The sequence below is a fragment of the Cenococcum geophilum genome (assembly GCF_001692895.1).
Source record: "Cenococcum geophilum 1.58 unplaced genomic scaffold K441scaffold_4, whole genome shotgun sequence".
Taxonomy (NCBI): Eukaryota; Fungi; Ascomycota; class Dothideomycetes; order Gloniales; family Gloniaceae; genus Cenococcum; species Cenococcum geophilum.
This window is the reverse complement of record NW_027137562.1, coordinates 3,110,140-3,172,154: the sequence shown is the minus strand read 5'-3', so window position 1 is coordinate 3,172,154 and position 62,015 is coordinate 3,110,140. Positions and strand designations below refer to the sequence as shown.

At 38.2% G+C, this 62,015-nt stretch overlaps 6 protein-coding genes across 6 annotated transcripts; 3 read left to right on the top strand and 3 right to left on the bottom strand.

Moving 5' to 3' along the window:
- Window positions 1-9,824: 9,824 nt before the first annotated feature.
- On the bottom strand, window positions 9,825-12,003 carry K441DRAFT_627672 (pyridoxal-dependent decarboxylase). The gene is made up of 4 exons (XM_067646173.1): window positions 11,978-12,003; window positions 11,059-11,918; window positions 10,802-10,920; window positions 9,825-10,741 (listed from the first exon to the last, which is right to left on the bottom strand). Exons 2-4 carry the CDS (start codon window positions 11,906-11,908, stop codon window positions 10,187-10,189), a joined length of 1,524 nt encoding a protein of 507 aa, XP_067508883.1. The 5' UTR covers window positions 11,909-11,918; window positions 11,978-12,003; the 3' UTR covers window positions 9,825-10,186.
- A 166-nt stretch (window positions 12,004-12,169) lies between these two features.
- On the top strand, window positions 12,170-17,888 carry K441DRAFT_602592 (uncharacterized protein). Its single transcript, XM_067645271.1, has 4 exons — window positions 12,170-12,631; window positions 12,689-14,692; window positions 14,756-16,422; window positions 16,472-17,888. The coding sequence occupies exons 1-4, from the start codon at window positions 12,226-12,228 to the stop codon at window positions 17,612-17,614; spliced, it is 5,220 nt and encodes a 1,739-aa protein (XP_067508882.1). The 5' UTR covers window positions 12,170-12,225; the 3' UTR covers window positions 17,615-17,888.
- A 69-nt stretch (window positions 17,889-17,957) lies between these two features.
- K441DRAFT_702874 (putative MFS transporter) lies at window positions 17,958-20,080 on the bottom strand (the record flags this gene model as incomplete). Its single annotated transcript, XM_067653434.1, has 6 exons — window positions 19,814-20,080; window positions 19,524-19,762; window positions 19,152-19,345; window positions 18,745-19,087; window positions 18,386-18,635; window positions 17,958-18,308 (listed from the first exon to the last, which is right to left on the bottom strand). Exons 1-6 carry the CDS (start codon window positions 19,883-19,885, stop codon window positions 17,958-17,960), a joined length of 1,449 nt encoding a protein of 482 aa, XP_067508881.1. The 5' UTR covers window positions 19,886-20,080.
- A 3,842-nt stretch (window positions 20,081-23,922) lies between these two features.
- On the top strand, window positions 23,923-24,650 carry K441DRAFT_213834 (uncharacterized protein). Its single transcript, XM_067640552.1, has one exon. It carries the CDS (start codon window positions 23,956-23,958, stop codon window positions 24,427-24,429), a length of 474 nt encoding a protein of 157 aa, XP_067508880.1. The 5' UTR covers window positions 23,923-23,955; the 3' UTR covers window positions 24,430-24,650.
- A 284-nt stretch (window positions 24,651-24,934) lies between these two features.
- On the top strand, window positions 24,935-27,165 carry K441DRAFT_684316 (putative MFS monosaccharide transporter; the record flags this gene model as incomplete). Its single annotated transcript, XM_067651766.1, has 6 exons — window positions 24,935-24,968; window positions 25,029-25,110; window positions 25,164-25,457; window positions 25,519-26,452; window positions 26,505-26,691; window positions 27,098-27,165. 6 exons carry the CDS (start codon window positions 24,935-24,937, stop codon window positions 27,163-27,165), a joined length of 1,599 nt encoding a protein of 532 aa, XP_067508879.1.
- Window positions 27,166-28,882: 1,717 nt separating this feature from the next.
- K441DRAFT_538645 (uncharacterized protein) lies at window positions 28,883-29,944 on the bottom strand (the record flags this gene model as incomplete). The annotated part of the gene is made up of 3 exons (XM_067642530.1): window positions 28,883-28,998; window positions 29,069-29,816; window positions 29,873-29,944. The coding sequence occupies 3 exons, from the start codon at window positions 29,942-29,944 to the stop codon at window positions 28,883-28,885; spliced, it is 936 nt and encodes a 311-aa protein (XP_067508878.1).
- Between the last annotated feature and the right edge of the window lie 32,071 nt (window positions 29,945-62,015).

Below are 62,015 nucleotides of genomic sequence, written 5' to 3'. Positions count from 1 at the left end.
AACGGGTGGTGTTCCTATAAGTGCCTTACAATTCCTTAAAATTTCTAATTCTTTATAGGCTGTCCTTTTGCTCCTCTTCGTACCATTAACTCTACTACGTATCTCCGGTGCCAGGCCAGATACTCTCCTTTTATCCCTAGGGGATCTTACTAAATCCCCAAGGCCACTTCTTATAGTGCTACTACTCCTTCTTATACAGCGTCTTCTTTAAATAATATCCCTAGTGGTTCTCCTGTAGATCCCTATAGGCTTCCTCTTACAGGATTCTAGGATCCCTATTATAATAGCGAAACGTTTCCGTTCTTAATGCCTATACTTAATCCTATGGTTTTAATTTACGGGGTCTTCCCTATTACTTTACCTATGGTATATCCGGAACCATTTCTAAGTCTTTACCTTTAGTTCTTAAGAAGGTTTTAATTACGGTATCATATCCTAGCTAAAGGTACTCCTTAAGTTCCCAACTATTATACGCCTAGGAGTATCCTTCCCAACAAACTAAAAATTCGCGCTTCTTTTAGCGCCATCTTTGGTCTAAAATGTCTTCTATATTCCATTCCAGTTCCCTATTAATTTCGTTAGGTGGGGGCAGTTCCGCACTATCTCTTCTCCGGTATAGCTCTAGTAAGAAAATATAAAATATAGAATATATTAGATAAGATTTCAGTAATTCTAATTTATAGGCTTAGTTTCCTTTGGTTTTCTTAACTATCTTAAAGGGTCCGAGCTACCAGTAATCCAGCTTCTTCTTAATGCGTTTTATTCGAATATTTTTTATAAATAGTAAGACTTTATCTCCTATCTTAAATTCTTTTAGCATATATTTTTTATTATAGTACCTTTTTTACACGGCCTAGGCGTCTAGCAAGTGCTTTTCAAGTTCCTCTCTACAAATTCTTATTTACTTAATTCTTTCGGATGCCGCTAGTGCCTCTCTTTTAGGAACAATGTCCTTAACATTCTAGGGGTTATTTGCTTTTACCCCAAACAATACTTTATAAGGGGTTATTTTTATACTGCTATAGATGCTTATATTATATACGTGCTACGCTAAAGCCAACTACAATATCTAATTATCCTATTAATAATTAATATAGCAGCGGAGGTAGTATTCCAATAACGCATTTAGACGCTCTATTTGCCCGTCTATTTACGGGTAAAAGGTAGTACTTATCCTTCGCCGTATTTTTAATAAGAGACAAAATAAAGACTAAAATGCACTGTTAAATACGGTGCCTCTATTAGATATAATTCCCCTTGGCGTGCTAAATAAGAGCCACTATTCTAAAAACAGGTCTACCAGTTCTGCTACTATAATCATTATTATAACAGTAAAGTATTCTAAAAACTTTATATACCTATTAATAATTACTAAGATAGCATTATCAACCTCTCTAGTTCTTATCTTAGTAGGGGGTAAGCCTATAATAAAATCCATTATTAATTTTAATATAGGTCCCTGCGGAATAGGAAGCACTAATAACTCGCTATATAGGCGATGCCTAAATATCTATATTCTTTAGCACATATTACACCTTAATATATAGTCCTTAACCTCTTCAGACATTCTATCCTAAAAGTATTTCCTTTAAACAGCCTTAAGGGTTTTATTAGCACCGTAGTAACCCCTAAGAGGGTTATTATAGAAGACCTTTAAAATTTCGTCTTAAATCGCTTAGTCCTTTAGGATATATACAGTACCCTTAAAGCGCAATAGACCCTTTTAGTCTTACTACTATAGCTTTTTAGTAACTCCAGCCAAGTTAGTCTTTACTATATCTTTCCACCTCTCCCTAAAGGCAAAGGCGTCCCTTTATTAAGCTTAAAGAAGAAGATCTGGAAAGGTTTTGTATAAATTACTTGCTTCTATTTCGCCTGCCGCTATTACGGACTTAAGGCATAGCATAAGACGTTTTAAACCATTAGTGCCAGTAGATTCTCCTACCATTATACAGTGTGCCACGCTATAGATAGGCATCTCGCCTATCCCTTTTAGATCCGAGAACTCGCAGCTAATACGCCGTTAAGTTAAAGGTGCCGCGATACCTCTAGCATATCCTATAGAATTCTCGCTAATTCTAGGGTACGCCAACTTTGTGATATCTGCTTAGTCTATAACCTAGTCTATAACTATATCCTACGGCTCCATAATTATGTTGCTTCGCAGCTATATTGCTGGGACCTCTACCCTACCGCGAAATTCTATAGTTTTAGAGAAAGAGTCTTCTTTCTTCCTAAGCAAATTTTGCAATATGGGGATTATTTCCCCTATGCTGTCCTAGATCCTCCCTATCTCATAATTTAGACGTCTTAATAACCCATTAGTAGGATTTGTCTTTCCTAGGCGGTACGTAATCTTAAAATTGTACTGCAATAGTGCCTTTACCTACCTAGCTTATTAACCGCTTAACATCTTTATAGTTATAAAGTATTCTAGGTTATTATAGTCTGTAAGGACTTTAATAGGATAATTGCTTNCCATATAATAATATCGCTAGTGCTTTATTACTGCGATTATCGNGAGCAGCTTCTAGTTATACGTTATATAACGCTACTNTATAGAGGTNATTTTCCTTAACTAAAACGCCANAGGATGCTATTTTCCGTCTTTTAATTAAGATATAATTGCCCCTAGGGTAAAGCCGGATGCATTTGTTTTAAGGTATATANATAGCTCCTAGTAGAAGTATATTAGGATAGGCGCCGATATAAATAAATCCTTTAACCGGTCTATAGCCTGCTTAGCAGCTTCCCTAAATATAAAGGGTCCTAACTTCCTGCCATTCTTAGATCCTTTTAGTAGATCGGTAATTAGGAGTATTACTTATAAGTAGTAAACAATAAACGTTTAGTAAAAGTTCGCCATACCTAAGAAAACCTATACTTCTCTAAATGTTATAGGGTAGGGCTATTCCCTAATAGCGTCTACCCGACTTTTCTCTATTAACACTCCGTTAACGCTAACAATAAAGCCTAAAAAATTAATGCTAGTAGTATAGAACGTATACTTTTTTAGGTTTATATAAAGCTTATATTCCCGCAGTCTTTCTAGTACTATTCGTACGTGGTACGTATATACTTTGTAGTTATTAGAGTAGACTATAATGTTATTAAGGTAGACTATACATATCGTGTCTAATAGGCTTAACAATGCCTTATTAATATAGGCCTGAAATATCACTAGTGCGTTAGTAAGCCCGAATGGCATCACTAGGTACTTAAAGTGGCCATACCATATTCAGAATGCCGTTTTCCACTTATCGCTGGCTTTAATCCAGATTTAATAGTATATATCTTTTAGATCTAATTTTATAAATATCTTCGCGCCCAATAGCCTGTTAATAAGCTCCCCTATTAAGGGTAACAGGTAGCAATTCTTTATAGTAATCTTATTTAGCGCCTAATAGTTAATATAAAGGCAAAGGGTCCTGTCCTTTTTGGGTATAAATATAATCGGCGCCCCTGCCAGGCTTATAAAGGGCTAAATCCATCCTCTCTAAAGATTGTCCACTATATATTAACGCAGTACCGCCAGCTTATTTTCTAATAGGTTATACAGCGGTCTAAAAGGAGGTTGTTTATCCCCTATATCTATCTTATACTTAACTAATATAGGGTTAGGTAAGGTTTATACAGCCTCTTTACTAAAAACATCCTCTAAGTCTATATATTTTTATAGAATCTCTAGTTCCTTAACTACGTATAGCCAGATATCCAAAAATAAATATCCTATATCCCCGTTCTTAGTATTAAGAGTGGCATATATAGTATATACCCACCCTTCTTCTTATATATAGTTTAAGAAAGTCTCTTAATCTTTAACTATAATGCGCGGTTAAGACTTCTAATATTAATACAAGGCTAAAGGCCAATTAATATCCGGATTAACTTGGCGAAGCTATAGGTATCCTAAAACAAGGTTATACCCCTTAATTTCTACGGTATAGAAGCGCATTTCCTACGTATCCTATAGACCATTGCGGTCCTAGCTGGCCACAGAAAAAGCCTATTCCCTATAGTATGGAATCCGGTGGCCTCTAATACTTTAAACAGTATACACCTATAAGCCGCTAAGGTCCAAATCTAATTCTTTCACCAGTAATTAAGAAATAAACCCTATACTCGCGCCGCTATCCATAAGGCAGTCTCACGTTACCTATTTATTATTAACTTAAATAGAGACAGGAATAACCATATAGCAGTTTACTCCCTCCTTCTCTTACTGGCCTAGTATAAGGGAGTAAAGATCTACTAGGCTATCTCTTTTCCTAATTAAGCCGACTCTTACTTCTTTTACCAGCAGAAGCGGCTTATATAGCCCTTCTTACCGCAGTTATAACAGGTATATATCTCCCAGTTCCCCTCCTACGGATTAGGTCTCTGCCTATTATTATTTTAGGGTTAACCAGCATTGCTCTGGGGCTGTAAGGCCTACTCACGTTATCCTTCCACAGAGCGGTTAGGTCGGAATCTACCCCTATTATTAAAGCTAGGTCTAGTCCTACGCTCTTTATTATTAGCGTCTCGTTCCTTTCGCTTGCCTAAATAGTCTCTTTTAGCACTCTTAATCCGAATAGCTTTAGAGATAAGCTTTTCTTAAGAGGTAGGAATTTCGCCCTTCTCTTATATGGCCTGTTAAATCTTAGGTTATAGCTTAGCGAGTAGCTAGTGAAGTTATATAGCGTTATCCCATAGATCCGAGTAGGGTATATTATCTTCTAGTTCTTTTAAGTAGTTTACGAACTAGACCACAGTCTAACTATCCCGCTATTTAGCGTTATAGTATCGCTAGTTGTAGTTTATCCCTTAATTAGTAGGGTCTTAGACCTAATTAACCAACTAGGTCCTAAGTTCGCTAAATTTAAGGGGTATAGTAAGTTTCTTCTTATAGCGTGTCTATAAACTCTTAACGGTGCCACGCAGGAAGGTAGAAGTAATTAGTATCTAATTATACTCATTAGAGTAACATTTCGGATCTAGCCGAAACTTAGTTTCGCATTATTAAATAAAATAATTATAGTTCTGAAGACTATTACCATGGTACTTATTAAATTCCTTTATACGGAATTTAGGTTTTTCTAACGTTATAGTATAGTATAGCGTTACCCTTTTAAGTCCGCTTCGTGTTTAGGGTGTCTATACTTCCCCTAATTATCCTTGTAATTATTCTTGGTAGTCTTAATATACTTATCTTAATTATATCTCTAACTCCTTTATTTTTTATAGGGTCTCGTATAGCGACCGCTCTAATAACTCCCCAGCGGTAATCGTTTCTAAGGGTCTCGCAAGGTTAGACGGACCAGCCGTGGCTTCTTTATAGGAAGAGGGAATGCGCTCCTCTAGGGAGACTCTTTAAGCCTCTTACGGTAAGGGCGTTGCTTTATAGAGTACAGGAGTATAGTTCATTATTATTAATTAATAGCCGTACGTTCCTAACGGATTGTGAGCAATTAGAATTATAAGAGGCCAGCCTAACTAGAATATATAATTATCTAATTAATAGTGTCACCGGTAAGTAGAAGGTAAGTTAAAGGTAAATAAAAGGTAAGTTAAAGGTAGAATAAGTTTTATGTATTAAAGGATAAATGCTTCTAACCACTTCTATTTAGAGACTAATTACTAGTTCTTCTCTAGAGGAGAACTAGCTCCCTATATAATCTTTCTAAGACGCCAGCAAAACCCTTTACCCCTTATCTGTCTAACCGTGTCTTCTGGGACGTAGATAGAACATAGGTGAGACCTCCTTCTGGAATATAGATAAGACCTCCTTCTAGAACATAGATAAGACCTCCTTCTGGAACATAGATAAGACCTCCTTCTATCTCATCTAATATGTACCTTCTGGGGAATTCCGTTACATATTAGCACAATTGAGTTTTATATTATTAAGGTTAATACCCTATTTTTGCTTTACTTGGCAGATATAAACCACCTATAAGTATATTTTAACAACTTAAAGAACTTACTAGTTATATCTCGCAGTATAGTACCAGTTATATATTATTTTAGCTACCCTTTCCTGCTTTAAAATATATCCCTACGTACTTATTTAACTAAGTTATTTAAATAAAACCCTTGCTACTTAACTAATATAGAACTAAAACAATTATATCGCCGTTTTAGCCACCCTTTAGTTAAGCGCCTTACGCGAGTACTTAAACGCTTAGGATATAACGTTAATAGTAAGACCTTAGACCATTTTATACGCTACTACTATTATTATTAAAAATACAGAAAATTACCTAGTAGATTTAGATTTAGAATATATAATAATATTAATTTTAACTACTTAATCGTGGTTAACATTATATATATTAACGGCGCACCCCTTTTATACATTATTAATAAAGGAATACGATTTTAAGCTAGCAAATAGCTATAAAGTATTAGCGCCAAATATATATAGGATATACTACGAATATGCTGGATCAATATATATTTAGGACCTCCTAATATAATTATATATAATACAGGTAAGAACTTCGTAAGTAAGGAATTTAAGCAGTATATTATAATATTTAGAACAATTATAAAAAGCATACCTATTAAAGCCCATAACTTAATTAAAATAGTAGAACGCTATTACGGTCCCCTTTACTATATATACTGTATTATTACCACAAAACTACCGGATATTAATAAAGATATAGCTCTATAAATGGCTTTTAAGGCGATTAATAATTTAGTAGGCCCTAACGGCCTTATACCCACCTTACTAGTATTTGGAGCTTACCTATATATAGTAGAATCCAATGCACCTAACCCTACAGTTATATAATAAGCTATAGCCCTTAGGAAAGCCATAGAAGAAATTAAGAAAATTAGAGCCGAATATTAAGTAGCAGATGCTCTTAATATGCGCAATAGCCCTAAAACAACCGTAATTTATAACCTACCACTTAACTTACTTATACTGGCATAGAGAGAAGGACCTATAGGCCAGCCTAGTTTCTAGTTAGGTCCCTATAATCTACTTAGTATTAACAATAAGACCTATACTATATAACTCCCCCACAGCCCTATTAACTTTTATAGTATAGTTATAAAACTATACTTATAAGAACCTAAAGATATAAAGGACGTATAACCTAATAATGAGAATAAACTACCTTAGTTAATTATAGAACTACCTTAGGAACCTTAACTAGTTAAGCGAGGACGAGGTAAACTACGTAAGTATCCTATCGCAGTTAATACTATAAATATATCCATATACTTACAAGATAAGAATAAAACCAATAGTTAGTTTATAGCCTTATAATAGAAAGAGGTTAAAGAACTACTTAAAAAAGGAGTCTTTAAATTAGTTAATATTAAGGACGTACCTTAAGGCAATAGAGTATTTAACTCTAAATTTATTAATAAAATTAAGAATCCTAATACTAACAAGGCCTTTAAGAAATTAAGACTAGTTATATAGGCCTATAATAACCTAGAAAAAGACCTTATACTAACCTAATTACCTATAATTTAATAAGTTAGCTAACGCCTTATTCTCTATATTATGGCTATAACCCAAACTAATAATATATACCTTTACTTACAAGACATCTTATAAGCCTATATTTAGTTAATTATAAAACTAAATTAAAACTTCTATATCTAAGCACCTTTTAAACTTAGTATAGTACTTAGAGTCTTATAAAACATAATTCTTAAGGTCGTTAGACCTTTATACGGCATCCCAGAAGTAGGCAATTATTAGTTTAAGACCTATTACAACTACTATACTAAGGAGTTAAATATAAACCAATCCACTTATAACCCCTACTTACTTCACCTTAATAATTCTACAAGCTTTAGAATAGTTAGCCTTTAGACTAATAATACCCTCTTCTTAGCTAATTTAGTTTTTATAGCTTTAGAATAAGAAAAGATTAAAAAAGTAAAGTTTCTAATTAAGGAACGCAAGTACCTTATACTAAAGCACCCAATTAAGTTTAACGGAGGCATTATTTAATAATAGGACCATATAATTACACTTATATAGGAGCGCCAATACTAGAACCTAACCCTTGTTAATATTAAGGAAGCTATTATAATAACTAGCTCCAGAGGTACTATTTATACGGCACTTATACCTAAGGACTAATACGTCGCCTAATAAGTAAGAGGAGCTTATATTGCGTTTATATACTAGCCTAAAGCTTCTTTTAATTTATCCTACGCTGCCTAAGTAATTAACCCTAATAAGAAAGACATAAAACTACTTAATAAGAGAATTTAGTAGCAAATTAAAAACTTAATAAGAGGTTTAAGCTTTGTTAAACTTAATATAGAGATACTTTAACTACTTATATTCACTAATTCCTTATTTATAAATAATAAGGACCTCTTATTACAAATTAGATATATCCTAGTACTAATAGACTTATTAAATAAGGCGAATATCGTCTACTAGTCCTTAATTAAGTGTAAGAGAGTTACTAAAAGCGTACTAGCCTCTAAATTATACGCTATAGCCCATAGTTTTAACATTAGCGCTATAATTAAGGCTATAGTTAAACTATAACTTAATATTAGCCTACCACTTATCCTTTATACTAATTCTAAGTTAATCTATAAATGCCTTATTAAGCTAGGAACAATATAGGAGAAGAGACTTATAATTAATATTATATACCTATACTAGTTATATAAAAGACGTAAAATAGCTAAAGTTAAGTAAATTAATGGAGACAGTAACCCTATAGACGCTATAACTAAAAGTAAACTATTATTAGCCCTTAAGCGACTTATTAATATAAACTAAATTAAGTTAGAGATAGTAGAATGGGTAGAACATTCTACTAATAATAGCGTTAATTTAGAGGCATAGGGCAGGGAAGAAAGGGAGGAGAAGTGTATATATAGATTTCTTGGACTATATAGTTATAGCCTACTAGTTCTTTATATTTTCTAAAGTACTCCTAGTATAGCTAGAAGCGTTAGATATATCACAAGGACGGCTAATACTCTAGTAGTAAGCGAACTAATAGTATAATAGCAGAATATAGCAGAATATGGCAGGACACGGCTAACACGCTAGTGGTAAGTAAGCTAATAGCAAGGTGGCAGAACATGGCAGAATATGGCAGGACGCGCCTAATATATATATGTGACGCGCGTCGCAAGTAGAAAAACAACAATCCACTAACAACACCGCATAATACATATCATTGTAATATATGTATTCTGCACGTTGTTAAAGCATACCAACATTAAGTTTTTTAGGGCTCACCCTCCCGGTGAAAAATCTTCACGATACCACCATGTCGCTACGCCCGCGCTGCGCTGCCGTACACACGTCTCTGCGTTTGCTCTGGCAGTCTATTGGTACGATCCTGATGGAACGCCGATAGCTGTCTGCCAGGTTCCCGGGCTCCACAGCGTGGAGGTGCAGAGGCCGATTTTCATGGAGCCCTGTATTATAATGGCTCACATCAGCGATCCACGAAGGGTCTGATTTATTAGATGACCCCAAACCGACTCCCACCTATCTCCATCAGCATACGACGCCGGATATCACAATCTTTCCCAAACATCTCAAATCCATTTTAACTTTAACTGTTTACCCATCCCTCTTCCGAAGCCTCCCTATCATGGCCTTCCCTCGCTTCGAATTCATTTTCTTCGTCCCGCCTTCGCACCTCTCAGCCTGCAAACCCGCCGTCTTTGTCGCTGGCGCAGGCCAATATCCAGGCCCCAGTGGCTACAGATAGTGCTGCTTCGCGAGTCGTAGAACGGGCCAGTTCAGGCCTGGCAGCGGGGCGAACTCGGCCATTGGGGAGGTGGGGAAGCTGGAGGAGGTCGAGGAGGTCAGGTTGAGACACCTTATGAGGTGTCCTATGTACCGTTGATAGAAAAGTACGCGCAAAAAAAGGTGGCACCATCCTATTATTTGTTGCTAAGCTATGCGAGTTTTGGACGAGCGCTTGAAGGACTTCAGAGCGAATCATACAGACCAAGCCACTGGCGATGATGAGACTGGGAGGCTAAGTAGGATTTGTACGCCTCGAAGGTAGACGGAATGAGAATCTCGCGCCTTTAAATTTCTAGAAACTTTTGTAATATAGTAGATATGGTGAAGAGAAAGGTTGCCCGTTTGACGCCTGCATAGCCTCCATAATGTCCTGCCACCATGCTGGATAAAAATTAATTGAACTTCTTGAACTCCTGCCTTCTACCGCATATTTCCTCTCTCTGTTCAGGATTTGTTTTTTGATGCCTCCCACTCTTGGGCCACTGACTGAAGAACGTTTTTGATTAACGATAGATCCTTTGCTGCATTCGTTTTCCAATTCGACACAGCAAACCGGCAAGCTGGCTTGCCGTCCCATGCCGTCCCAGAAATGTAAACTTTAGATGTGGCATTGATCCTCTGCACGAGCTCCTTGTTCAATGCCTCATCTTTTGCTCTAAATAAAATAATTATGTAGATGGTAGCTAGAACTTCTTCCGCAGGCTTAGAAAGCTGAGGGAGTAACTCGTAGTCCGGGCTGGATAGAACGAAGTTTGCGATACCGCGAGCTAGGCTAATCTGACGTTCGAGCATCTCGCGGTAGCCAGCACTGCCGTAGGCTATTAGTGTTGCGTAGACCGGAAGGGCGCGAAGTCTGCGGGAGTTCTCAATGCCGATGTTCAGAGGCGAGAGGATGGCGTTGCTGGCCGGTGCGGCGTTTAGATAGGCTGCGTTCGGGTTTTGGAAAACGTGCTGTGCGAGGTCTCTGTGACGACTGACGAAGAAACCGCAGTCATACGGCTGCATAATGTCTTAGAGGCCAATGGCGTTTTAGTGAAGCAGTGGGGTCTGGGAACAAACCACGTTTAGCAACTTGTGACCATCGCCTGTGATGGAGTCCGCCAATTCCATCCCTTCACAACCTCGTATGATCTCAGTGTAGTCTGCAGCATCTAGGATTCTTCCCAATATTCCGAATGCTTCTTCACATTAGCGTAGCATAGATTGGTGTAAGAAAATATTATAGAATTAAGAAGGCATGTAAAAATGGGAAATATGAATCATATGGTAGTGCTGAGTCAGGGTATCACATCCATTCTACACTCCAAGTCACTCACCTCCGTCGACATGTATCCAGGCACCATAAGTGTCGCATAATTTCCTCAGTTGCTGCATCTCCTCTATTCCAGAGGTAGCAAACAGCCCCGTGTTAACCTCTCCGCAAGAAATGGCAATGATCGAAGCGGTGCCTGGAGCTTGGAGATTTTTCTTTAGGAGTGACATGTCGAACTTATGAGGACTACTTTCCATTCCAATGGTCTTGACAGAGGTACGTCCAAGGCCAACCAAACTTGCAGCTTTACTAAGAGATGAGTGCGGCACCGTGGTCAGAATTTGGATCTTATCTAAACCAGCCTGATACATGGCTTCAAAAAGCCCAACTTGACCAACGCTCACGTTCGAGCTGTTTCGAGTGGCGCCAGCCTCTGCAATTACATATTCTCTCCCACATGCTAGGCCAACGGCATTGCTAGCTGTAGCACCCGTGGTAAAGGTCCGATGCTGCCATTGTGCTGGGTCCAACTTCAACAACTCACATAACAGTGAGAGAGCTCTATCTTCCACCTCCGTTGCAATTGTTTCCTTGGGAAGGTGAACCTGGACATTTTGATCATATGCAGTCACCAAATTATCCGCAAGAGTAGCAGCCTCTGTGGATCCGCCTGTAACAAAACCATAGTAGTTCGAAGAACGACTCGAAGCATTGAATCCGGATGCAACTTCTTCCATCAGATGCCGGATAGCCTTTTGCACTCCTAGACCAGCTTCAGGCAAAGTCTGGATCAAGGACTTGCGCGCTTGGGCCAAACAACCATCGCTAGGCAAGACAGTATTGGGCCTGGAGCCATTATGAAGTTCTGCAATGGCGGCTGATAGCTCTTTTATCCCGTCCTGATCCTGGAACATCGTGCAGAGTCTAAGAAAAGATTGTCAACAATGAATTTGAAGACACTCCGGCATTGAACTAGCTACTACCTTCAAAATATATAACTGAAGTTACCTAACCTAAAAGTGTTGTCTTCAAGATATGAGTGCAGATGAGAAGTCAATTTTCCGAATATCACGTGGAAACAAGGCTTGGCGCGTTTTCGAGGAACGCGACTTGACGACCGACGCCGCCATCAAGTACTATTCTCAATCAACATCGCTACCAGACCGGCAGAAGAACAGAGTGCTCTCTTGAGACTCGATGTGGACACCTGCACCAATGATGCTCGGCTCTAATGACGAGGAATAACCTGAACGAGCACCTCGAGTGGCTGTTGACCGAAAAGCCCTTCGTTCCACCCTTCGCACCCCCGCGACCTTTCGTTCCAGAGGCGCCGCTGAACTCCAGTCAAATTCTAGAGGCCTCTACCTCCAGTCCTGAGGCCGCTTTGGACAATGCTATCCAGACAGTACAAGTGCGACCGCCATCCACTGCACCAATACCTCCACGACCACCACCATCCACTACCGGGTCACAGTCACAGCTCAACTCGACCCGAACACTCCAAGATATGGCCAGACTGCGAGCTGCTCCTGGCTCTGCAGCAAAACCTAGACTAGTACTCCAAAATGTACATCTACACTCAGCGAATGTGTCCAGCCCACCTTCAAATAAGGCTCGTCTTGCGACTCAGAATGACGGTAAAGACCTGAAAATTCCTACATAAATCGATATAACTTAGCTCATCTGTCATATAGATAATTGTGCCAGCGAACAACGCGCTTGCCAGGCCAATCCAACAAAGAACCAATACCCCGCTCCTTCCAGTGTCGGATCTATCCCCAGCACTCCGAAAGGCCAAATAACAACTTGGAAAGATATAGATGCCATTGATTTAACCGGAGATTCTGAAGAGCTTGTGTCGTCAAGCCCCGCCCCTGTCAAGAAAGGAAAGAAGCGGAAAAGTGAAGAGTTCGAGGCTGATCTAGATACGTTTCCGCACTCTTTGAGGGACAAGGTAAACGTACCTAAACCCTCGTCTCAAGCCGCAGCCTCTGGAGATTTTACTTCGATTGATGCTATTCTGGATGATCCACCTCCTCCCTACTCGACCGTTGCACAGAGACAAACAGAAAACAAACCTGAGGAACCAGCGCAGTGGTGCCAAAGCGGTGATGAGGAAATGGCAGCATTTGCTGCAGATTATGAAGAAGAGTACTACGTGACCGAGACCAGGATCAGGACCGAAACCAAGAAACGTAAATCTTTCAGCCGGGTTCCTTCTGAAACGATGCCACCTGCTCAAGCACCCCTGAGTCAGAAGCCAAGCCCTTCTCCGCAAAAGAAGAAGAGCAGCAACTCTGGAGAAGATAATACTTCAACGATTAGGCCGCAAAGTAATAAGAGACGTATGGTAGTAGATTCCGAGGATGATGAGGAGGACGAATACGGCTCCCTGGAAACTCAACCGGAACTATCTCTTAAAGCATCCGCTCACTCTCCTCGAGATTTGTCTCCCGTTCGAAGAAGGTCAATACAGGAGGAACCCGTTATTAAGCCTGAGACCACCTCATCCTCGCAAAACAACTCCCAGAGCAGATTGCCCAAGGTTTCCAAACCCCAAAATAAACCACATGTGCAATCTATCACCTCTCCTGGCAGCGTTAACCCCTCACGGTTCCAGGAAGATTCTCCGACCAAATTTCACATTGTTCCAGAATCGCCTAGCTCAAGCACAAGACAGTCGATTCCTACAAAACTGAGCCTGGAAGAGATTACTGTTGTGCAATCCTTCCTGAGCGAGTCCGGACCTGCTTTGCAACAGTCCTATGATTCTGCTCGCTTGCTCTTTGAAGCCAAATCAGCTGAAACCATAGCATATTTTCAATCGACGGGAGATTGGTGTCTAACGTTACAAGAAGAGCTTAAGAATTTAAGGAGTAAGAAAGTGTCATTGGAACGTCTGCTTTGTTTCAAAGACCAGTATATTAGAGATAGTCAGAGAAGGGCAGAAATAAATGGTAGGATGATAAAAGTTTTGCAAGCTGGAGATCACCCCAGCGAAGTCGACTTCGACAATTCTAGGAAGATCCTGGTTATTCTCCAAGACATAGAAAAGGAAGCCTTCTCACTCCTTGGCCCTGCTGAGCAACTGAATTCTTTGAGCGTTCCTACTGTCTCCGAAGAAGATTTGAGCAACCAGTCGAACATTGTTGTACGCTCCACACAAGTAACCCCAACCTCTGAAAACCCCACAACACGGCTGTGGCCATCCTCGAGCGGTGTGGGACAGACACAGTACGTTAGGCAAACCCAGGTGGCCTCTACGGAGATATGGACACCTGCGAAACGAATCCGATTCGCTCCATCACCAGCGCCCTTTGCTCCATTTCCAGATCATATTCCGAAGACAACCAACTCCAGTCGAATTACAGCCCCGGATCAAAGCATGCCTGACATTGAATCATACTCATTTCCCAAGAAGCTTCATGGGAAGGAAACGGCCACCAAGAAATCAAATACATCAGCTTTTCAGCAGGACCTAAAGCCTCCCCGTGACTCGGGCGGAGATCACAGTGGTTACTGCACTCCAGACGAATATGTCTCCAGGAACGATGACCTGTTTAGTACTGTTATGGGCACTCCTCCAACAAGAGTAGAAGATGTCGAAGACGAGTTTGACCAGTATGACGAGCAGTACATGCTTGAAATAGCGGAAGATGTGGAGAATCGGGTCATAAAGAGTGTTTTCGACTGGAAAGGCATGCTTGAAATAGCGGAAGATGTGGAGAATCGGGTCATAAAGAGTGTTTTCGACTGGAAAGGAACATCAAGGGATGTCTTTACTGAGACATCTGGGAATCAAGTCCGTCAGTCAAAGGTTATTGATCAACAATCTTCAAAGAAAGCGACTTCCGCTAAGCCTGGAATTGACCCGACATTGATGATGCATCCGTGGTCGCTTGAAGTCAAGCAAGTAATGAGAACACGGTTCCACCTCAAAGGATTTCGGCCGAATCAGCTTGAAGCTATCAATGCTACGCTTGCTGGAAAGGATGTTTTTGTCCTTATGCCTACTGGAGGTGGCAAGTCCCTTTGCTACCAACTACCCGCAGTTGTGACATCTGGAAAGACTCGAGGCGTGACTATCGTCATATCGCCTCTGCTGAGTCTGATGGAGGATCAAGTTGAACATCTGAGAGCCCTCAATACCCAAGCCTTCCTTATCAACGGCGAGTCTAGCATTGAACACCGTAAGTTCATTACGCAATCGCTCCGAGACCCGACAGTCGAAAAATATATTCAACTTCTTTACGTCACGCCAGAGATGTTGAGCAAAAACCAGACCATGGTCAATGCCTTCAAGGATTTGCATGGAAGAGGTCGCTTAGCAAGAATTGTCATTGACGAAGCTCATTGCGTCAGCCAATGGGGTCACGACTTCCGGCCAGACTATAAAGCTCTGGGAGAGGTTCGACGCCAATTTATTGGGGTTCCTGTGATGGCTTTGACGGCAACAGCGACCGAAAACGTGAAAGTAGATGTTATGTACAATCTTGGAATCCAAGGCTGCGAGGTCTTTACACAAAGCTTTAATAGACCTAATCTATCCTACGAAATCCGGAGAAAAGGCAAAGACGTACTGAGCAGCATTGCCCAGACTATCAAGGAGAAGTACAGGAACATGTCTGGGATCGTATATTGCCTTTCGCGGAAAAGCTGTGAGGAGATTGCGGGGAAACTGCGAGATGAGCATCATATCAAGGCACACCATTACCACGCCGGCATGGAGCCACAAGATCGATCTGCTGTTCAGAAACAATGGCAGAAAGGGACATACCATGTCATAGTTGCAACAATTGCTTTTGGAATGGGTATTGACAAGCCAGATGTGCGCTTTGTTATCCATCACAGCATTCCGAAAAGCTTGGAAGGATACTACCAGGAAACTGGCCGTGCAGGCAGGGACGGTAAACGCTCGAGCTGCTACCTATACTATGGCTACCAAGACACCAGTGTCTTGAAACGCATGATTGATGCTGGGGAAGGGAGCTGGGAACAGAAAGAAAGACAACGTCAGATGCTTCGGAACGTGGTCCAATTCTGCGAAAATCGAAGCGACTGCCGGAGAGTACAGGTTTTGAAGTACTTCAGCGAGTCGTTCGAACGTGATGATTGCAATCGTTCCTGTGACAATTGCAAGTCCGATTCTGCGTTCGAGAACAGAGACTTCACAGAATATGCGGCGGCAGCTGTTAGTCTAGTTAGCAAGATACAGACAACGAAGGTTACCCTTCTGCATTGCGTAGATGTTTTCCGTGGTGGGAAGGGGAAGAAGGTCAGCCATCACTCGGAGCTGGATGAGTTTGGTGTCGGAGCAGGTTTGGAGCGTGGTGATGTTGAAAGGCTGTTTCACCGGTTGTTAGATGAGAACGCCCTCATGGAGGAAAGTGTGGTGAACAAGGCTGGGTTTGCCACGAATTACGTTCAGGTGAGTGTTTGAATAATACTCTGAAGCCTTCGTTACTAACTTCTTCAAGCTTGGGAAGAAGAGCGACGATTTTGTGCGACAGAGAAAGCGATTGAACCTTCAAGTCCGCATTTCACCAAATGCAAAAGCTAAATTCGCAAAGCCCGCCGCCAAGAAAGACACCAAGAAAGGAGGAACTGGAGTAGCCGCTGCTAGGCCAGACTACCCCTCAACAAACGTTTCTTCTCCTGTACAAGCAGCAGCTCAACGGCGTAATCGGCGAGCCATCACCGACGATGACGATGATGATGACGACGATTTCCATCCTAACGGCTATGCCCGTGACTCCTTCGTCGTTAACGACAATTCATACGATAACTCTGATTACGACGATGATGTGGACTTCGCGCCCGTGAGAGAAAAGGGAAAATCGAAGAAGTCAGACAAGAAACAAGTTCTCGGTCCTCCTATCACAACCGACGAGAGAGTGGCAAGTCTAACCGACAACCAACGAGTTGTAATGAATGATTTCATGGAGCACTCCAAAAAATTGGCTCAGAAAATCATGCTCGAAAAGAACCTTCGAGAGCAGCCTTTCTCGGACACTATTTTACGCGAAATGGCCATCGATTTACCTACCAATGAGGCACAGCTACACCGTATCCGCGGTATCAACCCAACTATGGTGAAACTCCATGGCAAGAAGTTTTTCAAGCTTATCGAAGCAGCTATAAATCTCTACAACGAACTGGAAGAACAGAGCGAGGTATTAAAAGATCCGAACCGAGAGGTTGTCAATCTCATCAGTGATGATGAGGGAGGAGAGTCGGATTATGACAGCTCAGTATTTGATGGCGAAGATGAAGTCATGGAGCGGAGCACGTACTTTGCCCCTCCTCCAGACGTTCAGGCATTCAACAGGCAGGCATCACAGTTCGAAGCCTCGATAGCGAGACCTACTCCTCAAACTTCGAGCAAAGGTCGATTTCCGTCGAGAGAAGGTACGAACAGCAGGGGAGGTTATTTGAAGGGAGGCAGGAGGGGTTCGGCCAATGGCTACTTCAAACGCCGAAGTACTTCCGGAGTATCCAAAAGAGGAACTACCACAAAACGAAATAGTGGGAGGGGTTCAAGCAACTTTGGTGGCTCTAAACGAAGTGGAGGCGGAGGTAGTGGCAATGCATTCAGCGCAATTGGCATGATGCCAACATGATGTTCTTTTTAGTGTTATAGTCTGGAGTTTGAACCGTCACGCAACTACGACTATCTTGCAAGATCTGCACATTAATGGCTAGCGTTTATTCAGTATCATGATTTTGAGTTGCATGGGTGCAGGACGACTTGTAGTTAGGCGCTCCTGATGTTTCGGTTCTTATAGAATTACTAGCGAGCTTTGAAAGGGTTGGAGATAGGATCAGGCGGTGTTGTAACCACTAGTGCCCTTTTCATGGGCGTATTAACGATATAATATCATATCCATGACAAACTGCAGCCTCTTCTTAAGACCATCTGAACTACCCTATGAATTACTAATCTAAATGCTCAGTATTCCCTTTCTAATATCTGTATAATCTAACCCCTCTCTCGCCCTCCCTACTCACACCCGCCTCCCTCAATATCCTGCGATTTAACACGCGGTAGTACATAGAGAGGCCCAAACAACCTGCAGCAACGAAAAACAGTAGTCCGGCATTCGTCCAGTGACCTGTTGGGTAGCCCTTCTCCTTCTCGTCTGCCTTGTAAATCCACACGCCTGCGATCTGGCCGGGAGCGCCGAACGAGATGTTCAACGCGATGGCGAGGCCGGTTGCGGCCGTGCTATGAAGATTGCTGGAGAGCCAGCCTAGTAAAGGCGGGATGCAGGAGAAAGCGCCGCTGACGGCGACGATGAGGCAACCGTAGCGGTGCTGGGTGGGGGTTAGTGCTGAGTGCTAAGTACTAAGTGCTGGGAGAGGGATAGGGGGTTTGAGCAATGAAATCTTACCTTATACGCATCAGCGGGCAGAACGGCTGAGGCAAGAAAACCTGCTGCGCCTATGGTAGCGAAGATAGCGGAGTGCAGAGCGCGCGCGTTGAAGTGGTCGCTGGACCAGGAAACGTATATCGTGACGACGTACGCGACCGCATATGGCGGTACCGTCATGAGCTGCGCTTGGAGTCCTTCGTAGTTGAGCCCTGTGGTAATGGAGGGCGTGAAGAGGGACAGCGAGCTGAAGGGTGTCGAGATGCATGAGCTGCGCTTGGAGTCCTTCGTAGTTGAGCCCTGTGGTAATGGAGGGCGTGAAGAGGGACAGCGAGCTGAAGGGTGTCGAGATGCCGAAGTAGATGGCATAGTGCGCGTACAGGCGCCAGTCCGTCAGCGTCTGCTTGGCCTCGGTCCAAGTGGTGCGCGCGTGGCCTTTCGAGCCTTCGAGCCGCAGGCGCTCTATCGCAGTGGCTTTTTCGGTGAGTGAGAGCCAGTTTGCGGTTTCCGGGTAGTCGGGGAGGAAGAAGTATACGAACACGGCGGAGACGCAAGATGGGATCCCTTCGAGAATAAAGAGCCAGCGCCACACAGAGAGACCAGACGTCCCGTCCATGTGCCCAACGCCGTATGCGATAGCGCCGCCGAAGGCCCCGGCGAGGGTTGCGGAGGCTAGGATCGCGGCGACGCGGATGCTGCGTTCGTCGGTGCGGTACCAGAATGCTGTGGGAAGTTAGGGTATGCAATGTGAGGTGTGAGGTAGGAGATGGGAGAATTTATATCATACTCAAGTAGTATACAAGACCTGGAACCAAGCCAGCTTCGAACACGCCTAAAAGAAACCTGACTCCGGTGACAGCTCCGTAAGAATGGGTCCCTCCAAGTCCCATGGTGATTGCTCCCCACGAAAGCATCAAGAAGGTAATCCATTTAGATGGAGATAGCTTCTTCAATAGGAAATTCGATGGCACTTCGAAGAGACTAGAGCCAACTCGTTAGGGGGGCATATTCTCAGATATAGAATGTACAGCTTTTTGCCCAGAACATGAACGTCCCGACATGAATCTCAAGAAAATTTCCTAGCCTCATTCTATAGCTTATCGAGGCTTTACAGTCTTGCAGCAGACATTAGGGGGGGAAAGAAGAAAAATGGACTTACGCATATGCAATTAAAAACACCATCAGTGCGATGGTGTATTGATAGTTTGTCATGCGCGTTTGGGAAAGGAGGTCGTCTTTCGTTGCGGCATTCAAGATTTTCGCATTTCCGATATTGGAGCGGTCAAGGTAGCATAGGAGATAGATACCCGCGCAAAGGGGAACAATTCTTTTGTCTTGCTTCCAAACTAGAGCTTTTCGAACAGCAGGATCCAGTTCGGTTTGTGGCTCATTAGGTGACTATAGGAATATTAACATCAAGTTCGCTGCTTGAGGGATTTGAATCTTTACTTCCTTCCCAGAATCGACATAGGCAGGGTCCCGCATTTTCGACTCTGACTCAACAGTAGGGTCAAAAGCCATATCTAGAGTTGAACGGAAACTGGAAAGAATTGCCGTTGGACAGAAGGTTGGGAATTAGGGCTGTCTTTCACAAAGGAAGGTAACGACAGGCTCACAGGGGCATGTTATAATGCTCCATCATTGCAGATGTGGGGAGAACCCCATAACAAAAGGGTGGTGTGCGTGGGAGGGGGAGGGTTATTGAGGTGACAAGCCGATCCTTCGGGCTTTGATCAACCACTGGAACTGCCGAGAAAGCGATCCATTTGATCTGGCGTTTGCCTGGGGCTCCCCACTAGAAAAGGTCAATTCTCCGTGAATTGTTAGGGAAGCTAAGAATGCCGTCGTTTACGGCGACTCGTGAAGATAGAGCAATTAACCTGGAGATACTCGCGGCCGCCATGTCCGAACACCTCTCAGAATCTTCACCATTCTCTCCGCTATGATTCAAGCCTGCGACCGCTGCCATCGGCGAAAGTCAAGATGCGACAAGCTACAGCCCTGCGCTCCGTGCGAAGTCGCTTGCGATTACACCGACAAATCCAAGTTGAGGACCGTCAAATATGTTGAGAAACTCGAACGGCGCCTACGCCAGACCGAGGCAAAGAACAAAATTCTGATAAGCGAATTTTGGTAATGGATCCAGGCATAAGGATCAAGGCTTACCTCCAGAGTCCCTAGCCCGCAAACTCGTGAAAGCTTATCTAGATCATGACCATATCTGCTACCCTTTTCTACTACCTTCATTTGTTATAGACACTGTGGATCGTATCTACCACGAACCATCCTTTTACAAGTCAAACCTTTCGAAGCTTTCGTGTTTGACATGGTCCTAGCCATGTCCACAGCAAATGTGTTCAAGTTTGACTGGCAAATGCTACCCAGCGTAGAAAGTCATCATGCTGGAGCAATGTCGGTGGTTTCTGAGATACTTTGGACTGGCGGGTTACAAGGCCTCTAAGCAATATTGTTGCTATATCAATATCGAACGGGCAGCTCCATTCAAGATACTTCAGCTAATTAGCCATCCTTGACTCTCTTGGGTGCCATCGAGCTTACCAGTTTACAGGTATGTGATATTTCGTAGGGATTACTGCGGGAATTAGCTTCGAGCGCTGAACCACCATATCGACATAAAGATATTGAGGGCCAAACTGACTAGGTACCCTTAAATTTGTTTCGGGTCGAGAAATACGGAGACGCTGCTTCTGGTGCGTTGTAACCATGGACCGGTGAGCACAGTAATTCTAAATTCCTGTACTCTTCTGACATTCTTTAGTATCGTGAGTGTCATCATGGGACAGCCTTTAGCAATTCGAGAAGAGGACATTGATCTGCGTCTCCCTCAACTAGAGCACGGCCACGAATTCTATGCAGGGATGAGCGGGGTCGAAACAGATGACGAAAGTTGTCGAACTCGGATCTTTGCTCATAGTCAACTACCGCTCTACTCTGTGGTCAAATAATGGTTTCACTTCGCGGGGAACCGCTTCCCAAAATATACCGAAAGCTCTATATATCAGAAAGGGTACTCCCTTTTTTCCGATTTAAATGGGTGGCACGCGCGCACAAGAGAACTTCACTTACCAGATGTCAACTTATCCACGGCTATGGCACGAGACCGTTCATGTTATAGGCCAAGAGGATGGTTCGAAATGCTCTACCATAATGCCGTTCTCATGTTTTATCGGCCATCCCTAATGCTACCAGATATCTCTCAGAATCCAGTGACTGCGGAATATATTCTGGCCCGGACAGGATCCGGGCAGTAACTCTTGGCAGTAACTTTACTGCCCGAATCTTCTGCCAAGTTCCATTCTGCCGGTGCAAAATTAGTGGCTTAGAGCTTATTTTTTAGAGTCGTAGCTTAATTTAGCAGGGTTTACCCCTAGAGGTACCTCTGCGCCTTTACACCTCTCCCTACGCCTCTACGCCTCCGCGCCTCTACGCCTCTACGCCTTCATATCTCCGCGTCTTTACGTCTTNATATCTGCGTCTGTCTTTACACCTCTCTACCTAGCCCCCCATAAGACGTGCAAGAAACGCACAAGGAGACGCAAGGAGACACGGGTAGAGATACGGTTAGAGACACGGGTAGAGACACGGGTAGAGCCACGAGCAGAGCCACGAGTAGAGCCACGAGCAGAGGGAGGAGCAGAGGGAGGAGCAAAGAGAGAAGCAAAGAGAGAAGCAAAGAGAGAAGTAAAGGGGGCAGTCTAGATAGGAAAGTGGGTCGGTGGGGGGGTGGGTCTAGATGAACAGTGCGCAGTTGATCTACAGGGGTAAATTAAGGCTTAGCTTTAACATTCCCTTTCTAGATACCCTCTTCCACCTCTACGCCTCGCACCTCTATACCTACCTCTGCTCGTAGCTCTACTCGTGGCTCTACTCATAGCTCCGCTCGTGGCTCCGCTCGTGGCTCCGCTCATGGCTCTACTTATGTCTCTGCTCGTGGCTCTGCTCATGGCTCTGCTCATGGCTCTGCTCGTGGCTCTACTTACGCCTCTACTCGTAGCTCTACTTACGCCTCTGCTCGTGCCCCTGCTCGTGCCTTTGCTGCCCGTGTCTCGCTGTGCCTCTCTTATATAAAAAGGGAGACGCATAGAGAGAGACATGTAGAGAGAGACGCGTAGAGAGACGTGTAGAGAGAGACGCGTAGAGAGACGCGTAGGGGAAAACGCGTAAAGCACATAAAAGTACGTGCACCTTCGTTTCATTGTGTAGCAGCTTGCGGGGTATGCAGGGGTGGGGGAGTATTGGTAAACATTGCATTTGTATGGCTTTTACTAGTAAAATAGGTGTCCGAGTAGTGCCTTGGCTACCCTTACCGCCTGCTGGGCCGCCGCTGATCAAAAGATTCGGGCAGTAAAGTTACTGCCAAGAGTTACTGCCCGGATCCTGTCCGATTCTGGCCTGCAAAGCGGTCAATCACATTGCACTCTTATCTCCATCGGGCAAGGAAAATCAACCACAGCTGGTTAGCTCTTCAATCCGTCTTTATATGTCTACGCGGTGAGCAGGCATTTCCGACGGAAGCGTCGTGCTGCCACAGGTGAACAAACAGGACTGCTTGATCAAGATCCAACCACAATCGAAATTGTCAACGACACAAGAGCTTGCTCTAATATTCTTGTCGCTGTATCCGAGCGTTAGAATTCTCTCAGGAATTGCCATGAAGTCTTTGATCCGCTTAGTGATGCAATTCTAATGGACTCAATAAAGTTTCAATCCTTCAAAAGCATCTCCTCACGATCAAGGTGGGGAAAGCTCAAAGCCCCATCTTTCCGCGCCCTCAGCGCTTGTCCGGTAACATCATCCCCATACACGGAGGCGATCACTGCGCCGTCTAATCCACGGCTCACCCACAACTCTTCCCGTCGAACGACGCGCTAATTGCGACCGCCGTCCTGTTTCCTATGTGGATATAGATTAGTGGTGTCTTGGCCATTTGACTTGGCTGTATATATTGAGGCTCAACAGCCTACATTAATTCGACAGAGTTCTCCTTGACTGCTCCGTTCGACACTTCCACCTTTTGGATCAATGCCGCCGTATTGAGCGCACCATTATTCGTTCCAATTTTGATCTTATCGGCAGTGATGTCGATGCTCTCGGATAACTGCTCCAAAACCCAAACTTCGTAGACTAACTCTAGATCCTCGCGCTTGATTATCGTGTTCCAAGCAATATTCAATTCGGAAAGCTAGTCGCCAGTAATGACACCCACATTCCCAGTTTGGGCCATCCGGAACATTGCATGAGGTGCGTCTCTTGTGGCGCCAGAGGCATTTCCGATTCTGATAGGACGTCCAGAGGGCATATTTGGTAGGGAAATGTTGGGTTTGATCTGGATGGAATAGTTTGGTGTTGGACGGTCTAGAGACACTTTTTGGAGGGGCGGCACGTCTTGCACTTTAGAATGCTAATTACTGTCGGATATCCGATGCCGTTTTAATAGTATGGTAGTGCTAATTACCATTCCGACCTTTTTTTCATAATTGCGGTCATCGGCGCCGTCGAGCGAAAGCACGGTTTCGTTCATAGATAGTAGATAAGCATTCCGGAGCTACTTATTCATTTTTTTAATATCTATGAAAGGCCTTAAGTCGAGGATATATATCTGTACAATACCTTGGCGTTGTGAACCTCTGCCTCTTGTCTTCATCCCCTACTACAGTCCATCGGACAGGCCCGATTCGGCAACCCGAAGACTAACCAACGTCCACCGAAATAGCCAACCTTCTCTACCAAAAACATCCCTCTACGGCAAAGACTTCCGGCTACCTCTACTAACCTCACGCGACCATCACAAGGCCAATACCTCGATCGCATATCCTTCCGGTCCATCAATCCACCCAAAACCCTTTAAGTTCTCACAATGCCTCGGCAAGAGAAAAAAAAATCTCCCGCCAAGCGGGAGGCGCAACGCCACGGTAGAGCTTAAAGTTGCCTCTCCCAACATACAATCAATGCCCGCGAAAAACTGTCTGCGCGTATCAACTACCTTCCATCTGCATGCCCCAGAAACCCTTGATCCCTTAGCTTGTCTATTATTGGAAAGTTGAAATCGAGGAAATGTGGGGCAAGTATGAACATGCGGGGTAAGTATGGAGAAAGGCAGGAATTGGAAGGGGCTCGACGAACCGGGGCGCCGCTGATGCTGTTTGCGATGGCGGCGCCACCGCCGATCAGGAGAGCCGGTTGTGGAGCCCTAGCGCGTGACGGGTGATGGCAGGATCCATATTTTTTTTACCTCGGAAGAAAACCCTTTTTGTTGATTATCAATTGGCACTAAAAAGACCGGTCCTTTTGGCAGCGCCAATTAGGACAATATATGGCTTCAAATTCCGATCGACACCTTTTTTTTTCTGCCGCTACTGGTAATTTTAGAAAGTTAAATCTGGATTGTAAGAGCGTACCTGCCCTTGGAACGCGGTTGGAGTTGAAGTGACACCTTTTCTGCGCTGGGCTAAGAGCATCGATAGTGAATCTAAGGTGAGAGGGAAGATGGAGGAGCCGGTGTCAAATGCGCTGCAGCAGGAGGTTGTGGTAACGCATCATAGTCGCAAGATGCTAGAGTCGAGGGAGACTTATGGTCCGCCTGGTAAGCAGTATCCATTCATGGTATCTCGATTGAAAGGTTTTGGGCTGATAGTATCTGCAGGTTTCTGGGGTTTGTTCTCCTCGTACTATGTGGCACTCTGTGCAGCCTTTTCTGCAATGGGAGGGCTATTGTTCGGATATGAGTATTTCTTCCGCCTAGAGTGTACTTGGAGAAGGCTTTGCTAATGTTGTGTAGTCAAGGAGTCGTCTCGGTGATCTTAGTTATGCCTCAATTCCTGGACCAATTTGGTCGCGTGTCTGAACATGCGTCCGGAGCTGGTTTTTGGAAAGGACTATTGACGGCCATGATCGAACTAGGTGCATTGATAGGTGCGCTCAATCAAGGCTGGATCGCAGACAAGGTATCACGGAAGTACTCGATTGTCGTTGCTGTCTGCATTTTCGCTGTGGGTTCTGTTTTACAGACGGCTGCCGTGGACTATGCCATGCTCACTGTTGCTCGACTGATTGGAGGTATAGAGATAGGAATGTAAGGAGTTCCTCATCATTTATAGTGAGAGAATTGTGGGATAGTAGGCTAAGTGCCGTAGGTTGTCCATGGTAGCGCCGCTATACATATCCGAAATCTCACCCCCAGAAATTCGCGGCGCTCTCCTTGTCCTGGAAGAATTCAGCATCGTATCCGGTATCGTAATCGCATTCCGGATCACGTACGGCACGCAGTATATCTCTAGTGAATGGTCCTGGCGGCTTCCATTCCTCCTCCAAATCATCCCAGGCTTAATCCTCGGCGCTGGCATCACTTTCCTGCCATTCTCCCCGCGATGGCTAGTCTCCAAAGGCCGAGACAAAGAGGCCCTAGAAAGCCTAGCCAAGCTCCGCAAACTTCCCACAACAGACACGCGAGTCTTGAAAGAATGGTATGACATCCGAGCCGAAGTAGCTTTCAAGAAAGAAATCAGCCGCGAGCGCCACCCCAAGCTGCAAGACCGGTCAAAAATCAGCCGCATCAGGCTCGAGATCGCCTCCTGGACCGACTGCTTCAAGCGCGGCTGCTGGCGCCGCACGCACGTAGGCGTAGGGCTCATGTTCTTCCAGCAGTTCGTGGGCATCAACGCACTTATCTACTATTCGCCCACCCTGTTTGAGCGACTAGGCCAGAATCATTCCATGCAGCTGATTCTCTCCGGCGTGCTGAACATCACGCAGCTGGTCGGCGTCGCCAGCTCCGTCTGGACCATGGACCGTTTCGGGCGGCGGCCACTACTGCTATGCGGCAGCGCGGCCATGTTCATATCGCACCTTATCATCGGAGTGTTGGTGGGGAAGTTTTCGAACGACTGGCAGCACCACCGGCCGGAGGGCTGGGCGAGCGTCGCATTCCTGTTCTTCTATATGCTCTCGTTTGGCGCGTCGTGGGGCCCTGTCCCGTGGGCTGTGCCGGCGGAGATATTCCCATCGTCGCTGCGCGCGAAGGGAGTTGCGCTGTCGACGTGCTCAAATTGGCTGAATAATTTCATTATTGTGAGTTCTCCCTTCCCTTCCCATCCTGTTGGCGGCAGACTGATCAGAGTAGGGCCTCATTACCCCGCCGCTGGTGCAGAATACTGGGTATGGCGCGTACACTTTTTTTGCTGTCTTCTGCTTGCTTTCGCTTGTCTGGGCGTTTTTCTTTGTTCCGGAAACGAATGGCAGAAGTTTAGAGCAGATGGATCATGTGTTTAGGGATTTTAGTAATGAAGAGGAAGAGGCCAGCGGTCCCAGTAATGAATGGATTGATATTTTGACCAAATATCNATCATTATCATTAAGGGAGCCAAAATATNGCGATANGAATGGATATTCGCGATATAGCTTATATACGTACTTACCTGAGCTCTATCACCAGTCTTGGCATTCCCCCTTTATTGCTCACCAGCAGTTTCCTCTTACTTTTTACCCACAACTTTAACTCGAAATATAGCGCACAAAATTAATACTACGCATACACTTTAGCATTATTTTGCTACAATACTATACCACGACGAGGCTTTAACTTTCCTATACATATTCATAAGCTTATGGATATTCATTCATAAGGATTTCAAAATATCCAATCGTTATCACTGCTTATGAATGAATATATCGTTAAGAAGCAATGGATATAAATATCATTGGGACCCCTGGAAGAGGCGAGGAGAGTGAGGATTGAGCAGGAGATTTTGCAGGATATGGAGGTAGATACGGTGGCACCGTAGTGTGAAAGAATTGGTTTTTCTTTTAGCATTGGCTGGCGTTGAAGGTGTTAACGCTTTTTTTTGGTATCACAACTGTATCAAGGTTGTGACTGATAAAGGTTATAATGGACTGGTTGATTAGCAGTGTTGATTTGATAGCAGGATCTTGAGATCGTGGCAGGAATGCGCATCCTCAGATCGATATCAAGCCTCCTGAATAGAATTCTGTTAATTGAATGAGATTTCGTTCTGAATTTCGAGGGGTGAATAACTACAAGTCTGTGCTCTCTACGCAACGCCTACTTTCGAAGCAATACGCTCTCGCATGCGGCTTCCATGGCATACTTGAGCTTGGAAGACTCGCAATATGTGAGCAAACACTCGTACCAATCTATTAAAGCAGTCATGGTCGTAAAAGTTGTATGACCCTCAATCGAGACTATAGTTACACAACCCTCAGCATTACCACAAACGCACCAGACAGGGCTCTTACAATTCAATCAGCGCTACATTGCAGAGAAGAACCATTAAAGTCCCAATTAACGAACTAGCTGGAGCCACCATCTCCCATTCTGTTAGCTTCCGCGTCTGCATGTACATCGTGCAGTGGTAGAAATTGTTCATAAGGACAGGGCCCGCCCTGGTCTACGAGTTTCAATTTCTGGCTGCTATAAGGAGATGTGCGGAGATTGGAGACTTACGAGTGTTAGTAGTTGAGACACCGTTCTCAAACGTGCTCCACGGCTGACTCATGGGATTCAAGGGCCTTGTCGGCGATGTCAGAGTGAAACTATGAGTGGTGAGGTAAACGGGAGGCAGCAAACCTAATTCTTTAGGAATTGAGGTTTAGAATGAATTGTATAACCTTACGACTACGAGAAGTAGGAATCGAGGCTTTGGTGGAGTGGCTTTGGTGAGAACGATCGACGCTGAACATCGGCCTGTTCTAGAGTTAACCTGTAAGTTCTAGCCTTCCGCGAAGTGAAGGGTTGAAGCGAGCAAGCGTGGCCCTGGCCCCGATAAGATCTGGCCTGTAAGATGGGTTGACAGGTCACTCTATACAGAATTGGAGAGCAAATACAATGTCACAGATAGAAGAAGTTGGTAGAATATGGCATACCCCAATTATGGTATATCACATAATTGACGTCAAATACTAACCTGCTTTCGAGCAGCACATCACAGCACTTCAAATATATGGCGAAAATCATGCATTGTCTACTGTTGCCGGATCGGATGCTCCATCAAGGTTAGTATTCATGAGCATGTCACCTGCATTCTCAACTATTAGGACCTATACCTAGATGCATTCACTACGAGCTGGTCCCCTTAATAGCTGAGCCACTCCACACAACTTCAATATTGAAATCTGCAAGAGCTCAATTTCCTAAACAATCTCCCGGCACCTTCGCTGCTCCGGGATCTCACCCGGCACATGATACCAAACCGACCATTTCTTTTCCCGGGAACTGGATTTCGCCTGAATCAATCATCTCCACAAAGAGTACCATCAGCAGTCGTAAGTGATTACAGACAGATGCTCAGAATAAAGTTTTGATGTCTCGGTATTGATATCCTTAGCAAGCAGTCTCGCCATAACCATAATCGAAGTATCGTAGGAGCAGGGCCTAAGAATGAATGTTTTGAAATCTGGCCGTCGAAATGCAGGAAAGTCAAGCTACTGCCTGGTGGACTCTTATTTGGTGGGTGTGAAGTTACCGGCCGTTATATTGGCCCACTACCTTCCTTGGGAGCCCCACAATGGATTTGGCTGGAATGAGACCCGGAAGCTTGACTGTTTGTCGTCCAGCGGCATATGGTCATCTACGACCGGTGGTGCGACCTTCATTTCTCCTGAATTACGAACATTAGATGATGTATTCTTCGGCCAATCTATCTTCTGGAATGGTGCCAATGAACTTACCTCGAATAATCTCAATTGTTGAAACGAGCGGCAGGAGGAGAAGGAGGAGGGGCAGCAGTTGTCCAAAGCTCCAATCCTTTTCGGCCGTATCATTGAGAGAGACTGAAGGCGTGCCGAAAGCCTGTGAGAGCAGGATAACTCTGACAGCAGCACCGACACCAATGGCGACTAGGACAAGCAAGCCCGTCATCTGGATGATCTTGATCCATCTCCGCGCCTTGGTGTGTAGATACCAAACGCCCACACTAAAGAAGATGCACTGGCCTGCAATAACGGCAATTGTCCCCGCGATGGAAATGCCCGCGTTGGGTGGGGCGCCATGCGACGGCAGCTCCCACACGCATGCAATCGGCAGCGTGTGTGCCATGTTCTTCATAACGGACATGAGGACAAAAATCCCCGAGACGCACGACAAGACCAGATTGATGAACATGAGAAACTGGCGCAGCCAGCGCAGGACCCAGTCGCGCTTGAAGTCGTTGACGAGGGCGAGCAGGGTGGAGATGTGGGTAGCGGTCGACAGCAGCGACAGCATCCAGATGATGAAGAAGTGGTAAGGCACCATGGTCTCCATTTTGGCTAGCCCGACGCTCTGGATCCCGATGCCCGTAATGATTTGCTGGTCGCTGAACGAGAGCAGTAGTTTGCGGATTACTCTGACTTCAGACCGCCGCCGGATTTCGTGTAGTACAATAATTACGCTTATTACAAGGGACAGGCTGGCTGTGATGATGAAGGAGAGCAGAACCTGGAATATGTTTAGCTATCACCGTGCGTATTATCTATAGGTGCATATAACCATACACCTGCGCCTGCAACGCCTGCATCTGTACTGGTCTCACTAGGAGCATTTGTGCAGTTCTGAGAGCCGAACATAGAGTAGTGATAGGTAGTAAAGTGTACTTCAGAGTAGTTTGCAAGTAACAATTGATGAACGATAAAGAGTGTTAAGAAGCTTGAAAAAGGCAAACATGCAGGGTTTCCAGCGTTTTTACATGATTTCGTCACTTTCTATAAATATCAAACACAACTGAGAGCGAGAGTGAGAAGGCGTTGTGGCTAAGCGCCGCATGTTAATTGCAACCGCCCCCGAAACAAGGGTTGTTTCTTGATGTCCAGAGCTTGGCCTGCCGACGCGTCGAGTGGCCTTGCACACTGCCACTGCCAAGCTCGCGAAGCGACTCCAGCGGACAATTCATAGAGGAATGCCTGTGATTGGTTACGAGAGATATTTCATGTCGATAGAGGTTAGAGGACAGGCGGGACTGCTACGTGCGAGAACATTGCAGGTGGGCACTAAAGTAAACGTGAAAGGGTTTGAGTATTGAGAGAACGCTCTAAGCAAAGCCCCAAGTGGTTGGGCAGTGCTTGGAAATAGCTGCAATATAGTTTTACTAATATTTCTGGCCACCTCGCCATTATCTTATCCCATGCAACGTTGGTGGTCTATATCTGCGTATATATATATATAAAATAGAAACCCCCTTAGGGCGCGGCTTCTCAAGCAGCGTCCTGTTTTAAAAATGGCGTTAATTAGTTACGTAAAGATTAATATCGCGAATAATACTAAACTACGCGCTAATGTATAAAGTATTCTCGCCCTTACGCGTACTAAGAGGCCTAAAAATACGTTTCTAAATTGTAAGCCAAAGTAGAAAGAGTTTAAGGTAAATAGGTGGATACTTTATAAAGTAGTATATTTATAGCTAACGCGTATCTTTCTAGGCCTTTTATAAGCGAAAGTAGTACTATAATAGTAATACCGTTATAGAGGAGAAGCTACTTTTTTTTCTTATTAAAGATGTTATAGGCCAGTTGTTAGGTAAAACCTGAGTAGATAGTTATATAGCCGCAAGGTACGGGCGACCCTAGGGCAACTCAGGGGTGACTCACCCGTGAGGCACGTGCGCTGCACGTGCCTAGGGAACAGACTTGGCGAGGATAAATTATCCTATCTAGTTAGGCGGATAATAATCCTATTTAAGGATAGCCTGGATATCGGATAATATCCAGATAATATCTAAATATCCGCAAAATTTTAACAAAACCTTTACCCCCTATTGTACGACGCTATAAATATGGCTAGTACTAGTAAAACTTACTCTAAAAACTTCGATGATAATAATTCCTTTAAAGTTAATATACTTTCCGCCCCCCTAAGCGGTATTAAGACTAAAGCTAATACCGGTTTAATCCTAACTACTTATACAACACAGACCTTAAGATAAGTCTCCTTAATTTATAAATATACTCGTACGGCAATAAAGGAAGAAAAAGTTCATACGAAGAAACGCTACTTTTGTAACTACTGTCCTCCTTAAGACCCAAAAGGACACTATTCCTCAACCGTTGGATTATAGGGCTATCTTAGAAAGTATAATATTGAATAGGATCTAGTAGAGAATTAGGAGCGTATAACAGCAAAAGATTAAGGGGAGAGATCTCTTTTAGAATTATATTAAAAGCTTCTAGCGAAAGGAGAAGTTTAAGGTCTTAAGGGCGAGGTTTTAAAGTATATAGTATATTAAAATACCGTAAAGCAAGCACTTCTCGATCTAATTATTGTATAATAGCTTCCCTTCTTATGTATGGAATGGCCAGAGTTTTATACTTTTGAAAGGCATTAAATTAAAAAGCACCCTTAATTATCCCTATATCCTATATAATAATTATAGCCTAGATTCTTAAAAACTTTACTAAGAGTTAAGATATTATATAAAAAGTACTTTAATTTATAAAGATAAATATTTACCTTACCGTGGATATCTAGACCTCTTTAAGTTATGCCCTTCTTCTCGGAATCTATGCTAGCTTTATTAATATCCAGGATAAATATTAGAACCCCTTAATTGCCCTTTATATAGTATCTAGCTAAAGTAATATAGACTAATAAGAGGCGCTTCGTCCGGTTTTTATTAAGTATAGCATTAAAATAAAGATTGGAGCTCTTATTAGCAATAATACCGGATTAAATAATATTCTCTATTATACGATTAGCTAATGGCTTAGCCTTAAGTATAAAATTAACTGGATTGCAATATATTAAAGAATTCGCTATTAGGGGCACGTTATTAATCTTATTATTTAGGCCTTTCTATTTAGTTTAAAGAAAGATAAAAAACTTATAAGCTTATATAATAAAGAAGATAAGAAATAGGATAAAGAAGAAGAGGAAGCGGAAGAAGTTATATAATAAGTACTACCGCTAGTTAAAAGGAAAGATAAAAGAAAAAAGAATAATAAAGAATTAGAACTAGCATTAGACGAAAAGCGTAAAAAAGGTAAAAATATTTAAAATATTATAGGGCCGATGGGAAAGCTTTATAACTATATTGTTTATATCCGCAGCTTAGCTAACTATATAATATAGTTTATTAAATATACTAGTAAAATTATTCCTCTTAATAATTATACGAGATGGAATAGCTAGTTTCTTATGCTATATATAGCTCTAGAGGATAAGGTAAAGGCTAGGCTTTAACTCTATATAGAGCACTATAAGGACGATTTCCTAAAAAATAATATCCTCTTAATAAGTAAATGGATATATCTTTATACGATTTATAATTTCCTTTAGTCTTTCTATAAAGCAACTCTATTTCTTTAAGGAGATTATATGGTACTAAAGAGGGTTCTAGAATTAGTTAATATTCTTAAGGATATAATATAGACCGCATTAGTATATTATATAATACTTTTAATATTTCTTTAGCTAATTCTTTCTTACTAGGTTATAGCTACTAAGGCTAAGGATAAGCTTATGGCTGCTTAACTCTAACGTACTAAGGAAAAGCAGAAAGTACGTTAAAAAGCTAAATAATTCTCCCTACTATTTAGTAGCATGAGTTCTTAACCTAGAGTGTTATACGGCTTTCTTAAAAGATTAAAACGATTATATTACTATTAAAGGAGAAAAGAAGCTCTTTAGCGTATAAAAGCTCTAGGAGAGATCCCGCAAGAAAGCAATACTTTTAGGTTTAACTATATTATACGCAACTAAGAAAGCTTAAAGGTTGCCTTTAGAGTCTAAAGAAAACCTCTCTACCTTCTATAAAGCTCGTCTTTAGTATTATTTAAAGTATACTTATCTATAGAGTCTAGATAAGTTTAATAACTATATTAATAAGAATCTAATTCCGTTTAATAGCTATTTAATAGTAGAATTAGCCTCTTTAGCGTATAAGATTTCTATAACTCTTATAACTTATAATTAAAGTTCTCTTAATACCTAGAATAAGCGATAAGCTAAAGAGAGTATTTTTAGGTTCTTAACGTCACGTTCTATAAAATTATACAAAAACTACTCCACGAATACTTAAGGCATTAGAGTGCGTAAAGGACTAGGTAGCTTATAAGATTCTAAGTATTCTCTTATAGTCGTATAAGGGAAAGTATATAAGGGGTATATTATATAACACTAAAGGGGGGGAAGGGGGCATATAAATAAAATAATTTTAGGCAAAAGGTAACCACTAAAGGCGCGTAGGTGGCGTAGGTAAATATATACTAACTTTAAACTTAATAGATTATAAGTATAAATCCTACTAACGCCGTCCTTTATTGAGAATCGGGAAATATAATTATCTAGTATACTTCCCGTCCTGCCATACAACAGATTCTCCGGCAATATTACCATACTATAAATAAACTCTCCTCTTCGTATAATATACCTATATAACTAACTACTCTTAGAATAAGTAGAAGAGGGTAGAAGCTTTGCCGGCAATTAATATAGAGGCTTAGGTAGGGGGTATATTAGAGAGGTAGGTGCGGATAGGGAGGCCTTTATATATAAATACAATTCTAATTTAGAGCCGTAGGTCTCTAAATACAACTATAAGTAACCTACATTACTCGTATAAGGCAGAGAGCTAATTAATACTAGCCTTATAAGGCTTATACGGCGACTCTATATCGTTTAGTAGGCCCTTACCCCTTTACTAAATGTTAGAGTCTCCTAGGGTTCTGTAGTAGGTGCTATGGAAATTGCAAGTGGCGGGATTATAGAGCTTAATATTCGTCGTACAATATAAATTCTTAGCCTATAGTGGCGGCAGCGAGAGTACTAGAGGGTAAGGATCGGATTGTAAAACTGGAGGATAATAAGGAATAGAAAAAAGTTACTGAATTTAAACTGCTGGGTCTCCTCTCTTTTTTCCTATTTTTATTTTATTTTATAGTATTTTATATAAAGAGAAGTATAAATAAAAAGGTAGAAAGAAGATATCTAATTAGTAGGAAAGCTAAAGGTATTTACTAAGGCTCTGTACGAAGCTCTATATAAAGCTCTATACAAAGCTCTGCACGAAGCTCTGCATAAAGCTCTACGGAGGCTCCACACGAAGCTCTGCACGAAGCTCTGCGGAGGCTCTACACGAAGCTCTACACGAAGCTCTGTATACGGAGGCTCTGCACGACNGCTCTGCGTACGACGGTTCTGCGTACGACGGCTCTACTACGGAGGCTCTATATAAAAGCTTCGTGCAGAGCTTCGTGCAGAGCTTCGTGTAGAGCTTTTGCAAAGCTTTAGTAGAGCTCCATGCACGGCTCCCCCTAAGCCTTATTCCGCAGAGCTCTTGTAAGCTTTACGTCTGCGTAATATTACTTATCCTTAGGATATTTAGATAAAAGTGGTGCTATTTTAAAGCGCTTTGCAAGCTCTATAAATCTATACCAATAGAAATTTTATTTATTTAATATTGGGGGGTGCATCGCAAGTGTAAGTGTATTGAGGGGATTTTGCCAAGACTATCTGGAGACTATCCGGATAGTCTCCGGATACTATTAGCTAATAGGTCTATTATCCAAGAGGGCTATCCGGCCTATCCTCGCCAAGTCTGCTAGGGAAAACCCTTCCTACCTCGCACACAGACTCCTCCTTTTCCCTTAAGGATTCGTCTCTGTCTATACAATATACCTATTGTTCTATCATTAGACTCCCTATCTATATCCTTACCTTACACCAGTTACTAAAAGTAAAAGGCCGTAAGGCTAGCGATAATATACTTTGGAATAAGACGCGGCTCTTCTAGCACTTAATTTATAGCTATATTACGGCTATAATAAACCTTTACTAGGTATAAAAGGCTATAGAGATAAATAGCTACTAGTTCCTATAGAAGGACAATATTAGGGAGTACTTAAGGTTTTATAGTAAAGGGATGTATAATATAATAAGCAGTAGTTTATAGATAAGAGTAGGAATATACTATTTAATAGGTATATAAAGGACGAACTTAAGAGCGTTTATTATAAGCTATAGGCCTATAGAGGCTCCTTACTAAAATACTACCTTTATATACTTATAGATATCTTATTAGTGTAATAAAGCCTTATAGTAGGAACTACGGTGGACTTATTAATAGGCTAGGTATATAGATAAATAAGAAGTTAACAACGTAATAATAACTAGTAGAGTGGTTGCCTAATAGATTAACTCTAATTGTATTCTAAGATTTACTATAAAGAAGAGAAACTACTTATAAAGACCGTCTGTCTTTAAATATATAACTCCTCCCTATAGTAAAGGTTTAGTATATTAGTACGTTAGTATATTAGTATATTACGTTCCTATATTCCTATGTTTCTACGTTCTAAACTTATAACGTAACTAGCTATATAACTTAGCTACCCCTTATTTTATAGCTTAATCGGTTCTAGTGCCTTCTATATTATCTTAACTAACCCATTTATATCCATCCTTAATAGTTATACTACTGCTAATATAAGGTCCGTAACACTATCCCCCTCCTCTTTATCTTTATCCTTAAAGATATCTCTTATCTTTAAGTTGTCTATTAAAGATATAGCGTTCCTATCTTTAATTTAATAACCTTTATTAGATCTTCTACGTCTAATCGTTATAACTAGCTAGTAATATTCATCCTATTACTTAGTAAAGTTATACTATCTTATTCCCGTTATATAGAGAAGAAGTTAATATATATTACAATCGCGTCTCTATCTAGTTACTAACCTTCTTCCTATACTAAGTATACGCGAGTAAATATATAATTGTCCTATAATATTTAATCCGTCTTTAACGCTAAGTATACGCGTCTTATTATTTTTTATAACCGTCTAGTTCCTTATCTAATCTTCTTTAGGGTTACGTATATTAGTAGCGGCTAAAAGACTAGAGAGTAAGCTAGCCGAGGCCCTTACTAAAGTGCAGCGTTATTCTAATAAGGCGTCTTAGGCTCTAAAAGCTTAACTAGATATTTATACTTGCCTAAGCCGTCTAGTAAAGGTTTATAAAAAGGTACGCTTAAAAGAGCTTTATTTAATAGAGTAAGGTCTATCTAGACTTAAGGTTAAGGAGGCTAAAAAGGATTCTAATTAAGAAGAGGCGGAAACAGCTTATACACTAGTAGTAGATCCCTTAAATAACCTAGCTTATCTATTACCTTTAACTAATCCCTTTATCTTTAGCTCCTTCTTAATATTACCTAACCCGTTTTCTTTTAATACTCCTATACCTTTTCTATAGCGTTTTTTAAATTTTATAATAGCTCCTAGGTAGTCTTATTATAGCCTATCTACTTAACTTTATACTATATTTTATCGTTAATGTCCTTATAACTAATAATCTTTAAAACTTACTATTTATCTTCTTCCTGCCCTTTATATATATCTACTTTATAAATTAGTAGCTTAATATCTTTATATACTAGCTCTAGTATCGCAATATACTATATAGGGTAGATCTTTATCTTAGCTAATAAGTTTAACTTAAATATAACTGGTAAAATCCTCTATATAATTTTAAAAGGTCCTAGCCTAATATAATATAATTTCTTACTTAGTCGTTAACACTTAAAATTTTTATATAGTAGCTATACTTTGTCTCCCTCCTTAAGATCTAGTCCCTTAAATCTTTTAGCGTTATAGTACCTTTTTATTCTTTCTTATATATTTTTCGCTAATTCTATAAGGTCTGTATAAAGATTTATTAACGTCTTTATTCTTTCTTTAACTATACTACTTATCTTTTTTACTTATCTTAGTAATAACGATATTCTTAGCTTATATCCATAATTTGCCTTAAATAGTAATATTACTATTCCTTCTTATAGTGTTATATTATATATAAACTATATAACTAGTAATAACGCCACCCAATTATTCTGCGTATAGTTAATATAATATCTTAGATACTATTCTAGTATCTAATTTAGTCTTTCTATCTATCTGTCTGTCTGTAGATAATATATAGTAAAAGTTGCTGCTTTAACTCCCTATTCCACTAAGAATACTTTCTAAAATACTATTATAAATTTTAGATCTCTATCTAATATAATCTTACTTAATGCTTTATATCTTACAAATACTTCTTTAATATAGATTCTAGCGATATCTTCTGTTAAAATTTCTTCTGTGTATGCTATAAAGTAGCCCTATTTAGTTAACTTATCTACTATTACTAAAATTACGTTATATTCTTGCCCAGTAATTAGATCTTTTAACTTTAGTAACTTAATAATAAAGTCCCATAATATAACCTCCTATAGTTTCTCTAGTATTTTAATAGGTTATAGCCCTCTATATAGCTTATGTCTCGTTAGTTTATTCCTTTAGTAATTTAGATACTCTTTTATTACTTTTCTAGCTATACCCAAGATTCCGTTAATAATATATTCTTCTTATAGTCTTAATACTAAGCCTATTACTCTATTGTGTCCTTAAGTTATTCCCTTATAGAAGTCTTTTATAAAATGCTCTACTATGCTTTTTAGGATGTACTTCGCTTCTCGATTTTTATATATATCCATCTATAGATCTTCTAGTTATGCTTTTAGAATTTATTATACCTAAACGCTCTCTAGTGTCTTATAGACTCTTTTTTGTTTGTTATTCTTTTAAGTTGCTACTAGTCTAGGGTAATTATATCTAATTAATCCATCCTTATCTCTACGTAGTATTACTCCTAATAGTTTCTTATTATTCTATAGTTTAGCTCTTCTACTAAGTACATCTACTTTTATATTTTTAGTTCCTTTAGTATATTAAATCTTAAAATGGTATTTTATAAGCATCTCTACCCATCTAACTTATTTATAATTAAGTTCTTTTATTATTAGAAACCCCGTTAGGTTCTTATAATCCGTCTTAACTATAAATAATTTCTTTACGCCTTATAAAAATACTCTCTATTCCCTTAATACTATAACTATACCTAATAACTCTTTATTATAGACGTTATAATTTAACTCTAATAGTGTTATTTTTTAACTATAGTATGCTATTAGATACTATGCGTCCTTATACTTTTATAGTAAATATACTGTTGGAAATGAGGCAAGCGGTCGTCACGTGACGCCGCAGCACTAGCGTAGCGAGAAGTCTTAAGCTCCTCGCCCTTCCTTATTCTAATTAATAAGCTTTATTAACCAACATCACTATAACCTACTTAAGTAGTCGTTATTGGTAAGTCACCCTGTGTAACTAATACTAATTAATAGTTAAATATACAGTTAACTATAGAGCAGCTAGGTTTTTAAATAGAAGAGATAGTCTCGTATAGGGGTGCTATATACGCTTATATGGAATAGATCCTGGCGATACTGTACTATTTTAAACTTGCGGAAAACTAGTAATAGAAGTGTTACTAAGTACTAGGAGATACCAAATTACGTCTATTATATAGAACAATCGCGTTTACAAAGATTTGGTTGAGTACTTTAGGTTAGAAGTGTTACTAAACCTAGGGTCCTAAGTCAATATCTAAAACGCATTAAATAACCTTTATTCTCCTTAATATTTTTATTAAAACGCGTTAAACAACTACCTTAATACCCTCCGTATACCTTCGTAGATTCCACTATAGCGTTAACCTACCCAAAGAAGTACGAGAAAGACATTAACCTAGAAATATAGAATACCGACATAACTAACCTTAAAGATATTAATTAGCAAGACTTAAACGGATTCTTATTATACCGCATGGTATACTATAAAGACAGCAAATACAACGACACTATACTATAGTACTGTGTGAGGGAGAACTTTATTAGATAGATAAAGGGAACATAAACTTCTGTAAAGAAGGATATTATATAAGACTTCCATAACTTCTTGCGGGAGTACGGAGTATTTATACCTATGGATGGGGGTACTATTAGAGACAACATTTGGGAGCAGGTTATTAACGTAAAAAAAGAGCACGAATGGACTTAATAAGAGGTTAAGCACCAACTACGCACTATAAGGAAGCTTAACTCACAATAGAATCTAAGCAATATACCTCTAGAGACGAATCTACCTCTACCTTTAACCCCTCTATATCTAATCTAACCCGTAACTTTAACTTTAGATATTATACCCTAATAAGAGCAGGCATAGGATCCTATTACTTCGCGATTTAATAACCTTTGGACTCCACTAACTTAACCTAAGTCCCTACTACAGCCTATAATGCAACTCCTACCTCCTCTATCTTAATCTTAAATTAGAGGTAGTTTAAAATTGCTTATAGAGCTTACAAAGCTCTATTTGGATTAAGAGAAGAAGTTTAGCGAGGAATTATATAATGTTCTTAATTCGAAATTACGTATCTTCTATAACTATTATTAGAAGGTAGGAATAGAGTCTAATTAATACTATAACGCCTATTCCGTTATACTTAAGGGCCGAGCTAGTACCTTCTATTATAATTATTTAGCAGGAAAAAATATAATTTCGACCGTATAATATATAAGTTAAGATACCAATTTAAAACAGAAGAGAATAAGTAGCAGTATATATTAGAATAGAGAGAGACTACTTTCCTAAGAATTATTGCTACAAACCTAGGTATCCCCCGGCTTAATTATCTTTAAAAGCTCTTTAATTAACTTTAGATAGTTTAGCACGGTTTATCCAAATTATATTAAGAGGATTTCAGCCTACATAATTAAGTTATTAGCGTATGCTAAGGTATTAAAGAATACAACCTTACTTTCTTTAATCCTATAAATACTTATAAAGGTATATATACTTAATTAAGATCTTCTATTAGCACCGCTTTACGCTCTTATAGCAATTTAACGCCTAACTCTAACCTACTTTAATCGACCCGCCCAACTAATATAATTATAACTAGACTGATTAAATATATAGTAGCTATAGTAGGTAATACGGTAGAGGGTATAATTAACGACTATAAGGTAAAGGTAGAGGTCCTTATAGAGGTTTATTTTGAAGTAATCGCTAGAAGAAGTGCTACGTTTATAAAAAACCAAATTACTAGTTAACTAGGCATTCTCTTAATAAATAAAATAAGGTATATAATAAGTTTCGCTAAAGTATAAAAAACGTTAAAAATTATAAGGCTATTATAGCCTACTTTTAAAGCTTTCTAGTTTAATATAAAGGCGTAAAAGATCTTAAGGGTAAGGTTAATAAGGTCGAATAGCTCCTTATAGATATAGAAATTAAAAACTACTTACCCAACTAATACTTTACTAAGTATAGTAAGGTAGATAGTATATAAACCGTTGCTGTTCTTAATAACTAATTTACGCTCTATTCTATTACAAAGTTAAATATCTTTAATGAGCTAAAGGAGAGCTTTGCGTTCTCCTTTAACAATAGATACTTAGCGAATATCTTCTATAGTATTATGCCAGATACTAGAGCCGCAGGAGTATCTATAGTAGGAGAACCTTAAGTTTAAGCCCTTTAGCAGCTTAATAACTCTGTTTAGATTAACTATTTAACGGCAGGCTAATATACAATTTATTTTAGCAAGGGTACTATAATCTCTCTTAGTATAATTAGGGTCTAAACCCCTTTAGGGTGTATTACTTTCCACATTATTCCTATAAATACTCTATTTCTATTTTGCATCGGAGATATAGATAAATTAGGCGTTAAGCTTAATAACTTTAAGAATATGCTTATGCAGGGAGATAGTTGGGTACCTATCGTACGCAAATAGGGTTACCCTTAGTTGCTCCTTTATTAACTAGAAAAGAGTGTTGCTTAAAGCCACTTAACTAAGTTAGAGTTACGTTAACTATACCATTATTTTGGCCACCTATCCGTTTATTAATTACTTAGGGTTCTTTAGTAAGTAGGCTATAAAGTTAAGGTTAGGGCAATTAAGTATCTTATAAAGTACTGCTATTACTACTAAATAAACCAGAAGTCCCCTAGCCGATTTAAGTTTACCCTTAAAGATAACTATAACTTTAACTTCTATATTATTGTTAACGTTATATATCTTAGTAGTAAACCAGTACTCTAAGTTATTAACTTCTTAATTTCCTTCCAAGCCGTACGTTTTTTAAAGGATATATTAGCTAGGAATGCATAGAATACCCTATAATTATACTAGATTAATATCTACCTAGGACCCCCTAATTAAATCGTCTATAACGCAGAAAAGAACTTCTTATCTATAGAGTTTTAATAATAGACAAAGGCAATAGTAATTAAGGTTAAGGAAGTCCCTATTAAGGCATATAATAGTATTAAAAAAGTAGAGCGATATTATGCGCCATTACGCCGCGTATATAAGATTATCTTTTTAGAACTAGAGGATACTAGTAAAGAACTTACCTTATAAATAGCTGTTAAAGCTATTAATAATTCCACTGGCCTAGATAAACTTGTACCTATATTACTAGTCTTTAGCGCCTACCCTTAAATAACTAATAACTCTCTACTATCTCCTTCTATTATATAACGAGCTAAGGCTATTTGCAAGATAATAAAGGAGGTACGATATCTCTACGCTATACGCTAGGTTAATAACGCATTAGGAATAAGAAATAGCCCAAATACCATAACTACGCTTAATCTGCTACTCTAGTCTAAGGTACGCATATAGCGTAAAAAGGGAGGGTAGTTAGGCCCATATTAACTTATTATAATTAATAGTTAAACTTATACTATTTAGATGCCTTACAGACCTACTTAATTCCATTTAACTGTTATTAAGCCTTACTATAAAAATAATAGTTCTAAGCCTTTATAGGATGCCCTAAAGAAGAACTATAATTAATATACTCTAGAAGGCAACTATAATTCTAATATAATTATAGTAAAGGTTCCGCAACTATAACGCGGTAAAGGTCGCCTAAAGGGATTATAAAATTACCAATATCTTATTAATTTTAAAGAGCAATTTATTGCCGCTATTAAGAATAGAGTTAAGTTATTAATGGCCTTTATAACAGCTAAGGAGAAGACTAACTTTAAGCTTGCAAAATAGCTCTAAAAGGAAGGTCGTATTATAACTCTTAGAGCTCCTTTTTAAGTATCTAATAAGTAGGAGATTGATAGTCTTATTATAAGAGGAGTCTTTAAATTTAAGAAGTATAACCCTACTAAGTTCAATAAAGTTTGCATCTTTAAGTTAAGAATAGTTAATAAGATTAAAGGCAAAGCTACTAACGCCCTATTTAAGAAATTAAGGCTTATTATCTAAGGTTATAACAATAATAGTAAGGAGGTAATTTTTACGTAATCTCTTATAATTTAACGAGCTAGTTAGCGAGTTATTATTACGCTAGCTCCCTCCTTAATAAAGAATAAAATAGCGGTTTATTTACGAGATATTACTTAAGCCTACACCTAATTAGAGATGCACCTTTAGCGCTTAATATTAGCATACCTTCCGGAGTAAATTCGCCACTAGTATCCTAAGGATATAATTATAGTTATACTTAAGCCATTATATAGAATTATAGAGGTAGAAACTTACTGGTAGGCTACCTATAGTAAGCACTATAAAGAAAAGCTTTTAATAACTACTTCTATATTTAATCCCTACTTCTTTATTACAACTATAAAAACTCTATTTAGAATTATCGGCATATAAACTAATAATATAATTATCTTAGGAGATGACTAGTTCTTGGCTCTTAAAGAAGATAAGCTAATAAAGGTAAATCTTATAGCAAAGCTAAAGGAAAAGCTTAATTTAATAATACTATTACTCTTTAATAGATATATCCTCTCCCTAAACAAGGATTTTATTACTTTACGCTAAAAGGGTTAAGATAAGAAGATTAATGTTATTAACGTTAATTCTCTAAAGTAAGGATATATAGAGCAACGTGCTTATAGAGCTTACGTTACTTCTATCTATTAACCCAAGGCTTTATTTAATCTCTCTGTTACTACCTAACACTAGAAACCAACTAAGGATAATATTCTTACCCTAAATAAGCGTTTTTTTAAGTAAATAAACCATCTTAATTAGGGACTACTCTATATACCTACTAATCTTCCTACCACTAAGCTCTTTATATTTATTAATAAATCGTTTATAAATAATAAAGATTTTAGCTTTTAGCTAAAATATAAAATCATTATTACGAATAAATCTACTGGAGAGAATGACTTTATAATCTACAGTAATCTTATTTATTAGAGCTTAACTAAAAGTAAGCGCGTTACTTAAAGCGTTTTAGCGTTAGAGATATATAAAATAGTTAGCGGAGTTAATATAGTAATTACAATTGGAACTACCCTAAAGATAATTATAGATTAACTTAAACTTTCCGTTATCCCTATAATTATATATACTAACTTATATTCCCTCTATAAGTGTTTAGTTAAGCTTAGTACTATAAAGGAGAAGCGCCTTATAATTAACATTATAGCACTTTATTCCTGGCTTACGGCCTCTATATAGGGCGCCTCCTTTTAGAAGGCGCGGATAATATACTCCGCTATGGTCCGGCCGGCAATCTTATACGGATATAGTATCTGGTACTCGCCACCGGAGTGGACGAAGCCCAAGGAGATAAGCAAAACCAAGCTGCGCTAGCTGGGCGTAGTATAGAACCTATACCTCCGCACCATTGCGGGGGCGTATAAATTAACGCCAATAGTAGTACTGGAGCATGAGACGGGGTTTCCGCCGCTCCAGATATACCTTAAAGAGCTAGCTATAGCCTACGCGGAAAGGACGTGGGAAGGACTGGCAAGAGAGTATATTAAGAGGGAGTGCAATACTATACGGGCCACAATAGCCTACTAACTCCGGCCTAGAATAAAGCTACTAATACGGCCTACTAGACGGGATAAGCTTAAGAGGATAGCGGCCGCTATCTTAGGGATAGATATACGGCTAATGGACTTATCTAAAGCGCAGTATAAGAGAAGTAGAAGGGCTAGGGTATAAGAGGCGTTTAAGGAGCGGTGGAAAAGGGAATGGGAAAAGTATTAGAGCACGCTTACCCACTATATAACGGCCTAGGCCGAGCTATAGAATAAGGAAGTCTTTAAACGCCACGCGAGGCTTATAAAGGTAGAGAGCACAATTAATACGCTGCTTAGAACTAAGTATATAGGGCTTAATAGATACCTCTACTACTAAAAAGTACTAGGGCACCTAACCCCGGCCTGCCTATGCGGCTATAGCCAACAATTAATAATATATATAGTGGTGTTCTACCCTAGATACGCTGCTGGCCGGGCGGAAATATATTACTATGCTGGAATATCCTTATATAAAGAGCTCCTAACTAAGCTAAAGGCTGCTAAGGTAGTTACGGACTAGTTTATGCAGATAAACCTCTTACTATACCTTTTATTTGCTAGAGAGCTGGCTAGGGTAAAGAGAGGAGGCTAGGAAGTACTTTAAGAGGCGGAGGATAAATACTGCAGGGATAGCAGAATATAGCAGAATTTTGTAGATGGCAACCTAGCAGAAGTTGGCAGAACTTTAGTAACCCGGTAGAATTTGGCAGAACTTATTAACCTGGCAGAATTTGGTAGAATTTGGCAACCTAATAGAAGTTGGCAGAATTTTAGCAACCTAATAGAATTTAGTAGAGTTTTAGCAACCTAACAGAATTTAGTAGAATCTTGGCAACTTAGCAGAACCTAATAACCTAATAAAAGTTGGTAGAACTTTAGCAACCTGGCAGAATTTAATAGAATTTGGTAACCTGGCAGAATTTGGCAGAGGTTAATATCCTAATAGAACTTAATAAAGCTTGGCAAGGTATAGAGCTGCGTACGTTAACGTAGATATAAATGACGGAACCTTCTACACCACTACTAGCCTTATAGGCTACCGGCCTATGCCCTACCTAGATAACCGGAGCAGCCAGGAACGGAACCTAGGCCCTAGCTATACACCCTACCGGACAGACCCAGGAGTACGTATTAAGATGGCTTTTCTATAGCGCCTTAAAGAGACGTCTACTTGTGCTTGGCAGTTACTAATCAGAAAAAAGGCTATATAGGCCGCATAATAAGCTATATAGGCCGTATAATAAGAGAAGGAGAGGTTTTACCTAGCCCTAGCGGTACGGTTCCCCTCTTATACATGTATATATATATACCTATATAGACCCGCTGCATAGACCCTAACGGGAGCCGCAATAGCGTAATTAAATATTATAATATAATATATAGCACTTTATTAATTCTATAAACGGCAAAAACTCTTTAAAATTTAATAAATTAACGGTTAAGATAACCTAGTAGATATAATAATAAAGGTAAACCTAAACAAGGCTCTAGAAACGTTTGTTAATACAAATACTCTATATATATAAGTTAAAGGTTAGGTTAAAAGGGAGTAAGAGTATAATATTCTATAGACCCTAATTTTAACCAGCTAATTAGGATTTTCTATACCCAGTATAGAAAATTGCTATTAGCTCGCTTATAACTAGCGCCTTAGCAGCCCTAATATAATATCTACCTATAACTTTAAGCAAGAAAGCACTATGTACTAAAAGGCAAAATTTAGGACAGTGAGACTTATATTATAATAGCAATAGTAAGTAAGAAGGATCGATATTTGTTACGCTAGTTAAGTAGTATTTATATATAGATGGCAACTATAAAAGAAGAGTTGCTAGTGTCGGGAATGAGGCAAGCGGTCGTTACGTAATGCCGCGGCACTAGCGTAGCGAGGAGTCTTAAGCTCCTCGCCCTTTCTCATTCCAATTAATAAGCTTTATTAACCAATATCACTATAACCTACTTAAGTAGTCGTTATTGGTGAGTCACTATATATAACCAATATATACTTCTAGTATAAAGTCTAATACATCCGTCTTTACGACTATATCTAGTCCTAGTTAATAGATCTTAAGAATTAGCTCCTAGGTAAATAGCTCCTAGGTAAATAGCTCCTTAAGTTTTTTTTAAATAACTTCTTCTATTCGTCTCCCTATACCTATAGTTCCTCTTTTTTTATAAGCCTAGTAAATGGTTTAATATTCTTTAACTACTATACTATAAACCTCCTATAGTAGTTGCAAACCCCTAAAAATAACCTTAACTATATTACATTTTCTAGTTCTTACTAACTTACTATAGCTTTAATTTTCTTTGGGTCTATACTAATATAACCTAGTTTAATAATAAATCTAACGAAATTGGTCTTCCTAGTAAAGAACTTGTATTTCTTAATTGCTACTAGTATTTATTCCTCTTATAGTCTCCTTAAAACCTATTTAATATATTCCCTGTATTCTTCCTTAGTTATTAAGTAGATAATAATATTATCGAGGTATTCTATAATAAACTTATTAAGGTGTTCTCCTAATATACTATTAATTCGTTTCTAAAACGTTATTAGTATATTTATTAATCCAAATTTTATTACTAATAGTTTATACAGTCCTTCTCTTGACCTAAAGGCTGCCTTTTATTCGTCGCCTTCCTTAATTCTAATTTAATAGTACGCCCATCTTAGATCTATCTTTATAAAGATTTGCGTATTACCTATCTAATCTTAGATTTCGCTAATTAAGGGTAAAAAATACCTATCCTTTTAAGTAATGCTATTTAACTGCCTAACCCTCTTTTTAAAAGGCCGCAATAGCAGCGAAACCAGCCCAAAAACCACTTAATAAAGCAACCCGATATCGGAATCCTATTCCCCGTACCGAGAAACCCTATAAAGCCACGCCGCCCCCTATCTAGAGCATAGGGGACGATAGAGGGGCGTAGGCTCCCCGCCGGAGTCGTAAGAGTTGCGACGTGCGGGAGCCGAACCACGAACTAGGTGGGCAATAACGCGAAAAGGATAGCTACTAGTAATAGTAAAAACTAAAGGAAATACTTAAATAAATTAAAAACAATCTTATAAAAGAGGAGGAAGAAACTCTACGGCACTAGATACTTGCCTCTATTTAAGAGGCAATATAGTATATTAAAGCCCTCTTAACGCGTCTAATCCCCTAGATAACCTAAGAATAAGAAACTAAGGCCTAGCTTAACTAAATTAAAGCTAGTATTAAGAAAATCTAAAAAGAAACGCGTAAAGGAGGACCCCTAGGCCTAGGAGTTTCCCTAGTACAGGTCCAAACCTAGGCAGCCATCGCTACGCAGGCGGCCCGCACAGTAAACGTAGTCGCGGCACTATAGAGAGCGAGTATACGCGTCTGGCTTAAGGAGCCCCAGGGCCACGAACTAGGGGAGCTTCTTAAGACTATTTAGAGAATAATACTAAGCGTATATGCCGTACGCACACTTAATAGTAAAAACGTAGATATTTATATCCCCTCCTAAATAATAAAGAACTAAATCCTAAACAGGCCAAACGCGCTAGGACTTAGGATATTAAGAAAAGATTATCTTCTAGAAGTACCGGGAGTCCCGCTTAAGACTTTAATTAATAAAAAAAAAAATATAGATAATTTAAAATTAACTTAATCTATTTATAAATCTATAAAGCGCCTTATACCTAAAATAGCTATTAGCTGGATCCAATAGCTACATAACCCTAAAGCGTAGGTAAAACGCTAGGCAAACTCTAGCAGCGCCTAGAGAGAACCTAAGAAGACTAGGGGAATAATTATAATTAGCGTCCCAACCTAAGCAATTTAGCAAAAGATTATAAAAAGTGGAATAGTTATTAAATCCTAGCTTTTTAAGACTAGGCTATTTAAGAATAGCGTAATTATAAAGCAATGCTACTATTATAATTAATAGGGGTATATATAAAGCGTATACGGAAAGTAAATAAAATATAGGAAATATACGGGACCATATAACACCACAGATTGCCCTAAGAAAAGGGTATCCTATATTAACTACAGTAAAGCCCATAAAGTATAGTAAAGAAAAGAGTATAGGACCTTTTAAAGCTACCTTAAAGGTATCTAAATAAAGAAAATGGCCCTCTTAACGCAGTCGCTCTATATATAAGAAGCCATAGAAATAATATACTAACCCTTAATACCAGAAAACCTCATAATTAGCACTAATAAGAAAAGAAAATAGGAAATGTTTTACCTAAAGACCTAAGAATAACCACTTAAATAAGGACCAGGCAAACTATCTTTTATTAAAATAGCAAGTAGAGATAGATTATAATTAAGGCTTCGGCTTCGCGCTAATAGAGTAATAATAGTTAATAGCAAAAATAATAAGGAATAGGATATAGATATAGATAAGCCTATACCCACTTTAAATAAGTAAGTATATAATTATTTAGTATAACTACGGAAATGCAAACCAAGGGGCATATTGCCCCTTCTTTAACAGCGTTATACTAGCGGACTATTAGGTCCTTATAATTTAGGAGCTAGTATATAATAAATACACTAAATTAATATACTACCCTAAAGGATTTACACTTATATATAACGCTCTCCCTATAATAAAGGTCTGCTTTATAATTAGCCAAAATATTAACGCCGCGCATTAAAAGCGTAGATAGTATGGCCCCTTTACCACAGCCCTCTAGGTACGCCTAAAGGGGCTAGAGGCCACAATTATTAATATCTATAACCCGCGCGAAGATGGCCCTTAAATTAGGGCATAGCCTAAGGTTAAAATGGCTATTAAAGAAGCTAAGGGAGAAATCATACTTTTAGGTAACTTTAACGCCTACTACCTAATATAGGGCGGAAAGTATATAGCCAGCAAAGAGTAGGCAGAACGCCTTCTGGCCAAAACCAATATTAAAGGCCTAGTACTTACCACACTAAAAGGAGAGCCTATATAGAAAAGAGGGTAATAGGAGAGTATAATAGACCTCACGTTTATATCACCAGATCTATACAGAAAAGTTAACTTCTATAGTATAGTTAAGGAATAGGCCCTTATAAGAGACCATATACCAATCCGCATCCAAATTAATAACGCTAACTATCCGCTAGCGGAACGCCAGCGCCTCACCTTTAAGAAGCTAAACTTATAGGGCTTTCTCTAAAGCATTTAGGAGCTTAACTAGACTATATCTAAAGACCCCTTTTAAGCCCTTTAGGAAGGGATTAAGTAAGCACTTAAAGAACACTACCTATAAGCACAGCCTAGCCGGTAGGCCCGTTAAGAATAGTCGCTATAGGCCATATAGCTCTACGCCGGCGCCTAATAGGCGTAACGATAGCTCTAAGCCTATAACAACCCCAAGGACTACTAAAGACATTTAGCATTAAATAATTAACTACAAAAAGAGACTAGGAGAGTCAGTTATAATAACTAAAGACGCTTTATTTATAAACTTACTAAAGACTAGTTAAAACCATATAATAAAGGACTTTAAACTCTATTAAAATAGAGCAAAAAAGCAAGCATATTGAAGGCGGACCCCTATTTACTAGACCTTAGGAGGTCTACTAAGGATCCCTTAATAGACAATAATATTATAAAGGCTGATATCCTTATAGCCAAGTTCTTTCCTAAAACTAGAATAGCAGACCTTAGTGATATAAAGACAATAAGGGAACAAAATATACTTAATATTAGCCCCACTATCTCAATAAAAGAAATCGGTAAGCTTATTAGGAGTCTTCTAAATAAAAAAGCCCTAAGGCTAGATAGTATACCAAATAGGGTCCTTAAAGTAGTTGTCCTAGTTATTATAAAAGAATTAGCAGAAGCAGCTAGTTATTACTTTACCAACGGAATAATACCAAAAAGCCTTAAAGAATCTATAACTATAGTGTTATATAAAGAAGGAAAGAAAGACTACTCTCTTTTAGGCAGCTATAGATTAATTGCCCTTAAAAACATACTAGTAAAAGTTCTAGAAAAGTATATAGCTAATATTATATCTAAGGCTGCAGAGAAGTATAGGCTACTTCCTTAGAACTAAATGGGAGTAAGGTGTAAATAATCCACACTATAGCGGTAGGACTACTTAGCTTTTATATACAGACGGCGTAGTAAACGCGCCGCGGGTATATAGTGTTAATGCTAAGCTTAGACTTAGCAGGGGCATTTAACAACATCTTCTATAAAAGGCTCCTCTATATTCTAAAAAGAAAAGGCTTTTTAAAGTGGCTTATAGACTTTATATAAAGCTTCCTAATAGTATATAAAACCCGCATTAAGTTCACAGAATATAAAAGTAACTGGATTTAGACATAAATAGGCATCCCCTAGGGGTCACCCTTATTACTAATCTTATTTCTCTTTTTTATATTAGAGCTGTTAGAGGAATTCCAGCGCCCTAATAGCGGCACGCTAGGGTTTAGCTTCGTAGATAATATAAACCTTATTACCTAGGGGGACTCCACAGCAGAGAACTATCAATAATTAAAGGCCGCCTATAACTGCTGCGCTATATAGGCAAATTAATATAGGGCGGCGTTTGCCCCTAAGAAGTACTAGCTTATATACTTTATAAGGCGACAGCGCTACGCCACCGTAGACCTTACGTCCACCGTGCGTATTACCGGCTACAAGACAGCCCCCTAGAAAACCAGCATGCGAGTTTTAGGAATCTAGGTAAACCCTAAGCTCTAATAAAAAGAATAGGTTAAAAAGGCCGCAAGTAAGGGCTTAGCAGCCTTTAAAGCAATATTAAGAATTACTGCGTCTATATAGGGCCTATTAATACGCCGCTTACGCCTCCTATATACAGCCACCGTCCGACTAGTAATGCTATATAGCGCCCAAGTATAGGAAATACGGGACGACGGCGGAACGCCAGTAAAAAGCTTACTTAAACCACTATAGAAAGTCTAAAACTAGTGTCTCCGTAGGGTTATAGGTATACTAGCAAACACTAATAGCTATAATAGAGAAGGAAGCGGCTATTTCCCTAATCTAACTCTATATTAAAACGACAGCCCTCTAAAGAGCCGCTAAGACGGCCTCTAATAAAGTAGAAAAGAAATTAATAGAGGTATTTAACGGTATCTAGAATATATTAGTAAAGCGCTAATAAAAAATAAAACGGCTACTAATACTATTAGAAGCGCTTAGGGAACGCGCAAAGGACTATAAAAATAAGATATAAGGCTTCCTCGCGCACTAAAAGGACTATATAGAGTGGGAAGCTATAATAAACCCCTATAAGTATAGCTAGCGGAACGCCGGCAGAGCGTAGGTAGAGCGCCACTACCGCATAGGAGGTCACCAGCACTAAAGGTAGGCAACTACCTTTATCGCGAAATGGGTAGATTTAGAATGGCGACAACAATAGTAGGCAAAGGCTAAAGACCGCATAAAAACCACGTGGAAGACCCTATAGGGGAAACCTATAATCCCATTATATAAAGGCCTAATAAAAGCAGAGGCTATAGTACTATTTCTCCTTTGTATAAAGGTAATAGGGCTTAATATATAGCTTATATCTGTTGGTGTACCAGCAGTTCTCCTATGGTGTAAATATAGCTAAATAAGGCAGATAGTCCACTATATGCTATTCCAGTGTCCACACTACCAAAGGGCGGACTTTATAGCAAAATGCGCCTCTAAACGCCTTTAAGATATTCTAAATAATAAAGAAAGCGCCTAAGTAGTAGCAAAATGGCTGATATAGTTAGGTGTTTTACCCTAGTTCTAGGCAATAAAGGCAATAGATATAAAGGATATAAGTAAATACTAGCCCTTTTAAAGCCTAGAGAACTGGTAAAAAAATAAGGGTAAAAGGATAAGGAAAGAAGGGGCAGAGTAAGATTATCCGTAAAGCGTGGCTAGTTGGCTTAATATGCAGACTTAAAGGCAGGTAGAAGGCGAGCCGCCGGCGCTCCAATGTCAGAACGCTGCTATCTCTCCAGCGCGGCCTAAGGTGGGTTTTCTCTAAGTTAGAGTTTTTCCTATAGAAGGTATTAGCCTATATGGACCCACTAGGGAAACCGGGACGGGCGGTAAATTGAATTTATTATTATTATTTAACTACCTATAGTTAATATATAGCCTAAGTTTTCTAATTTTTTTTAGTATAAATAATACTAGATAACCTGCTAATAACTATAATGGTCTAATATATCCCTTTTATAAGTTTTCCTAGACAAACTCTTTAAGTGCTCTTAACTTCTCTTAAGTAAGCTTATAGGTTAAAAAGAACCTTAGACTTATTCCTAGTTCTAATTCTATCTTATAGTCCTATACTATATAATCTACTAGATTTTTACTTTCTAGGCTCTATAGTTTCTTACTATATTTATAGTATCTCTTTAGTATATAACTTAAGCCCCGCTTAGTCTCCTTATATATTACTCCAACTTAGTACTATACTAACTTAGTCTATTATTATATCTTCTAGCATTAAGTATTTTTAATATTAACCTAGCCTATAATCTAATTAATCTTTAAATTATATTTCTATAACTAAGATATTCCTAATACTGCCTCATCCCGTCCTAATAGTAGGATATTAAAAAAACATCTTAACTCGTCTTCCTTTAATAGTTATTTAAATAGGTCCTATTTTAAGGTTAATAATACCTCCTCTATAGGCTATCGGATCTCCTAAAATTATAACTAATAGGTAAAGTTATTGCTTCTATCTATAAGGTAATCCTATTCTTTTTACTACTACTAATAAGATATAGTTCCGCGTTACTTTACTATCTATTAGTGCTTTAAACTGCTAATCTTATTATTTAACTCTTAAATTTAGGTGTTATTCTTAAATTCCTTTAAGGGTCTAAGGCTCTATTACTAGCTCCCTCTAGTTTTATAGGCCTCTACTTTTCCTAATTATTAGCTACTTAATCCTTATATACTTAGCTCGCTCTTTAGCTAATACCTAGTTCGCTTTTTATCCTCTATATACTATAGACACGTATTCTTTAGCCATTCCCACTACTATTATCTATCTAAGCACTCTTTTATAAGAAATCTTCCTGGTTAAAGTATTAAGTCTCCCAACTCCTATACTTCCGCTAAATACTATCTATATATATATTTAGTATTCCTATATTATTACTTATCTGGCGCCTAATATATCCTTATAGGGTATTTCTAATTTTTTTTCTTTTGGATTCTTATACATCTTATATATATTATCTATATATACAATCCATAATAGCGTATAGTATACTAGGTACTTTAGGTTAACTCTTAACTTATCCTTATCTTTAAGTTTAAACCTTTATTATACTAATCTAAACGTTATAACTTTATTCGCGGGTACTAAAATATACCTCTTACTTCTTTAGTCCTCTAATCGTTCCTTTATATCCTTTAATATTATAATTAAGGCTCCCTTAATATAAGTTATAGCCTTTTTAGTAATTAGGTAGTTCTAGATTACTTATTTATCTAACTATATATAGAAATCTTCCCACTTATTATTATGTCGTTGTCTATACCACTTTTAGTACAGCTATTAAAGTATATACGGTTTGTCTATAAGGAAGTATCTTCTTATTACTACATTATAACAGCCCTTTATATATTATTCCTTAAACCTAGTTAGGATTTCTAAATCCTCTTTATTTTCTAGTTTAGTAAGCTACTTAGCTCTTAGCGTGCCTACCCTAGGCCTATTAGTAATTCTTTATACGGGTGCTTTATCCCTTATACGTCTTAGTATATTAAATCTCTTATTTAGTTTCTATTCTTACTATACAATAATTCTTTATTTAAATTCTTCTATAGTTTCTTTTAGTTTACGTCTTATAAGTAGATCCTTAAAGTTTTCTTACTTTTTAATCTCGGTTTATTTAATAGTCCTTATTTATATCTAGAAATCTTAATCTTATAGAATTCTTAATCCTAAGCTTGCTTCTGTCTTAAGCTTAGCTCTAGCCTTAGTCTAACTAGGCTTCTTTAGTATTCTTATCTTATCTTAAAAGTCTTAAATCTTACTTATCTTGTCTTAAGAATCTTATATCTTTAGGAAACTTCGTCCTAAGCTTATTTATATATTACTAAACTAAGCTATTACTCTACTCTATTAGTTATTATCTATTATAGGTCCTTAAGCTTATCTCACCCTATCTTAGGAATCTTAAGCGTCTCTTATCTCTTTTTAAGAATCTTAAGCCTATAGCCTTTTACCTTTATTAAATACCAAAGTAGTTCGCTATTTTACTTCTCTTACGTCTTATAAAGAATAGATATTATATCTAGTAGGGTCTTAGTCCCTACTAATATTCCCTATTCTATAGTGGAATTATCCTCTACCTCTTATATAATATCTTTAAGGTCTATATACTCCTAGTAAGCTGCCTTTATTGCCTTATTATTATAAAATATTTTACCTATATTAAATTTATTATCCTTAATGTCCGATCTATAAACTAGTTTATTAGTTCCTCTAAACTTTAATAATTTTAGCTCTTATAGCTAATAGCTTGCGCTATACTTAGCGTCCTTATAAATTTAGTATATGTTATTATAACAAAACGTAAAATACCCTACGCCTTATATAACTATAAAACTCTATCCTAACCCTTCTTAGTCTGCTCTCTTTAGTAGATCCTATTATTAATCTTAATTACTTAATTAATTAAATCCCTAAGGGTGTCCGTATCTTTTATTAGGATAATTATATTCTAGGCTTTTGCTTTAAGTCCCTGCTTATACTATACTATAAGCGCCTTATTATTCTATTTAACTTATATTGCTAACATTTAAAACTATATTATATACTTAATTGCTAAAGTCCTTTATACTAGGTTCTAAAGCTTTTATTCCACTATAGTAGTTACCTTTAAGTCTTTAAATATCTATATTAAGCGTTCTATAAACCCGCTCTAACTTAAGAATATATACTATACCTCCTACTTAGTGGTTATTATGCCGTGTTCCTATACCTCCGTGAGGTAAGACTTAAACTACTTAAGTGCCTTTCCCGTTAAGAATAATTTTACGTAAGCGACTTAATCTATAGGCGTCCCTAGTTTAACTCCTTTCTATATAACCTTAAAGTGCATTTATATAAGGAATCCCTTAAGCTTTAACTTCTCTCCTAAGAATCGCTTAATTAAGGGTAACTTAACCTTAGCTGCTCCGATACTATTAATCCTTTCTTTAAGTATTTTATTATTATCTGTTAATTAATTAACTATTTCCTATAGTTGTCCAACGGTAACTAGCTAAGAGTTAGTATCTGCTATACTGGTGTCGTTACCTAATCCTAAGGTAGTTGCTGCTGTTAACGCTATTATAGCTACTGCTTTTAGTAGTATATTATTTAACTTATTAATATTATAACTATAGTAGTAAACATATAGCGAAGCCTTATAGCAGAAACTACGGTAGACTTATTAATAGGCTAGGTATATAGGTAAATAAGAAGTTAATAACGTAATAATAACTAGTAGAGTAGTTGCCTAATAGATTAACTTTAATTATATCCCAAGACTTACCATAAAGAAGAGAAACTACCTATAGAGACTATCCGTCTTTAAATATATAACTCCTCCCTATAGTAAAGGCTCAGTACGTTAGTACATCAGTATATCAGTACGTCGCGTTCCTACATTCCTACGTTCCCACGTTCCGAACTTATAACGTAACTGGCTATATAACTTAGCTACCCCTTATCCTATAGCTTAATCGGTTCCAGCGCCTCCTATACTATCTTAACTAACCCGTTTATGTCTATCTTTAGTAGTTACACTACTGCCAATATAAGGTCCGTAACAATTAGACTAATATATACTTACCTATAGCGGTAATAGGCGCTCCGCTAAGATCTTAACACTATTTACCTTTAAGTTTAAAGGTAAAGGCCTTACGCGCTATATACCCCTAATATATATTATATATACTAGTAAGTAAAATTAGCATAGCCGTCTTAAAACTATTAGGGCTCTATATAATAGGAAGCCGCTTATCTATATATTTAGTAGGCTAGCTTTCTACTTCCTATATAACTGAAATATTAGTAATAAATAGTTCCTAAACTTTAGTAAGCGGTTAGTATAGTATAATATCCGCTTAATTAAGAGTAGCGCTAGAGACTATAAGGCGGCCTTCTTATATAACTTATAGTAGAAGTAGGTTACTAAGACGTTTTAATATATTAGCGTCTTCTTATAAAAGAAGACCTATATTAGGTAAAGCGCTAGCGCTAAAATAGCGGAGCTAAAAGGGGTTAGTAAGGACTAGATTAGACGTACTAATAGGTAAAACTAAAAGTAGATAGTTAGCTGTTACTTAAACTCGCTACTATAAGAGTTTATACGGATAATAGCTGGCTATTTACTATAGATAGGCTGCTTTAAGATTTATAAGATAAGCGTCACCCTCCCTAATATACTACTATTAATAATATAGTCAGAGCTAGACGTTTAGAAAGGTTAGTTTAGCCCTTAAATTAGCTAGATTAATAACCTTATAGCTATAGGCGCTATAAACCTCTTATTTTACCTTCAAAAGGTTATTTTATAAAACTTAATACAGTTAAAAACCCTTATAACAATACGACTTATTTAGCCGACCGTATTGTAATACTAAGAGTATCGTTATATTCCGTATTTATATATAAAATGCACCTAAAATCAAAATTAGGTAATGATATTATATATTTACACCCGTAAAGCCGCAATTAAGCGATTAGCTATATTAAAATACGTTATAATTGATTACTGTTTAGTGTTCCAACCTCGTTAATTTTAAAGTCGTTGCTTATACCTTAATAGAGTCGTAATTACGTCTTTATTATAATCTTTCTACTATTCTTTATAAAGACAAAGCTTTTATAAGGCGTTAAGCGCCTTATTAAGCTTAATTTAAGGTTACTTAATAACTTCCTTATCCGTCTTTATATCGCGGTCAGGCCCTATATAGAGCTCTGCTATATACTTAATAAGATCCTCTATTAAATCCTCTACTTCCTTACCCGGTAGCTTAATAAAATCCTAAATATTTACTATAGTATAGATTCTTCCTGCAGCTTATAGCTCTTCTACTATTACCTGCAGCTTATTAATAATAGGAGGATCTATATAACCCTAAAGGCGAGGCTATAGGCCTATACGAGAGCTAAATAACGTAGATTTAATAAAGTAGTTCTTAATTATCTCTAGTATAACTTCCTGCTAGGCTATAATTATCTATTAAATCGCCTATAGGACATGCATCTGCTTAATTGGATCTTAGTTTTTAAGTAATTACTCTACTATAAACCGCATCCAATATCTTTAGTAGAAAAGCTTAAAGTTTATAATTATTTCTTAGTTAAGAGGCTAGTATATAGAGGTATAATTTAGAGGAAGGAACTTAACGCGCGTATTCTTAAGAGAGCCGTTTTTAAAGATTGTTTAAATGGCTGCTTTGTAGGCGCCGAAGCCGTTAATTAAGAGGAGCATCTTCCTACCGGATATCCTTTTGTTAAACTAGGTAAGCCAGTTAAATATAATAACCGTTATTATTTAGGCCTTTTTATTATACCTCTAAATAATATCTAATAAAGTTATATTAACTTTATTAGCCGCAAAGCAACGTAGCCGTTGTGCTAAGCCAATTATAAGAAGAGGAAGCTTATTAGAGCCATTTATATTTATGCAATTTCCTAGAGAGATTTATACCTTCTATTTCTTTATTCTTAATTAAGCCTTAGTAGCTAATATAGTATCTAGTATAGCCTTCTAAAATAGCCCTGTCTTATCTATATTGTAAACATTATTTAGTAAATAAGGTATAACAATTACTTAAAGCTCTATTATGTAATCCTTTACCCCCTCTATATTAACTAAGGCAGCCTTACTATACTGCTTTCTCTTATAAATATTATTGCGAGATTTAAAGCCTTCTAACCAGCTAATAGATCACTTTGGCTCTAGTATATTAGCTAATATAGGTATCCGTTACTATAACTAAGCGGTGGCAATATATATAAGCTCGCCAGAAATGGGAATACGAGAGTTCTGTAGGCGTTAGTGCCACTTAAAGAGAGCTTCCTCTAAAAGAGGCTGTTTAGCGTCCCTCTTACGCTCTCGCCTACCTTATCTACGTAGTAGTTTGGCTATATTAAGGTACTTAAACTTATTACTAAGTATTTCTAATATTAACAATTAATTAATTTTACGACGGAAGAAGTTGGTAGCCTATTAAGTAAGCTGGTTTTATAATAGGTGGGGGTGATTTAGGTAGTAGGCGCGTATTTTTTAGCGTTTAAAATTAGAAAATCCATAACAGCGTTACCTTTTAGGATTTTAATGTCTTGTTATAATAAATAAGGTAGTATTAAGTATAGAGAGTAAGATCTAAAGGTTATTTTAATGGATTTAAATCATTATATAGTGGGTATTAATGGCTAAATATACGGTAAGTAAGCGTCAAATCCAATAAATTAAAATCTGGTTATACCTATAACGAAGCCTTATAACAGGAACTACGGTGGACTTATTAATAGGCTGGGTATATAGATAAATAAGAAGTTAATAATATAATAATAACTGGTAGAGTAGTTACCTAATAGATTACCTCTAATTATATTCTAAGATTCACTATAAAGAAGAGAACTATCTAGGTAGGGATTGTGGTCCTTTAAATATATAACCATACTCCTAAGAAATCCCCTTTATACGTAAGATACGTATTATATATATTATACGTACGTTCCCTTTATATACTGCGTATATTGCGTATAACGTTATATAACCTTAGCTACTATTTCTTGTTATATAGCTCTATTAGTTCTATTCTAGACTATACTTAAATTAACTAACTAGCTTCTTTTAACTCTTCTCTAAGTAGTTGTAATATTGTACTTAAAGCGTCTATAATACCATCTCCTTCCTTTCTATCTTTGTTCTTAAAAATCCTAAATATCTCTAAGTTGTTTATTAGAGGTATAATATCCGTTTAATTAATTTAGTTAATATCGTTACTTATTATGCCTAAGGCTCCTTCCTCTTTACAGGCGTAACGTCGTGCTTGCACCATTGCTACGATATTATCTCTTAGTAAGATTATACCGTCTCTATATTCTTACTATTCGAAAAAGGGGTTAGTCTATATTATATTGGTGAGTCCATCTTCGCGATAACCGTTTTTTTACTTAGAGTGCACTAAAGCAAATATTTATTTATCTTATAATGTTCGCTCTATCTCTAATACTAAATATATATAACCTATTACTTTTAATAGTCGTCTAGTTCCTTAACTAATTTATCTTAGGGTTTTATATTTAATCTACTGCTATATAACTAGATAGTAAACTATCTTAAGCCCTTACTAAGTTAGAATGTTCTTATAATATAGAGCAGAAGGCTCTTAAAGCCCGTATTGCAGTATCTACTCAGTTACTCTATCTTAAAAAGGTTTATAAAAAGGTCCGTTTTAAAAAGTAAAAACTTATAAAATAAGGGTTATAGAAACTTAGCGATAAAAGAATGGATTCTTTTTTAGCTAAGAAGGAAATAGATCTAAGTAGTTTAGCAACTGCTCTTCTTAGGTCCCCCTTAGGTAACTTATTCTTTAGTAATCCTTTTTTATTAATACTACCTAACCTAATTTCTTTTAATACTCCTATACCTTTCTTATAGCATTTTTAAAAATTTTTAGTGGCTCCTAGGTAGTCTTATTATAGCCTATCTACTTAACCTTATACTATATTTTATCGTTAATGTCCTTATAACTAATAATCTTTAAAACTTACTATTTATCTTCTTCCTGTCCTCTATACATGTCTACTTTATAAACTAGTGGCTTAATATTTCCGTATACTGGCTCTAGTATCGCGATATACTATATAGAGTAGATCTTTATTTTAGCTAGTAGGTTTAACTTAAACGTAACTAGTAAAATTCTTTAAATAATTTTAAAAGGTCCTAGTCTAATATAGTCTAACTTCTTACTTAGTTATTAACTCTTAAAATTTTTGTGTAGTAGCTATACTTTATCTCCCTCCTTAAGAACTGGTCCCTTAGATCTTTTAGTATTATAGTACTTTTTTATTCTTTCTTATACTTTCTTTACTAGTTCTATAAGGTTTATATAAAGATTTATTAACGTCTTTATTCTTTCTTTAGCTATACTACTTATCTTCTTTACTTATTTTAGTAATAACGATATTCTTAGCTTATATCTATAATTTGCCTTAAATAGTAATATACCTATTTCTTCCTATAGTGTTATATTATATATAAATTATATAATTGGTAATAACAATACCCAATTATTTTATGCATAATTAATATAATATCTTAGATACTATTTTAGTGTCTAATTTAATTTTTCTATCTAACCGTCTGTCTGCGGATAATATGCGGTAGAAGTTACTACTTAAACTCCTTACTTTGCTAAGAATACCTCCTAAAATACTGCTATAAATCTTGGATCTCTATCTAATATAATCTTACTTAGTGCTCTACATCTTATAAACACTTCTTTAATATAGATTCTAGTGATATTCTCCGCTAAGATTTCTTCTATATATGCTATAAAGTAGCCCTATTTAGTTAACTTATCTACTATTACTAAGATTATATTATAATCTTATCCAGTAATAGGATCTTTTAACTTTAGTAACTTAATAATAAAGTTCTATAATATAACCTCCTATAGTCTCTCTGGTATTTTAATAGGTTATAGCCCTCTATATAGCTTATGCCTTATTAGTTTATTCCTTTAATAATCTAAATACTCTTTTATTACTTTTCTTATAATATTCTAGATTCCGTTAATAATATATTCTTCTTAAAGTCTTAACACTAAGCCTATTACTCCGTTATGTCCTTAAGTTATTCCCTTATAGAAATCTTTTATAAAATGCTCTACTATACTTCGCCTTTCTATACTTATACAGTATTTCTTCTTTAGGATGTTTTAACTGTTCTTCTAGCTATACTTTAAAGATTCTTTATACCTAAAAGCTTTCTAGTGTCTTATAGACTCTTTCTAGTTTATTATCCTCTTAAGTTACTACTAGCTTAGGGTAATTATACCTAATTAATCTATTCTTATCTTTACGTAGTATTACTCCTAATAGTTTAGCCTTTCTACTAAGTGCATCTGCTCTTATATTCTTAGTTCCTTTAGTATACTAAATCTTAAAATGGTATTCTATAAGTATCTTTACCCATCTAACCTATCTTTAGTTAAGTTCTTTTATTATTAGGAACCCTATTAGGTTCTTATAATCCATCTTAACTATAAATAGTTTCTCTATACCTTATAAGAATGCTCTCTATTTCTTAAATGCTATAACTATCCCTAACAACTCCTTATTATAAACGTTATAGTTTAACTCTAGTGGTGTTATCTTTCTACTATAATATACTACTGGGTGCTATACATCCTTATACTTCTATAGTAAGTATACTCCTAATATATAGTCTAATACGTCTATTTCTATAACCGTGTCTAGTCCTAGTTAATAAATTTTAAAGATTGGCTCCTAAGTAAATAACTCCTTAAGTTCTTTAAATAACTTTCTTTATTTATTTCCCTATACCTATAGTTCCTCTTTCTTTATAAGCCTAGTAAATAGTTTAATGTTTTTTTTTAACTATTATACTATAAACCTTCTATAGTAGTTGCAAAATCCTAAAAATAACCTTAACTACGTTATATTCTCTAGTTCTTACTAACTTACTATAGCTTTAATCTTCTTTAGGTCTATACTAATATAACCTAGTTTAATAATAAATCTAATAAAATCGGTCTTCCTTATAAAGAACTTGTATTTTTTAATTATTACTAGTATCTATTCTTCTTATAGTCTCTTTAAAACCCATTTAACGTGTTCCCTATATTCTTCCTTAGTTATTAAGTAAATAATAATGTCGTTAAGATATACTATAATAAACTTATTAAGGTATTCTCCTAATATACTATTAATTTATTTCTAAAATATTGCTAGTGCATTTATTAATTCAAATTATATAACTAATAGTTTATATAGTCC

Coding starts and splice junctions, on each gene's coding strand:
- K441DRAFT_627672 (XM_067646173.1), bottom strand. CDS start 11,908: ATGTTCCAGGATCAGGACGGGATAAAAGAGCTATCAGCCGCCATTGCA. Junction 10,921..11,058: donor CTGGATACATGTCGACGGAG/GTGAGTGACTTG, acceptor AATGTGAAGAAG/CATTCGGAATATTGGGAAGA. Junction 10,742..10,801: donor GTCACAAGTTGCTAAACGTG/GTTTGTTCCCAG, acceptor GACATTATGCAG/CCGTATGACTGCGGTTTCTT.
- K441DRAFT_602592 (XM_067645271.1), top strand. CDS start 12,226: ATGACGAGGAATAACCTGAACGAGCACCTCGAGTGGCTGTTGACCGAA. Junction 14,693..14,755: donor GAGTGTTTTCGACTGGAAAG/GCATGCTTGAAA, acceptor TCGACTGGAAAG/GAACATCAAGGGATGTCTTT. Junction 16,423..16,471: donor TTGCCACGAATTACGTTCAG/GTGAGTGTTTGA, acceptor AACTTCTTCAAG/CTTGGGAAGAAGAGCGACGA.
- K441DRAFT_213834 (XM_067640552.1), top strand. CDS start 23,956: ATGAAAGGCCTTAAGTCGAGGATATATATCTGTACAATACCTTGGCGT.